The 72,089-nt window shown below is 36.7% G+C and overlaps 1 protein-coding gene across 3 annotated transcripts; it reads right to left on the bottom strand.

The window, feature by feature from the left end:
- Positions 1 to 22,570: 22,570 nt before the first annotated feature.
- On the bottom strand, positions 22,571 to 71,769 carry ARHGAP5 (Rho GTPase activating protein 5). Of its 3 annotated transcripts, XM_030451647.1 has the most exons (8): positions 71,468 to 71,769; positions 64,069 to 64,175; positions 55,788 to 59,686; positions 45,650 to 45,797; positions 33,209 to 33,286; positions 31,660 to 31,791; positions 29,798 to 29,903; positions 22,571 to 26,414 (listed from the first exon to the last, which is right to left on the bottom strand). In XM_030451647.1, exons 3-8 carry the CDS (start codon positions 59,508 to 59,510, stop codon positions 26,084 to 26,086), a joined length of 4,518 nt encoding a protein of 1,505 aa, XP_030307507.1. In that variant the 5' UTR covers positions 59,511 to 59,686; positions 64,069 to 64,175; positions 71,468 to 71,769; the 3' UTR covers positions 22,571 to 26,083. The 3 variants fall into 3 exon arrangements, with proteins under 3 accessions (XP_030307507.1, XP_030307506.1, XP_030307508.1); XM_030451646.1 differs by lacking the exon at positions 64,069 to 64,175 and having other exon boundaries at positions 71,468 to 71,743; XM_030451648.1 differs by lacking the exon at positions 29,798 to 29,903 and having other exon boundaries at positions 26,294 to 26,414; positions 71,468 to 71,743.
- Positions 71,770 to 72,089: the final 320 nt, after the last annotated feature.

Genomic DNA, 72,089 nt, shown 5'->3' with positions numbered 1-72,089 from the left:
GACTAGAAATTTTATGAACTTAAATAAAGGTGACACTTGGAATTTCTTTACATCAGATGGTCATGTTTCCCATAAGTTGTATAAGGGTCATGGAAAGAAAAATCTCTTGTGGGATTAACATAGCAGACCCAGCTACATAAACATTAACTATTGCTAGGCTGGAAAGGAAAGAGAGACCTGGGAAAAATGAAGACCAAGCTGTCAGTCTGTACAGCTCAGAGAGCAAAGTGACAGAATGCTTGCCAGCAAGTAATCTAGAGGCAAACATTCATTTTCAAGAAGCTTCAAATTGAGTTTTTGCCTGAGAAGTGCCTTACAGTGAGATTTTTCACAGCATGGATTTTCCCTCTTTGGCCTGCTCTGCTTCGGGTCCTGAATCCATTTTGTTATTCAGCCCCTCTGCCACATCCTTCCACTCCATATATATGTGTTCATAATGAGGCTTACCTTCCTATCATATTAGGAGTTTTTTGTGAAGACTTGCCAATTAACTAAACACTTCTCATTCAGAAAATATTACCAGCTAAACCAGGTTCCCTTTACTTTTATTGAGATAGTTGTGTTTCTCTGGAATTTTTTGTTTTAAAGAGAAAAAGGAGATGTTTGCTCAACTCTTTTCAATTTTCCTTTCAGACAGCTGAACAGTTCTGAGGATTATTTAGCTCACATTTGTTATGGCCATCTGCTTTAAAGGACCTTGGAACATCTAGTTCTGAACAAAAAGTATCCCCTTTTGTTGTCTGAAGTGAATAATTCTATGTTTGAATTTTGGAGAACTCTGGTACAAATACCTCATCACACTCTGGGTCTAGCAAATCAGTCAAATAAAAAAGGACCCATTAAATCCTATTTACTGAAGTGATCTCTCTGAGTATTTGGCAGTAAGAGTGAAGGATGTCCACCTGGCACCCCATATGAATTCACCATGATTGGACCTGATTCTCAGATGACTTCCAGTAAATGTCAAGTGATGATTTTCCTATTTTCCCCAACAGCAGCTATGGGGCTGAAAGGCAAAGTCTTTTCACACAGTAGAAAATGCCTTTCTTTATCCATTTCTGAGGATTTCACAGACATTCTTCAAAGCTGCTGAAAATCAGGTAAGGAGGCTGAATAATCTACATGATAATACATATTACATGGTTTCTACAAAAAACCTTGTTATCCTTCCCCTTACAACACAGCATTTCCTCTGACTTTTCCCTATCCTAACTGACCTCTGTCTGAATAAATACTATACTTGACCAGTTGAAATTAATGAGCATTTTAAAAAGGAATGTAAAACTATTGAAAGTTGATGCTATGTTCCATATTGAAAGATCATTATGGTATATCTTTGAAAAAAGTTAAAAAAAAAAAAAAAGAGAGAGAGGAAAAAAAAAAAAAAAAAAGAACAGAGAGGATAATGCTTTGATATGATGTGAAATTTAGAGCAAGTGTTGTACTTTTGGAAACCATGCAAAGCAGAAAATGTAATCATGCACATACAGAAAAAAATGGAGAGTAATCTTTTTTACCAGAGTTTCTTCGTCCCTGGAGACATTTAAAAAGCGACTCGATACGGCACTCAGTGCCATGATCTAGTGACTGTGGCGGTAGTTGATCAAGGGTTGGACTCGATGATCTCTGAGGTCCCTTCCAACCCAGCCTATTCTATGATTCTATGATAAGTAGTAGCATTCCCTTAACTTCTGCTCTTTTTTCAGTTATTACTGCTATGAAGTATTATCTGTACTCACAGATGCTAGAAAGGTAATACCAGTATTTCAGATGTCTTCTGAGATCTTGTGATACAAGAAGTTGAAAAAAAGACTAGGAGAATGCAGGAAATATTAATCCTCATGTTTCAGGATAACCACTTCCAGGGCTCGAGAAGGTCAAGACGGTATTTCCTGCATAGTGCATGATTGCTCCCCTGATTAGCACAAAGATTTTCACCTTAAAAAGCCCTTGTAAAGCCAGAAAGTGGACAAAGGAATGATAAAATACTCACTTGTAGTACAGCAATTTCAGTTCTACCCTTTGAAAATTAGAAGCATCAGATTTCTCAAACACTTAGTTTAGATTTCTTTTTAAGGTTAAATTAAAAAGGAAACAAATTTCTTTCTTTTAAGTTATTTTTACTTTTACCAGTTGATTTTGGCAAAAGCTGAAAAAAAACCAACCAAAAAACAAACCTGAAAAAGCCCTGTCTTGTTCAGAAAAAATAAATCTAAATATTTAAAACGTTTTCAAAATAAAAAGGTTAAAAAAGCAGGAAAATACTGTTGCTGAAACAGGACTAAATTGAAAGAAATTTAATGTGTGAAATATTTTTCTACAAGGAAAGAAAAATTAAAGAAAAGTTGAGTGTTGGAGATGGTCCTGACAGAAAAAGAATTTACAAAATGTTGCCTAATTTTTGGCAAGGGAAAGGTGAAATCAAATTCCCACGCTGGCATAAAAAAAACAAACAAACCATGGAGTCAAAAAAGTTGAAGATTTCCACAGTGCTTTGTTATTATTCTATATAAGAGAAAGAAGAGATAAGTGAGCACCTGCATATTCCACAGAGTAGGACAGGTTATTTGATCTCTTTTTTTATTTCCTTGAAGTATTGTATGTGTGTGTATTTTTCTTTCAAGCACTGTGGGGTTTTGTTTGTGAAAACCTGTGCACAATGTTCACTGTCAAACAGGGGGAGCCTTGGAGGCTTCATTCATTTGCATTTCTAACTTAGGATGCTCAGCTGCAACATCCTGTTCAGACTGCAAAAACCTTATTTGTATTCCCATGTAATGAGCAGACACAGTATGGATGGGGGTTAGAATAAAAATTCAGAGGAGGGTGAAGGTGTTTTCTGGAGAAGAAGGACTGGTTACAAAAGGCTGGCAGACTAAGCAAGGTACACAAGCTTTCAAGAAGAAAGGTTCTTTTATGGATTGATCACAGCAGTTTTTTCTGGCTGAATCAGATGTAATCATTGGGATTTGTGTGCTTTGTTCTTGTAGTTTTCAGTGTTTAGCTTGTTCAGATCTTTCATTGGCAACATCAGATGCAGTTTATTTTGATCACCACAAATCAGATCTGTGATCAGAAAAGCCTGGATCTGTGATCCACATTCACTTGTCATTCTACCAAATTCTTCAGTATCATCACTTTGGGTGCCATGAGCCCTGTACTCCCAACATTACTCTCCGTGAGTAACTTTTCTGCAAAAAATCTTGTTGACTTCAATGGGTAAGTGAATTTATTCTCACTGGCAGACCTGATAGCATTTTTTTATTATAGGCACATATTGTTCCCCAGCTTCTATCCCCTATCATTACCCATCAGCTGAAGACCTTTTTCTGAGAGCACTTTCTATTGCTGGGAATATGAGTTAGTGCTTACACTAGAAATAGGTGCTTGGGGCCACCTGTGCTATGCTGCAGAATAGATCATATAGGAAGGAATAAAAAGGTGGTGAAAAACAAGCAGTTCCTCTAATAGTTGTTTCCTTTTCTAAATAAACCCCATCCCAGCCTTACTCCAGATGTGCAACCAATCTTGCACATCAAGTGACAATAAGAGGCAGGATTGATTGCTTTGAGGTAATTTTCTAAATCTTTTCCAGGAAAAAAGAGAATTGCTGGGAGATTAAGCCCACTGCATGTTCTTTCTAAAATATTGAGCCAAGTTTTCTGCCTTTCTTTAAAAAAAAAATATTAGGTGAATAAGTATTCATCACCTTGCTCTGAAACTCACTTAATTCACCTCTATGTATTGAATAATTTTCTTATGTGACATTTTAAGCTTCATGACTTGGCATTTCACTTGTAAATGGATGAAAAGATGTTTTAGCAAGAAAGCAGAGTAGCACCATCAGAATCGGATGGAATGAAAAGAAATTTTATAGCTTCAGTTAAAGGTAGGAGACAGAGGTGGTCAGGTCTCCTACTAAAATAAATGCTTTCACACCACCCTGTACACAAGCAGAGCAGCAGGTAACCAACCTGCAATGCTACAGCTCAGTTACATGAAGGTTTCCTTTCCTTCCTGCTGTGAAAGGCAGATAGAAGAAAAAAACATGGTTGGATGGCAAATGATTTACAAAGGATAACGTGAAAGTGAAACAATAATTCACAACCAAGACTCTTCTTTTTCTTCCAAACACTGAAGGCAGTAGAAACACATTTGTTACCTTAAATTACGATTGTCTGCTGAAATGTTTACATACTGCATATATAAAAAAAAAAAAAAAAAAAAAAAAGCAGTAAGTGACCAATCTCTGTCTTAAGATTCATGCTCTAACAAAGAAAATTAAGTAAAAGGCACAGCCTGATTCAAACAACCTTCTCAGGAACTTAAGCCTGACCACAGGCCATAGAGTTGCAAACAAAAATCTTGTTCAAAGGCAAGGACCAGTTATTTGTAAGATAGATCAAGTGAAAACTACATCTTCCTTCTCAGTTTTTGAACTCGCTTCTTTTGCCTTCTGTAGTCCAAAAAAACTGGATCCACTGAGTGCCAAAGGCTTTACCCAGTTGGATGATGAGAGTTCGTGGCTGGCTACTCTGCAGCAAAGGAGTTTGCCTGTGAGTGCCTTTCAAGATCCAGGCTTTGGGAGCCCTTTGCTCTTCTACGCCCCCTCCAGCCACACAACTGAAGAGGAGGGGAAAGAGAAAAGCAAAAGTCCAGGAAGGAGCCTGAGAGAAGCTGCAATTAAAATAGGCCTGGCCGAATGCCAGCCCTGAATGCCTCTAGATACAATGGGTCCTAAACCTAAATTAGGCCAACTGCCAGGCTTGGGGATGCATGCACAACCATAATCTCCCAAGAACAGATAGAGACAGCAAAGTGCAATTAAGTGTTCTCAGTTCACCAGTCAGTCAGAGCAATCCTCTGGCATAGCAACACTTGCCTAACACTTGCTGAATACAACACGAGTAACAAAAAAAATAAAAGATTTTATTCAATTCCTACTACTTTGGGGACAAAAAAAAAAAAAAAAAAAAGAAAAAAAAAAAAAGAAAAAAAAGAGAAAAGCTGAGATCTGGGAAGAGAAATATTAAAACACACATATGAACAGAGCTAGGAAAAAAAGATCTCAAAACTATTTTTTTTTTAAAGGACACATGCCTATACATGAATGGCAATGACTTAACTTCCAGTAACAAGGACAGTTGCAAAAAAGCTGGCAAAGAGGCAACAAATAAAAAAAGCAAGCCACACAGAATGTATTTTGGCTAAAATTTGTTTGTTGCATTCTCAGCTTGTACAAGCTCCCAGTAATCCCCTCTTTCACACTACCACCATGATCCAACTTATTCCCCTCATTAGGCTCAGTTATTCACCATCTGTCTGTGCAAAAAATAGCCTGAATATTATTTCTCCCTCATAATGTGGAAGAAATAATGACATACATTACAGGAAAAGCAAGCTGGACTTGGGATACCTCTCAGTTCAAATGAGAAAGAGCTGGAATTCATATTAAGGCTGCTGAAATCCAAGATCTGCCACAGCCTTGTACCAGGAGCCAACCACAGGGACTGTCAGTGAGGGAGGAAGCATTAAATCACAGCCAGCACTACTTTGGGTCAAGAGTCAGTAGCAATGAGAGCTCTAATTATGAATTATGCCACTGTAAAGAAAAACTCCACAAACATACATGCATCTAACAACCAAAAGCAGTCCAGGTAAAAAGGGCCACGAGGGTTAGGTCAGTCCTCACAGGCTGCTGCAGCATGGGGCTCTCTCTCTCTTTCATGTCAAAGAGCCAAGATGCAGTCTTAAGTTTTGAGCATCAGAATTTAGCATCCCAGCCTCCTCCCCCCACTGCCATCTCATCCTCTTTGCCACAGCATAAAAGAGACAAGAATGGGCTGACAGCAATGGTTGTGGCTTAACTGTACATCTGCAGGAGCCTGCTGTCTGGGAAGCACTCTGGGAAAGGCTGCAGAGACATGCAAAGGCAGAGCTGCAGGTGCTGGGGCAGGGGACAGTCCCAGAGGGCAACTGAGAGATGGCAGCTGCCTCCCAAGAAGGAACAAGAGACGTGGCAAGTCATTAAAGCAGCAGTACCTTCAGCCTGGGCTCAAGGGACAAGAGAGGCAGGAAACTAGGGATGATTTTAGTAAACCTCATCTCCCTGCAAACTCTGAAGATAGGAACAAAAATAATTCAAATGGTCCACTCCTCCCAGGTGTTAAGCTGAAACCTCTGGCCTACCTCAGTAGCTACCTCATTCTCACAATGAAATCAACTTCACCTTCTTACTTACTTGCTTCAGTTCTAATAGCTGTCTTTTTGCCTTCTTCTCTACACAACATTTATGTGGTAAATGTCATGAATAAACCTGAACATACAGAACCTCACCATCTAGTAGCTGAAAAATTGATCTGCATGCAAAATTTCTCACTTACTGACCACTAAGTTTACTAGGACGTCAGAGGTACCAAGAGAAAGAAAGAAAGGCCCACAAATTTCTGTGTACTTTTTCCCCTATCCTGCCAAAGAGAGAATCACAAGGTTTTCATGGCCTGCTTTTTTCTTTTATGATTGACAGAATTGAAACAAGTCTCCCAAAGGAACATATAAATAATTTAAATAATAGATGCAGTGGCTGCTGGTAGCCAGCCAAATTCACCCTGGCTGTAATTCTGCTTGGCTGTCTCCAAAGCAGATAAATCAAATGCATAGCAGAGAATAAAGAAAGAACAAAAGATAACAGTAACACCCTCTAGTAACAGCTATAATATGCCTTGATATAGATTTAAAATCTAAGCTCTATTTTCAGAAAGGTTATAGGAAAATTATATACTGAACTGCTCTGGGATCTTGATGGAAAACACTACACATATTCCAAGTCATTGTGTACTACAACTTGCATGCCAGGACTTTGAACGCAGCCAATCCGAAGTATGTGTAAAAGATAATATGGGGGTATTTTAAATCAGGGTAGCAAGCCAAAGAATATTAAAGTATATAAGCTGCCTTCCTGTCTCTAGTGGTTTTAATATGACAAATGCTTGAACTCCCGTTAGCCTTGTTACAAGAGTTACGATGTAGTAACTGTTCATCTGAGCACAAGCTTCTAAACCTATGAAAAATGGATACCTCACTCCAGCGAAAACAAAGTGTAGAAGTTTTGGGGGATGTTGCTTTCTCTTGTCTCTTCTTCTCTCTTTCCCTCTTTCTCTCTCTCTTTCCATTCTATTCTTTCATTGCTTTTTTTGTTTTTGTTCCCTCGTTCCATTCCATTCTTTCGTTGTTTTTTTTCTGCTTCATTCGCTTGTTCCATTCTAATTTTTTGCTGGTTTTTTTGTTTGTTTGTTACCTCAGTCCTTTCTATTCTTTCATTTTGTTCCATCATTCCATTGTATTCCTTCTTTTTTTTCTTGTTTTGTTCCCTCTTTCCGTTCTATTCTTTTGCTTCATTGTTTCAAGCCCTCATTCTGTTCTTTTTTTTTTTTTTTCTTTTTTTGTTTTGTTCCCTTGTTCCATTCTATCTTTTCTTTGGTGTCTTTGTTCAGTTTCTTTGTTCCATTCTATGTTTTCATTGGTTTTTTGTTCCGTTCCCCCCTTCCATTTATTCTTCGCTTTTTTTCTATCATTCCCCCATTCTGTTACATTCTTTCCTGTGTTTTTTTCCTTTTGTTCCCCTATTCCATTCTACTCTTTCATTGTTTTTTCCTTTTCATTCCCTTGTTCCATTCTATTTTTTCATTGTTTTGTTTGTTTCGTTCCCCCATTCTGTTCTTTTCTTTCCTTGTTTTTTTGTTCTACATATGGAATCACTTACTTAGCAACTAAATTGCTTGTGATATTAAGAAATTATTGTATGGTTTCTTAGCACTATCTTAGGTGTCAAAAAATGTTCTTTTCCCACGGAAAAATGCTGCAGCTCATAATATTAACTACTCTGTGGGTCCTCTGAAGTTTGTCAGATTTAAGTGTTATTCCTGAACTTGAATTATGTGCGCAAAATGAATAAATGTGACAGTCCCTAGCCACCTCAGCTATGGAAGGGCACTGCCTTTCATAAAGTTCCAAAGATCACATCTGCTTCTTAACCAGCCACTACTAATGCTGATGTTTCTAAGGCTATTTGAGGAGTTATTCTTCCCACTCTGATATATCCACACCCCTGTGAACTCTATTAGAAAACCTCTTTGCTGATTCTGCAGCTCAGTACCACCTTACTGGGTTGCAGTTGTTATTATTTGTATTACGTGTACCACCTCAGTACATATCCAGTCTGCTCTGTCATTGCTCAAGCTCCTCACATGAGAGTCTGTGTTTAAAATTAAAAAAAGGATCATGAGCGAAATTCACTTTCTAAAAGTGCAGCAACACAACTACTTGTGGACCAGATCTGCACATATGCTAACAGCTTACAATTATGTACAAAGTACCTTAAAAAGTTAAATATTGCACTGATAAAATCCACCAGGGATTTTACTATGAATTTTAACCCAGGAAAGTCTATATAATTTGCTCCTTTGAAAAAAAAGGAAATTACTAGATGAAACAGAAGTGATATTATAGAAGTCATAGAACCTGCCTTACAAGTATAAAAAACATGTGCTATTTATCCGCATGTGAAAGTAATTAAAATTCAAAGCATTAACATGAATAGTAAGAATAATAAGAACTTTAATGGGTCCCTGCAGAGCATAGGCTAAGCTGGTTTGTTTGGCTAAACCCTCTTTCATAAATATAACTGCAGTGGAATTGTGCACACAAGAACAATAAAGCAGAGTAACTGCCTGAAAAAGAGAAACAAATAAAGGTGAACAAAGCAAGTATGAATAAATGTACCAAATATAAATGAGAACTGAAGATGACTGTATCAGCATGTAGTAAGAAAGGCAGCTAAACAAGCATTGCTTTCGCTCAGCCACTACTTTTATCTCCTGTTTCTTGCCTGTTTCATGTCACATAACCAAGACAAAAGCAATAAAAGTAACTTCTGAAAAATATCAGCTACATACCAGGCATCATACTGAAATGCTAGCATATACCAACTGCTTTTTCCAGATGACAACTGAACAGACAGTCAAAAGAACTTTCCCTGCAGTCCACCTCTCCTGATGCTGTAAATGGACCCGACTGGGCTGCTTGTCAGACAACCGGTTTGCCACAAAGCAGAGGGGGATCTTTTAACAACCTCTCCAGTCTTTTAAGCTCCAGTTTTCCAAATATGCTCTAAGGACACAGAAGAAGTCAGCCACCCCAATCCCTGCCTTAACTGAAGGATTTTATTAACCACCCAGAACATACTACCTTGGGACACACGACAAGCTTACATCTCTCTCTGTCTCCCCTGCCTGGATTTTCAAACTTTGTGAAACAGCTCCCAAAGGTCTCTATTACAGAACAGGTTTAAAGCACATGAAAACGATAGCTCTCTGCAAAGCGTTACATTTTAACCTAAAACACAAGCCTTGGAATCATAAACAACTTGAACATGGACAGAGTAAAGCAGGAAACTTGGGGAAGTTACTGGGAAAATTGTCCTAGTGTATGCCCTTCCTGCTTATTTTCAGAGGCCTGGGAATATCCTTTGTTAATCAGGCTAGATCCACGGTTGGCTCTCAGAGCACCTATTTTTCTACACTTTGTGGTCTAGTACAATTCACTTGTGGTCTAGTACAATTCACAGCCTTTAACTGGAACTCAGACTTCTGTGTGGAAAGATATGATAATAATTTGATCTACAAAAACAGTCCTGACAGAAGAAATATGGACCTAACTGAGGGCTCATGTCTATGTGGAAATGATGGTATTGAGCTTGTTCCTGGCTCATGGTGTCTCCAACAACAGCCATTGCTCATCAAACAAAACCAAGAGATGAAGTGGTGGTTTTTCAGCTTCATCCTGAAGTAGTTAAATAGTAGTTAAATGGCTGCAACACTGATTAGAGTCATAGAAGAGTTGTGTCTGGACCCACTCCCTACCTCCACTGACAGTGTGGGCTGCTTTAATTTGGGCATGGAGTCTTTGCTTCAGTTAACAATTATGTACATAACATTAAGTAGAGCATGGACAGAAAGGAAAAACAGCACTTACTTGTTGTAGTTTTTAAAATATTAATTAATTTAACTGGTTGCAAATCAAAATATTCAAATTATTTCATCACGTAGTATGTGTGTATGTGGAGATGTAAAGCCACAGTAGTAATGGCTGCATCAACAAAACAAAATAATCACAATAATATTAATTTCAATTATCTGTGGTGAACTGTACTGATGCAACACTGGAAATCTAAATGGAAACATGCTCAGACACAACAGTATGCTTCCCTCTATTATAGTTTTTTTGCAATATTTACTTTCATCAGCATCAGCCTGTCTACTCACACTTTTGAACCACAGCAGGTTCTGTAGTATGAGAGCTTTAAGAATAATAAAACAAACGGCTTTCTGATTCAAGAGATTAGCCACTAGCACACACAACCATTATTCTACCTAAAATACAATTCATATCTGGTTAAAAGAGATGTAATGTGCAGAGAGAGTCTGCCCATCATGCAGGCTTGATGCGCTAAGTCTTTATCTTTTCTGTTCCTATGAATTTGCTGTTCTCTTAAGGTTCAACAGTGAACCTGAATGGAGGTCTCACAGCCTTTTTTTTAGCTTAGAGGTCAAACCTCCTGCATGAAACAGAAAAAAAAAACCCACCACATTTCCTAAATAACCCATGGTGAAGATTATTATTTCTTATGTATTCTATTAAACAGGGATAGTCAGTGATTACAGTAGGGTCATTACTCAACACAGATATTTTAGTAAAGTATTTGCCTCAGTGGCATTGCTGACAAAGTAACAGTAGCAATGGCAAGTTGACATTTGTTTTCATAAAGATAAGTACTTCAAGTGGCAGGATTGAGTCTCTCACACTGGTAAAGGGAAAAGCTGCTTTCTTTAGCATTCCAGAACTACAGTCACAGTAAAGAGACCTCAAGTAACAGCCAACACAAAAATATGTAAAAATGTCATAAGCTCTGTTTAGTGTCCTAACTACTACATATGCTCATTTTATGACCATGAATAGGCTCTAAGACTTTTTTTTTTAGGTGACAACAAGGAGGGATTGATTTAGAAATATGAAAATACTTAATCCTCTGGATTCCCCCGCATTCAAAAATAACGCTTAGAAGAAATCTGAGGCTGAGTCATATGTGGGCTTTTAAGGCAAACAACAAGGCAAGAGTTGAGAGGATAAATCTGGCTGAAGACCCATAGACAGTTTCAGGAAAGGGTAGAAAAGGGGTAGAAAGGATACCACACTCAGAAACAAATGAACAGCATCATTATCCACTTTGCCTGTGGGATTACACTTTGCCTGGTTAGAAGAATGGAAAGAAAAAGTTGTTTTAGAGTCAGCAAGACAATTACTCCAAATTCTAGACAGTCTCCAACAGCTAGATGGGACCTCATAAGAACATAAAAAAATCTCATTAGAAAAAAATGCAACTGTACCGAAAACCAATTAAATATGAAAATCAAAGAAGTGAGAATCCCAAGCTTATTCTTAAATTTCCATGTAATAATGACACCTTATCCAATGTTTTAACGGGTTTGTGGCTCGTAGAAGGGGAAATGAAATGACTGCACAGTGGGCTGCACAGTAAGTGGCTACTTACAGTTGGCAGGAGATAAAGTTGATCAATAGTAAATCTGAAATTATGCTTTTTTTTTTTACAAATGAGCATCAAAAATTATGAGAATATCTCAAATGAAATATTAATAATACATTCAACACAGTTATTCTGGAGTCTTTAATTGAAGGCTAGTCCTGCTTTGCAAGTCACACAAATGAAAACTGGCTGTACAGTCATACACAAAGGATAACAGTAAATGCAATGTCAAGCTGAAGCTGTTATCAAAACAGCTCATCCCTGAGACTCATTTTAGCCCCATTCTGTGTAATGGTCATAATGAAAGGAGTGTGACAAGACAAGAGCAGCACATTGGTCAAATTCCTAGTCAATCATACATCTCATGAACACTGTCATAACCAAAAGAAGAGATTCAGGAAGGTTTCATTATTGGCAGCAGGGAGCTTTTTATCCTCAAAAACCACAAGCTAATCCATACAAGGGGGAGGGGAAGCAAAATACAGAGATAAAATGCAAGAGAACATTCAGTGGAGCATTGAGGGCACAGGAGAGCTGGGAGAAAACAAAGAAAGGAGCAGAGGTGCACAAACTCTTCAGGGTTCAGCTCTCCAGAGGTGAACTCACAGCACGTGGCCAGTTTTCTCTCAGGCACGGGCAGCAAGCCAGCTCCCAGATGTTCACCTGGAGATCTGAGTGATGATATCAAACCTCCAAGGGACAGCATCCTGTCCTCCTTCCTACACAACATAGGCACTTGGGGCTATGTGACCTCCTGGCCTCCAGCTGTCTATAATGAACTTGCCTGCTGTCTTGCTGCACGTCTCCCTGTAGGAGCACTGACTCAGGTGTATCCTGTCCCCTAGCAAATATTGTGTGGCTGGAGGCCTCCAGCCAATACAAACCATCACCTCAACAAGTGACAGCTGAGTGCTAGAGAAAATAGGAACTCAGAGGATATTTCTCAACTCCTTTGTGCAAAAGGTCTGCAAAAGTCCTGCTGGATTTGCCGAGTTGTTGATCAGCATTTCTGAACAACAGAACTACTCAGCACTTGATCCCTTCCCCAAAAAAAGGAATTTAAAGGAGGAAAGCATTCAGACTGAAAAGGTATCATGTGGATCACTCCTACATCTAATTCAGCCTGAGTATACCTGAAGTTGTTGGCAGCAAACACTTTGAATAATTAGCATCAATATATGCAAATCTGTTTATGAGAAGGAATGTGAAAACAGGAAAGTGATTTTTTGAAAGGCTTAAGCAGGTATGGTTTTTTTAAGTAATGAAAGAATTTAAAAGGAGTAAAATCTCAATCAAGCAATTATATATGCATACTTAAAACAAATTAACATTTTCTTTTAAAATATTACTACTGTAATTGTGCTCTGTGAAACAGTTCACAGGTCTTATCCCTTCCCTGAAAGCATTATGACATTTCATTGAGAATAGAAAGCTAGAAGAAAAGAAAAAATCATAACCTATCTTTCAACAGGAACATTTAAAGGTTTATTGTTTACATGCCTAGTTATAATCTTTCTTTTTCCTGCTTCATTATTAAAAAGAAACTCATTCACTGAGCTCTGAAGCCCAGCTGTGAATCCCAGCTGAAGCCAGCTTATTTGCAATCCACAGACAGTTCTCAGTCTACAGCTGGAACCCCTGACCAAACTGCACCGTGCCCTGTCTTCCCAGAGAGCACATGTACACATGCTACCCCCAAACCTGGGTGCTGAAGCCCAGCAGTGGGCTGCTGCTGAGGGTGACACTTGCAGGAAGGTCATCCAGCTACCTCATCATCAGACCCTCCAAACATTACTGAAGGAAGTTTATCCAAACCACATTCACAGCAAGGCCTTCACTAACCAGAATTCATGGTCATGTAATACATTTCGGTTTGGTGCCTATTGACAGCAGTGTGATGCAAGTAAACACTCAGAGGGCATTGGTGAGCATCCTCTTCCACTGCAAACTCAAAAACCTTTGATAACATCAGTACCACAGTAAACCCTCCTTTTGGGTCCCAGACAAACCTTAATAAAATTTCAGTTGAACACTGATGGCTTATTTGGGGTAGAAAGAAAACACAATTCATTTTGTGTATCTTAAGAATTAAAAACATGCAGGATGGGGAAAGATAAACTTGTTTTATCTTCTATGTTGCATATGTACTATTGCTTTCAACAGTGCCTTTGTAACCAACTGGTCCTATGACTACCCCACACTTTTGTCAATAAAATCTTCATATTCACCCCGCAATGGATTGCATTTCTAGAACAACATACCGTGCATTCTATATCATATCACATTTGCATAGCTCTATCTATAAATATATCAATAAGAACACTATAGACATATGCTTCCTAATTGGATATTTTTCTTAAAGCAATATTCATGTTATTACCTCTTAAAGGTGTAATGTAAGTTGATTGCTTTCTCATTTAAGAAACTTGTTCAGTATTTGGAATACACGGTCAACCCTAGAGACTGAAGGGAGCGATACTGGTATTGTACTCCAAAACCTCTTTTGGAATGAGGAATCACACTGCAGTGCCACAGGTTTAAGGTCCTGTGAATGTAAAGAAAGCGAAAAGAACAAGAGGAGGACAACTATGTGCTTAGAAAGCCATGTCACAGACTTTTAGGCAGTGGTATTTATTTTAAAAATTAGAGGGTTTTTAATTGTTTTGGATTTTTTTTCTTGCTTTATCAAGCCCTGGAACTTAAAAATAAGCTATAAATTTAATAGTCTACAAACCTTATGGAAAAGTGACATTAAATCTTAAATTTGCATGTGCTAAATGAGATCTTTATTATGGGATTCAGTGCCAAAGATACTTGCATTGTTTATACAACATCACATACATCTTTGCAGACAAAGCTAAAAATGCTGCAAGAAATTCTCATTTCTATCCATTTTAGAATAAGGAGTTATAAAATATTAATTAGGTATTCTAATAAATGGGCTTTTAATATTTTAGATACAATGAAGTAATTTAGAAGTGAAGACATCTAACTTATGTCACCTAAGTGTATTTCTGTCTTGAACGTTAGAAGCATCCACTAAAAAACATTAATTCTAAAATCCTTGCTGGATGCCACTTATTTTTTAAAGCAAGCCAGCCATGATAATTGCGGAAAATGACACATTTGCATTAAGAGTATATGCTTTAAGAAACACATCGTCTATTCCTCACCACTTAACTAACTCAGTAACCATTTTGAAAGGCCCTCTTTGCTTTTTTCCTAGGTTGACTGTGTCTTTAATGTCTCCTTTATCACCACTCTCAATGACAGTGTTGGTTCACAGAGCTATAGCATGATTTAATAGCTAGTATCCCAGGAGCAACTACTCATAAAACTGCCCCCCTCTCAAATTCTTTGAAAGCAGAATTGCAGAACACCTCATCCTGCATCCTTCTCCCCGTCACTTTTGTGCTTACTGAAAAGGTGCCTGTAACCCAGCAGTTCACACTGTTTTCAGTTCCTAGAGTGGAAACATTCAGTGAAGGGTGCAATAGAAGAATTCCAGTCTCATGGGCTTCAGCTAAAAACCAGTCCCCTTGTCTGAATGGTACCATTTCAAAAGTACACACTGGTCAGAAAAATTGGGGCTTGCAACAGCCTTACACATTATTTACAAAATACAAGAGATATTGTACTGATGTACTTTGTATTAATAGTGTAGTTAGTCTGGACCACTAATAGAAGAAAGGCAACAAAAACACTACCAGTATTATAAAAACAAATTGTAAAAAAAAGCTTAAAGGAATGTGTTACTTGGACAAAGAAAGGATAGACATGGAAAGCAGTGAGAGAGAAATGGGACATAGCCTTCCAGCATCTAAAGATCACTGTAAGGGTGACAGTGATAAATATTCACCATGTCCACTTGCAATAGAACTAGAAGAAGTTGGTACAGAGAAATTTCCAGAGATAAAAGAATGATTAAGACCTACTTTTGTATATTCAAGATAATATTTATTTTTGTAGAAATCTCTCATGGGTCAGGAGTTGTATTTCAGTACCTGTGTACATTATAAAACATTATGAGCATTTGTTTTGATCAAACAGCACCACAATTTAAATGTAGAGAAGCAGATAAATAAACCCACTTGCACACCTTGAGCTAGAACATTAACACTAGCAGCCATTCCCCTCTGCCTGAGGTAGCTTACTTTAGCATCTTGAAGTGGAACTTCACCTTATTTAAAAAATAAGCTCTGTTCTCATTTAAGAACTTTGCTTTATCTCTAGTTCTTACCCATTTCCATATTTGGTTCCCTATGTTATGGCCTTTTCAGTTTAGTCTCAGTGTTATAACTTCTTGCCTTTTCAACCCACAGACCTGACATTTTTTAACCAATTTCTACAGTCTCCCCAACTTCTAGCAACTTGTTAGCAGAAAACACTAAACAGCCATAGGGGTTTACCACCTATCAAGGGAAAACACAGAAACTAAGTAGGTAGTAATGTAAGAAAAAAGGGGAAAGCACTTGCAAAGGATCAGGGAAAAAAAAAGGGGGGGTGGGTAATTAGTGAGTAATTACAAGACTTCTCAATTCTAAATGCACTTCCAATTGTACACCGATTCTTTCTGTAAAGTATAGGAAAACATAATATATATGATAGTGGTATACAATGTTATTAGAGTGTTACGATATTGTACTATGATTTACAAAAATCAGCTTAATCCCAGCTACTCAATGCATATTGGCCAGTCTATTTTTTTTCTTTTTTTTGTATTGGTGTGGCCCTGAGGCACACAACCAAGAAGGTGCCATATGTGCAATACCACCTTGCACATTCCAAAAGCTTGTGATTTAAGGCAAGACAAAAAAACAGCTGGTTGTAACAAACGGATAAGGTGACACACACTGTGCAGGTGATGTGAGTCAGGCAAAGTCCTTCTTTGCTCCTTAGTACTTGTTTCATCTGGGGATGTAGGGAGGCTGAAGAATTTTTAGCAGTAAACTTTCAAAGAATATAATTTACAGTTCTTGTAAGAAACCAAAGGCTGAGATCAGATCCCTAGATTTGAGAAGATCACTTCACTAGTGCCCATGCACTTTTATATGTACCTTTAAAACAACTATTTTTCAAAGCCATAGGGGAAAGGGACAACTTTAGTTTTCTGCTCAGTGAGTATGTGCACATGAAGACCATGTATATTTTAACTTCTTTCTTCCATTATTCCAAAAACTAGTTTATACAATCCTTTATCATCTACATCAATTAAGGATCAGGGAAAGTTTGAAGTTCAGGAGCAGAAGTGTGTTTCCTTAAGCATCTCAAGGAAAAGGGCAAATACACTGCTCATTTGAAACAAGAGGATAGGTTTTTAAACTTGCCTTGAAAATCACAGGGAGGAATCTTTCTGTCTGCAGGGCAGGACACAGTCACGTAACACAGGTTTTCTAGGATACAACTGCACATGAAAGGCCAACCTTTTCAAGACTCTGCCTTGCCTGGAAAAAAGACACAAGGGACCAGCTACTCAGAGCACACCTACTGGAAAGGTGCAGCTGGATGTGATTCACAGACACAGGAGACTGTCCCAAAACAGAAACTTAGATTTTTTTCCTGTAAGTAAAATCACTCACCTTTACTTCCTCCTCTGCTTTGTTACCAAATATACAGATGAAGCACAGGGGCTCTCCAGGAAGCCGACAGGCTGAAAATTAATGCATTTACAGAGAATTTGAGTTTTAGCTTCCAGCATAAGGTGGAAAACTCAACATGTTGTGCCATACATAACTGACTGACATTTGTAGACACAGAATATATTAATGAGAAAATAACAACATCAGAGAGCTATTTTCGTAACTCTCTGCATATATGCACTTAGGTGAGAGACTTCCACTGATTAAGCAGGAGCTGCCTGCTGGGGACTTCACTAGGAAATAGAAACTGTAATTCCTTTTAAGGTGAAGGACAGAAGCACGTTAACAATAACACAGGGCTTGGTCTGGCTTTGTCTGATAAACTCTAATCAAAAACCATTTTCTAACAACATTCACCAAACCTCCTGAACTTATACTGCCATTGACTTAATATGATTTTTTTACATTGGTAAAGCTTCTCTTTTAAAAGAAACTGAGTTCAGGTCAGAAATGAGAATACAATGAGTGTAGGAACACAGGTCTGCTAAGTATTTTTGAGAGAGGGGGTAGACAATATACATCTGGCATTTATATTTAGCCAGATAATGAGATAAGCCTATAAAATAAGCTATGACAGTCATCATTGTAATCAAATTTCCCATATGGAAAAATGAAGACATGCTTTTATCTTTGTTACCTATTGCTTCTCTCTTTAGGAAGAGAATGCATGGATGCCCCAGATTTTACAGCTGCAGTAGAAAACAAACTTGCATTAATTGAGGCAAAAAAAAAAGTCACTCAAGTTGTTTTTTTAATAAGGAAGAAGGTCAGCTGTCTCCTTTTTTGTACCCTCAGTAAGAAACCTGGATCCTTTTAACTCACCATCATAATAATACAGGGACTCCTATAAGCAGATACCTACACAAAAATAGAAATAATTTTTGAAACTACTGAATGCAACTCTAGTGGTTTTAAAAGTGCATTAATGTAGCCAGTTTAAAACTCCTAAGCTCTTCAGATTTGCACTCTTAGCTTCCTACTGATGAGCTAAACTAGTTGGCATGTCTTACATGTCCTTCCTATTTGCTCACATTTCACATGCTTTCTAAGAGTCCTTCTCTCCAGTTCTATGTGCTGCACTTACCCACAGGAAAGCAATTGTAAGACAATTAAAAAAAGAGACTAAATGAGTTCAGAACATACGTTTTACTACTGCTCAGTGCAAGAACAGCTACAGGCTTCCTTAACTTAGTACATCAGAAGGAAGAAGACTCATGGAAGCTGCAATATTTTTTTTGTTTTTTTACATTTCTTGAAGAAATTTTGCCATTCTAGGGCTCTGGACATCTGTCCCATAAATTAATGCACAAAGATATATAACTGTCTACAGACATTCGCTTCAGCCAACTCATCCTTAGAAACTTTAGGGAGAGCCAAAAAAATAGGGTTTGCAGCAAGCCTGGAAGTTAACAAACCCACATTCTTGTGGTGCAAAGGAGGAGGCAAGATCTAAAGCCAAATACTCCCAACCGAGGATGCCCTGCAGCAGAATCCCTCCATATTGAGGGAAGTCTTGCTGAGCTGCACTACTATTTCTGGGAAGGGTAAAGGGGGAGAGAAAAAATTTTAAACATAAGAAAAATAAGGGGTTGGGGGAAGGTTAACTTTTCAGGAAATCAGACTCAACCTATTTACAGGTTAGTGGCCTGAAGACACATGTATTATTGCCAATGTTTTACGCAGAATACTGGATGTGGGGTAGTGGTAAAATATCCAAAGGGAGCTATGAGACCCTACCCCTCACCTGATAGATGCACTCACTTTTTATCCTGGAAAAAAGCAGAAGCATCCATTTCCTCATGATCATTTGAATAACATCAGTTGGACATAGACATAGACTATTAGGGTGGCTTTGTGTCAAAGGGTTTACTCACTTCCTCACCAGGTCAGAGCTTAGCTTTGACAACCATATTACATGCACACTAGTTCACCTACCTATTGGGAGAAAAAAAAAAGAAAAGGTTTAAGTTTCCTTCAAAGAGAAACTACAGGCGTGACTGAGATGATAATTTGTTTAAAAAAATCACTTACTCTGCCATGACACTATTTACATGTCTTCATTGAATGTGCTGGACATTTACTTCATGGTGTCACAATCATGCTACAAAAAACATGCTTTTGCATGCTTTTGGGAGGTAATAGCTCAGCCCTCATTTTTCTTTGAAACTACTTGCTTTGAAAAGAAGAGATAAAAAACAAATCTTTGATAGCACCATGTACAAACCCAAGAACAGAGCCTGATTTCTACTTCCCCAGAAGCATTTCAGATCAAAGCAGCTTTGTGTCCCAGTAAATAGATCTGGTCAGCTGTAAGGAGATGAAAAAATGTGGTGGTAATACCACTCAAAACTACTTTACATTCAACAACTGAAGTCTCAGAGTAGCATGTGTGAGGAACAGAGATGCTAAGGAAGACTTTAAGGTTGGTATCTATGTCCTGTGTTTAGCCACATCAGTTTGGGTGAAAAGCCACATGTTAAGCCATGACTCTCATAGGCGGAAGCTCTACAACACCAGCCCTTGAGGTTAGAGAGAGGGTACAGGGAGGAGCTTGAAAGCTCACCTACACACAAACCCTTAGGACAGAAATGAAGCCCAATTCATTTCTGAGGAGAGCTACTTCACCTTAGTGATATGCTAAGAATTCATAATATTTATCCTTCACCATTTTAAAACAGTCTTCTGTCTGCTCTTTCCAGCACTCTCATTACAAACAGGTTATGATACAGAAAATGATCACCCCAGTATCCACCTCCTGCTGATCATGACATGGACCAAGTACCACATTGCCCCAGGTCCTGTATAGCCACAACAGCAAATGAGAGCACACAGACAAATGCTGACAAAAAGGGACAAAAGACTATTGACTGACTTTTATAAACTGTGGGACCTAGTATATTTTACAGGAGATAACTATGATTATAATAGTATAAATTTTAAGTTTTGACTTTAAGTGAAAAAGAAATACTAAGAGAAGAGAGAATAAAGAAAGCACTCATCTGTGAAGAGACAAAAACTTTTCAATTCTGATACAGTTAAATAAAGGACATAAAACCAGACTGATTTGAGTGACCACATAGGATTTGAAAAAAAAAATTCAGCCAGTATTAGAGCTAGAAAACTAACAGATAGGCTATCAAAACTAGATACATCTGTCTATATTCAGTTTTCAAAACATCTGAATTGCAAGCAATATTTAACAGCAGCAGGCGAGCGAACTGTTTCTATATGAGAAACTATACTGACTACATCTATTTCTTTACCAAGTTGAAAAAGCTTATACATATATATTTCAATAACGAACCACGGACATTTCATTCTCTGTATTTTATTTTATTTTTTGCTACATTCTGTTTAATAATTTCATCTAAATGTTTTAAGAGGCAGCTGTTCAAAGTACATGATTTTTTTTTTTTTTTTGAGGTAGAATGCTTCATCTCTTCTTTCCCAACTTGCATGGGGTCAATATGACCAATTAGGGGCAGGCAGTGTAGAAACTCAGATCACACTGCCAAGTACCAAGCGTGGAACCTTCAAGGAGAGACCACACTGCCTCTAATTTCACAGCACAACTCACTTTTGCCTGGATGCTTCACCAATTCATCACACTCAGTGCCAGTTAGCCAAAGAATTTCAACTCATAACTTACATACTTCTAACTCCTTAACACTCTGCAAGAGCAATCAGTGGCATGGCTGAGAGAACTGCAGGAAGAGATGAGAATGGCTACTCTGTCTTTCCTTCACTTCTTGAGTGATGAAGCTGAGAAATCTGTAAGGACAGAGAGGCTGTGATACCATAATTGGGGGGAAAACACAAGCTACAGCTACACTATAGATATCAGTCAGTCACCTAAGCAGCCAGAGGTACCCTTCAAGCATTTATCTACCCCTGAAGCACCGACAAGTTTCTGTCCCATCTTAACCCAAACAGCTTTTAAGCAGAAGCAACAACCACCTTTCATTATTATCACACTTTGAGGCTGAAAAACCACAGTTACAGTACTGTAGACAGTCAGTGAAATTATTTAATTCTCCATGTATTCTAAATCACATCAAATAAAAATATAAAATAATAATAATAATAATAAAAAAGTAACAGGCAAACTATTATTAACGTGATCAGGTACTTTAAACCGTATATTGTAATACAAAAGCACCAGAATGTTGGCTAGGCATCAATAGCACTCCGTTCAGCAACAAAACCACCAGGTCTAAACACAAGTACATTGTACTTTATAAGGAAGATGAGAAACATATGGGCAACAGCCATAACAAGCACCATCTACACACTCGGGAAAGAATTTGTCAATAAGGAAGTGTTGGTTTTCATTAGCCATGATGACAGATTAAATTCATCCCTTCTGATTCCATGGAAAATATGAATTAGTTGAAGGATCAAATCAGACACAGGTGAACACTAATGTTACACTATGGTTCTTTAGGGCAACTATTAATCAAAAACTTGTGGTCTGCTATAGAGCCTGAATATTGAGCCATTACTCTTGATTCAGTAGACATGTTTTTTGAGACAGAAATCTAAAAAAAAATGGAAATTTGCACACTGAGCAAATTATAGGTAAGATGCATCTTATTTAATATTAAAATGCTCTATTATCTCTAAGTGTTACAATATACAATAAACCTGAACAGGTCAGATTTGAAGGCTGTCGGTTTTTTGCAGTTCTGCAGCAGCCATACGACTTCAGATGCTCTGAAGAAACAAAGTAAGTATAGACGCTGCATGCACAAGAGCTAAGAGCAGTATTATCATCTAACATGGATTTATCCCATACAGTTAGCAGAATTATAACCAATAACATACAACTCTGAAAATCTAGAGCTGACCTCAAACCCCACTATTTTTACTTCAGGTTTAAAAATGCATGGGAAAAATAATTTAAAGAGACATTTATTTAGCATGATAGAAACCTGAAAAACTGCTTTCCACAACCAAAACTTTTCTTGCTGAGAAGCTCAATCAGGTGCAATCCATAAGAGGTGAAAGGAGAGACAGAATTCCACATGCATGGCACAGTTAAAACAGAACTTCTTATATTCTGTTATTTTTGAGGTCCAGTCCCTAGTGTATGCATGCACCCATCTTGGAGGGGAGCATTACCTACAGAAGCATCTTCACCATTGTGAGAATCACTTCCAAAATTCAGCACATAAACATACATATCAAATGAAAAAGAAACACCTTCCACCCCAAGAATGCCTTAAACACTCGGTACACTCAGTTTTTGCAAGTTTTACTGCTAAATTTCACCTCTGTGTATGTAAAAGATAGGGTGCTTTTGCCTTTAAAAATTTTGTAGGCAACATTATACACAGTAAGCATCTTAGTATTTTATTCGTTGCATCTTTTATACAGAATAAGCTTCACTGATATTTAATTCACTGCAGTATTCTGCTGATGTAGCAACAAAAGATTACATTATAAACAAAGAACAAAATTTTTACTTTAATTTTTTATATATGTGCAATTTTTTCAGTTGACAAACAGCATCACAGTTATTGAAAAAATCTGAGATAAGCATGTAAACTAAGGCCCATTTTTTAAAATCTCCAATTGATAGTTTTTCTAATATGTATCATAAATATTGGAAGCTAAAGTCCAGCAACTAAAAATAAACATGTCTATAAATTTCCTAGTAACCAGGATTCAATAATGGAAAAAACATACAACAACAAAAAAGTTTCTTTGCACTTAAATTGAAATCTGTGATCTATTTACACTGTATATGTTGAAATTCCACAAGATCATGGAGGGTAAGGAATTTTGAAATAACCTGTTAAGCATTACTTAGAATGGCACTTTTGTAAATCAAGTCTGGGATTTTATAACTGCTAAAACATTGTAAGACAATACACTGCAGTATATGTCCATACCAATATTACATAAAAAAAGACAAACTACTCCATAAAGTGTCACTGAGATGTTCAACCAAAAATAATATATATTTGTATCTTTATCAAGATAGATATTACTGTAAAAATGCTCACATTAAAAAATATAGTTATTATTGTTTGGATTTTCATTAAAACTAGAAGGGACTAATGATCCAAAGTACAAGGAATTTGTATACGCTTCCTCATGCTTCCTCATTTTATAGCACTAATAAAAATAATCATAGAGAAAGCTCTATTATAAATCTTTAGTAAGGATGGTATAATTTCCTACTATTAATTTTAAATCTTTACTATGTGGGTACATGTGCATGCAAGTCTGTGCACATGTGCTTGTGTACATAAACACACAAACACATGAAAATTATCCAAGTGTATATATCACACATATGCACATATCCACCTTCCTGCATATAACTCTTCTGTAATGCAAACAATACGCAGGGACTCCTCCATGTGACAATAGAGTGCCACATGCCATCCCTCCTTACTCTTTGTCTTTTCATGTTTTATCCAGTAAACATAATAACACATTCACATTTGGCCAAATGGAAGTGTTAAGAATTTTAAAAATCATGAAGTGATTTAGCCATAACATCCTACAGAAGAAAAAATGCAAATACTTCTGATCACAAGTTCAACATGAAAGTTCATTGTGAAATGGAATGCAAATTATTTTAAAAATCAGTATTCAAAGACTCTAGTTAAATATTATGGCTAACAACTTGGAATTTGTAGAAAGGTTAAAATGTAATTCACATTACAAAGACTGGAGATATAGATAGAACTTGAAAATATGGATGTGACTGGCATTTACTTTTAAGCTTACTTCTCTTAGAAATAGACTCGTTTCCTGTACAGGTGATGCTTTGCCTATACCATATACAGTAGAAAAATAAATTCTTTAGCAACCTAGAAATAGTTTATAAAACTCTTGAAGTTTCATTTTCTTTTCTAAACATGCCAAGGATAAAATAAAAACTATAAATAAAGCTATATAGACAACAGGTGAAGTAGAACAAGTTAAGAACTACAATTTACAGGACAGACTTTATTGTACTATTAATTCCTGTGTGCTTTGCAATAGGAATAGAGTTGACTTTTCTTTTTTGTTTATGTTTTCTTAGAAAAGATAATTACTTGCAAGAATATAACACAATATCAAGATAATTTCTAATATACATGTACTTCAAACAGCAGCCGGGTTTATGGTATCATAGTAATCTATAATGATAATCCAAGTCATAATTAGAAGTACAATACCTAGGACATAAGTGGGAAAGGCAATTTTTATTTTGGGAAAATGGGAGCAAATCAGACTCTTAAAAGCCTTAATTCTCAAAATCATCTATTTACTATAATACATACAAGACGATCTTAAATCTTGTTATAGGTGAAGATTACAACAGTGACCATCATAAAGCTTTTTTTTTTTTTAAACTACACAAAACATTCTAGCAGCTGAATGAGCCAAAACTGTTTTCTTCTTTGCAGACCTAAAAAGGTATCTTTTGAGCATGAAAGAAAAAAAGCTGCTATGAAAAGTCTCACAGGTAGTGTTTATCTGTGGTTTCCCCTTTGCTACAGTTTGTAACCTTCTAAATTTTTACCGCTAACAAAATATTTAACCAAAAGATTTAAATTAAGCAGCATATTTTACAGCAAAATTGGTACCAATGTGAAAAGAAATAAAAAACCCAAAAAACAAAAAAACAAGAGAGAGATAATTTAAAAATACGGTAGGGGGGGGGGGAAAAAGTCAGTCATTTGAATTTTTAGTACAACATACCACAGAAAAAAAATATGCATACAAGTTTATGTGATTTTATATATACACACTCCAAAGAGGTTAATTGTCAGTACCCAAAGTATTTATTGCTATGTATTAGCAATGCATTTTTATCTTTAAAGGGTCACATAAAAATAGATTTAAAGAATAGACTAATTGAAGTCCTAGATTAAAACATTGTTTGGTTTAGAGAATTTTACTACAACAAAATTCATGTTTATGTATGAAAAAGTTATATAACCTTATATGAAAATGTAATGAACTATATTCTAAACACTACATGTATTCCCAAGTGGGAAAAATTAAAATATCTAAAATATATTAGATTAAGTTTACAAGACCATCAATGATCTTTTAAACATGCAGCTGTTTACAGAATTAACAGTTTTACAAAATGTTTAGTTCAGTAATGGAACATAAAGAAATAAGTAAGCAACATCAAAATTTTGTACAATATTTGAAACTCACTTTTACAACAAGCATGTCCTTGGTATTGTGCTGTAAGAAATAATAAGCAAATTCACCCACCCTTAACAAATTGTCCACAGGTTTACTTACAAGTAAAGATGGATGGTGAGTAACTGTAAAATTCTCAGTGCATTTTGCATTCTTCCATAAACCATCCTAAGCATACCATTACATAAGTAGCCAGGAGATTACAAAATAAACTATAGCTGGGATTTAGTTGTTTACACAGAATGTTTGAATGTGAATAAAATTGCCAAAAATAGCATGTTAAATAACAAAACCAGCCATAAAGCAGGCTGTAAGCACTGAATGTTTCATAAATGTAATTTTTTAAATCATTAAATTTCTATAGAAAAATTTTATTCACAATATATTGTGACAAACCGTCACAGGAATGATATAGTGATTGCAATAAAGTATCATGCAGCAGCAGCTTTGTACTTTATAGCTATTTTTGCTTTTAAAAATTAAACCTCTCCAGTCATGCTTATCACATAGTTTTTATCTGCAGTGTGTACAAATGAGGAACACAGTACAGGATATAACAAAAAGATGTCCAGCTGGATGGGAATTATTTGTCATAAATATGAAGTACATTACTGTATCCTGAAACATGCATGTCTACAGCTTGTCTTTACTGTCCAGTGCCAGGCTGCCTGCAATCATCTTCTATTTATATAATACCAAGAGGGTCTGCTGGTAACTGTGACTGTATCAGCTGAGGCTGCAGTGGTGGAGGTAACTGCAGAGGTACCATTGTTTCCACCATCTGCACTGCATTGGAAGGCGGTGGCTGAGACGCCGCTTGGTTGGGTGCTTCTATGATCTCTCCATTGTAAAAGAAAAACTGACACTGCTGAATGAAGGTCTCTATAACCGACTGGTGGATTTTGGTGGTAGAAAGAAACTCTCTGTTTTCAAAATCAGGTCTCATCAAAGTAGGCCAGAAACAAATTGATAAGTTATCAGCAGTCATGAAGTTGGTTTTATATTGCTGACTAACCCTGAAATGAGAACGACATGTGCAGAATGAATTAAAACAGTATGCAATCAATCACTCTAGTAAGCATTACAATTAAACAAATCTCAAGATTTTTGTTGCTCTCCTACATTAAAAAGATATAATTGGTTTTTTTAAGCAGAAGAAAATGCAGAAGAAACTGTGGCTCTTTCAGATTTGGATAGCTAACATTGCACCAACAGGTTGAAGCTACAATAATAAACCAACTTTAAGTTTCTCAACCCATTACCAGGATTTCATAAAATTAAAACTGTATCCATTCAGATTTCTATAAGAAAAATTACAAAAATAGCATCTTACTGTAGGACAGTCAGATATTTACTAACATCTATGGCACTCAAAGAAAAAGCATCACATTGGTTCATGTCAAAAATAAACACAAATCAAGTGTTGATTGAAGTACATATCTGCAGGTTTTTTCATACTGGCTAGTAACAGCATTTGGCATAGCTGTAAAAAACATCATCAGTGGAAACTGCACTAGTATTGGCACATATTAATTTTGTTCTATTTTTCAGTGTTAAACAAAGGTTTCCAACTGGGTTACTCTTTGTTGAGACAAAAACAGGGCTGAAACAGTTTCTTCACTTATGATCATCATTACAATAGTATTGTGAGAAAAAAAATAATAAAAAAAAAATCAACAAACCAACAGAACATCCTGTTACCAAATTTATCATTGAAAATTAGTTGTCTCCTCAGAAAAAACCCACACTTTTCACAGTAGTAGGCCAGAAAGAGCCAGGATATTTTGCTTTCTAAAAATACTCAACATTCTAAAGTGGCATCATAATTTTAAGGTAATTAGTGAGAGATGAAAAATAGTGCATTAATAAATCTGACTAACACCTAAGTTATTAATTCAGCTGGGAACACACATTTACTATATTACAGTAGACAGTGCAAAGGTAACGGAGCTACAGCTGTTCTGCAGAAGCAGCCAGAAAATAAAACTTCAGCAACTCATCAGATACAATTTTGAGGATTAAATAGAGCAGACTGGAAGAATTTCCTACAGCTGACTGTAGTCCAGAGATTCAAAAGCTGTGAAAAGCACAGTAAACACTAGGGTTAATGCTATAAGAAAATATTTTCATTCATTTACAATGCATGTATAGTGGTAACTATAAAGGGTAGGCTTCCATTTTAGCATGCGCATTACTTATTCCAGAGAGTGTGAGGGTACACAAACATTGCCTCTCAATCTGTTTTGAAGAAGTCTGGTCCAAAGGATATTTGGATACTACTTCTGAGCACCTGGTGCATTCTACAGAAAATCAGATTTCCCCCATGTCTGTTTTCCTTTAGAACATGTTGCAGCTGCATAATTAGAGCCAATAAATGAAGGACTGGGAACCTATGGCTACAAGTGAGAAAAGAAGAGCACTGCATCTCCTTCTCAGCTGCAGCTTACAGCTAGATTAAATGTAACAATCATCTTTATTCCCTCCTGTGTTTAAACTTCAACTCTGTCCTTTCTAAGTGTAAACAAAAACCTACCAACCAGTATGCCATCTCCTAATACAACGTTCCCAACCTCCTTCAGCTCCTTCTTACATTTAGCAAATGCCTATTCATCTCCTTTTATGTTCACTCAAAATGAAAGTCTATTAGTCTTGGTTCTGCTACCTCCTCCACTGCAAACTCCTCAGGGACTTATGCTGTTAACCTGCTCCATGATCAGACTTCAAAAGCTGCACACCTATGTTTTCCCACACTTCCGAAGCATATCATGCCATACTAAGCCTCATGTACAATGGGAGTAATCAAAGAAAATATATAAAACACAACCAATATGAAAAAAGCCAATGTCAATTCAACACTGTCCTGTTTCAACTCAGTCTTTAAAATTGACTTCTGCTTCCAGTTAATAAACCACACCTAGATAACTAGTATGCTCTGACAAGTCCCCATCACACTAAAGAAAAATTCATCTCACTGTTGCCATTTATAATATTCTGATGGTTATTGGGCTGTCATCTTCTAATAGCAAAAAAAGGAGGAGGAACTTTTTTACTTGGAGGGTGGCAGACACTGGAACAGGCTGCCTGAAGAGTGATGGAGTCTCCATCTATGGAGACCCTCAAAATCTACCTGGACTCCATCCTATGCAACCTGCTCTAGATGATCTCCGGAGGTCCCTTTCAACGCCTACCATTCTGTGATTCTGTGATTCTGACCCTTCCAATCCAAACCATACTATGATTTTACAACTCTTCTGAGTGGTATCCGGTTACAGGACAAAAAACAATAGGCACAAAAAAATACATGAAACTGTCTTAGCAAAAGAAAACACTCATTTTTACTCTGATGACGACAGAGCACTAGCAAAGGTTGTCCTGAGAGACTGTGTAATCACCCATCTTGGAAATACTAAAAAAAATAAAACAACTGGACACCACCCTAGGCAATCTGTTTCTAGTTGACTCTACTAAAGCAATGAGGACGGTCAAAACAATCTCCAAAGATCCCTTACAACCTCAACTCTGTTATTATGTCTAAAAAATGCAGAAATATCACCAGCTAATCTTTAAATGATAAAAGGATTTTTGCTTTGCCAATTTTATTCTATTCTTTACTAATGTAGTTACAACTTCATTCAGGGGTTTTCAGAGAATACTCCCATTTTAGCTTAAAAAGTAACATGAGTAAGATGACCTTCTTCCTGTTTTTTATGACTGAATATTGTATTACTTGTGCTCATAAAGGGTCAAATTATGAGGTAGTATACTTCTACTAATATCAGACTATTATGGAAAATAGAGAAATAATTTAAAAAGAGAAAATCATTAAATTGCCATGCAAGAAGGAAAATGTGTAAACATTTTACTGTTATTTATAGCTTTGTTCTGTATTTTACCTATTCAGCAGGGTTTTTGGGTCCTACATGTTAGACTCGTGATTGAAACCAGCCCTGCTCAAAGGGGGAGGGGCAGGCAGTGGTTTTATTTAGGCCAAATGACTTTCATGTCCCTGAAAACCTATGTTAGCTAAGAATTTTAATAGCTACTTCCTGGGGAAAAAAAAAAAAAAAAAAGGAAAAAAACAGAGAGAAAGGCAAAGAAAGAAGAGAGATCTGTTACTGTGGTGAACAGTTAATCTTTCAAGTTTCTTTGTTCTGTACACGAATCATTTTTAACTATAGTAGCAATGATGTCTGCTATTTATACATCAAGAAAATCCTAACAGAACACACAGATTTTTTTCTCAACCTCTAACTTCTAGTTTCATTTTCTACACTTATACTAACAGATGAGCAATGCAGCATGAAATTTTCAATTCTGGTGGTTAGTTCATAGATACTAAGGCAATCTTCTTAGCAACTGTTACGACTTAAAACATAATTTTAGTAGAAAAATACTAAACCTGTTTAGATGCGTTATTACATATTTGAAGACATCATAGTTCACTGGGTGGAATTTCTTCACAATTTCTTTTAACTCGTGTAGCCGTTCTGTCTTATCCGTGATTTCTATAGAAATAAGTGACATTCTCTGACACATCTCAAAAGACACACTGAATAAAGTGTTACTACGTTTCTTTCCTTGTATACTGGTACAGATAAGATAACTACAGAAAAAAGTGAGAAAAAATTGATAAAATTCCTATCCATATATACTATTGCATGGAATAACTTTATTATATAGGTAAGATTTGAAAGACAAAAGAATTGTATTTAAGCAGACTTATTTGTGTTTAACAGCACGTGTTATTTGTGTTTAACACATTGGCTTGTAGAATGTTAACCAACGTTATGACAAGGGGATTTCTTGTTAGATTTTTCTAGACTTGCAGGCCATTATGATGTACCTGTGAGACTTATTCAAATTGATGTTTCATAAAAATTTGGAGGAAGGAAGACATTCACATGAATTTAGTTTAATCTTAAACATATCAGTTATTCAAATACCTAAGAAATTCTTAAGTCTGGTGCAGCTGTTCTGAATTAACTGTTTAAAGGAGAACAGGGACTTTTCACAGGCCCAAGGGACATTTATGCTTCAAAGAGGAAATAAGCAACATGTAAGAAAGGGCTATTGAATAAAAAAACTTTTAAAAAACAAAACAAAAAAAACCCAATAAAAAACCCCACCGAAGAAACAAAAAAGCCCCAACCAATGCTGCTGCTAAAATACTCATGGAAAGTATCACTAAAGTATTTAGAACCATATATTTTGCAGAACATACTTCTATTCCATTATGATTCAAATCATAAAAAGGAATATAAGCTCACCTCTAACACTTGACTGAATTGCTAAAAAGAAATTTGATGGACCCTAGGACCATGGAAAAAATGTTAAATATGCTCCAATATATACCAAATAGAAATGCAAAGCAGTATTAATGGCATTTTAAAACACTGAGTCCACTTATATTCTAAGTTGGTGCATGTTTTGACTGAAATTTGACTGATACACTTTTTAGAAAAAAAAATTACATTACATAAGTAATTTGTCTGAAAAATACATCAGAAATACCACAAATAGGTATTTACAGATGTAGTCTAAAAATACAGAATTTCTAATGGACTATATATGAATTCAGCCCAGGCCTTGGTTTTACATCAGTATTTTCTTGTTTTGAACAAAAAAGCATTGATAATACTCTATGTCATAGCTGCATCCTGCAAAAGAGCATAGCACTCTTTTTCTGAAACAGTTTGCTGCCAACACTACAGAGATTCCCTCTTTAAAAAGAGGGAAGAATTTAGTCATTTCACTCAGAAATGTCTGAAAAATGTTTGTAAGGCAAACAGAATAAGCATTTCTTCTTATAAGGAGATCAAAAAAAATCGGGGAAAAAAAACCACAAAACCACCTGAAAGAATTACCTAATATTCCATAGACGTGTCTGATTTCTAAAGCCTACTCTGAATGCTTGACTTAATGAATTCAAGGGCTTTTCCCCCTGTCAATATTTGCAAGAGTTACAAGAGCTTTCATCCTATGCAGCACTAACACAAGAAAAAAGTAGACTTCTCCAATTAATTTTTCTAGAAAAAGGGGAAATAATAATCCACAACTTATTTTTTAAGAAGTAAGCTATTACCTTTATTTCCTCATGTAGTTCTGCTAACTACAAAGAATATTTTTTAAAAATTACATATTTCAGCAATTTTTGAAATACTTCATTGCAGTCAGTCCTTTCAATTTACAATGAAGTAAAAATTGTGGGAAGAGCAATTCATATAACATCATTAGATCAAGAGAAGATTGTTTATTACTTACTTGATGTTTCTAGCAACTCTTGATGCAAAGAATAAGGAATTAATGGATCTGGCAGATCTGCAAAAAAAGCTTTAAGAGCCCCAGCAACTGCATTTACTGTTACTCCCATAGATTCTAGGCTGATATGATGATCTGTAAAACAAAATTAAATAGCAGTGTAAGTAAAAACTGCAGTTATCATTACCTCATCCTTTATTTTTTTTAATTAAAACAAGAGTTTATTCAAAACACTGGAAATGAAAATGTTGCCAAACATTTGTTAAAAAAAGGATGAAAAGCTTAGCCTATGGATAAGCTGCCATCACTTTGACCCATGTGAAATCAGGTGTAAGAAAATCTGGCAGCATAAAAAATACCAGAAGATCAGAAACAATAAAGTTGTCTTATTCTCCACAGAGTCCTAAAGGCTTTTTTATTTGCCATTAACCTGCTTCTGATTAATCAATTTTGCCCAATAATACGTTTTAAATTCTATTTCTCAAAATTTCATTAAAAACTGGTACAGGGCACATCACTTTACAGAATTCATGTGACCACATGAAGCCTTTTAAAAAACAGAGAATACATACCAGCTACTGCACACAGCCGCATAATCTACTGCTAGATTCCCAAATAACAGAAACTTTGGTTTATAACTAGAGATATTTTCCATTGAAATTTTCATTAATAAAGTCATGCTACATTATTTTTAAACCAAGTCTAGAAGGGGAAGCACTGTAAGCCAGAGAGCTTTAAGTATTTAAGAACTGAATTTTGAAAATGCTAAGTTTACTTTACAAAAGTCCAGTTCACCTGAAACTCCAAAACATCCAGTAAGGTGATTGAAAAAATATAGCATGATACTCAGTCTACCTGAAACAGCACACTGAGGCATAAAAAGCCTTAATACATTTATCTTTCTTTTCATCTAGGAGGAATTTCGCTGTTTTTTCATAGGCTTAATTTCATGATATCAAAGAATTTTTAAAAGTGGTTGGTTTTTTTTTTGAAATATCAGATGAAATCATAAATTAAATGAGAAAACAGAAGGCAAAAAATAATGTGGATCCCCTCTTAACACAAAGTGAACAGCAAAATCTACCAATCATATTCCAGCATATTCAAAGCATGAGAAAGGTTGTGTAAGAAATTTATTATTGAGTTGTTAATCCATATTATTCTAGAAATATTTCAAGGGAATAAGGGTAAAACAGTGCTACATTTGGGGAGATAAGAGGAGGAAATGAATGCCCTAATGCTTGGGTCTGATGAACTATTAGCACAAAGAACTGCAAGGACTGCATTTAAATGCTTTAGAAGACCAGAATACCACCTAGAAAATCTTTTAACAGCACATAAAGGCAGCTGTAAAAAGATTCTATCCCATCTTTGGTTTATACAGAGATTTACTGGTAATTACCTGGACTATACCAATATAATCTGCCAGAACATTAAGTACTCAGTCCTATGGAAATCATTTCAGAAGTACAACTCTGTTACATTTCACTATGATAAACTCATGCAGAATGCAAGTCCTGTTTTAGCTTTGAGCAATAAAATCTGTCATTACCTTGATCAAACTGTTTCTGAATGTTGTCTTGGTCTGTTTTATTCCCACTAACACGGTACAGGCCTTCAGTACACAATCCTTAGAAGGGGAGGAAAAAATAAATTAAAAAACAAGTTTATATACTATAGAGCAAAACAGAGGCAATCATAATTACTAATACAGAAATCAAAAGTAGGAATACAAACCTTGAGTGCCTAAAAAGTAACATGTTGATCATTATAGTGATACAAGATTACCAAAGCACAAAATACCACTCGTCTATTAAGTTCACTATTACACTTAATATGAATCAGAAGAAACCACATTGTAGGATAACAAGAATCTAACTGCAGGCATTTATGTAATAATTTACCCAAAATCACTCTCTTCCTGATCCCTACTAGACTGCTGCTATTTGCATCTTTTTTTTTTTTTTAAATCACACACACAAGAAAAATAAAAACAAAGCAAAAAAACCCAAGCATTTCTAATTAATTCCTGTTTGTGTAATTTCATGTTGTAACACACTCCTGTATGAGACAAGAACTTCATCTTCTAACATACCTTCCCTTTTACAATTACTATCTTAGAAACTTTGCATCTATTTTTTTTCCACTTCTTTTCTAAGGTAAATTAGCACTTACTTGTTCTACTATGCACTGGAGGTAAGTAACAGTAAAAAATACACGTTTATTATGCACACACACACACAACTTGCTCACTTCACTCTGGTGATTATTCCCCAGCACTGCTATCTCTTTACCCACAGCTACTCACTCAATGAAAGCATCCCTCCTGCTAATCATACCATTACCCAAGATCTTCTTGTCCTTTGTTAATTTAGAATCCATCACAGAATGCAAGGAGTTTACAGTTCCATAACTCTCCAAGTTACCTTTATGGGTGCAAAATTATGTGTATGCCAGATCTCTGTAACAACAGCAGCTCTATTTTAATATTCACAAGTTTTAGAGCTTTATAAAATCTCTTGGGTTTTTACCATCATAGCCCAGTAATTCAATACATTTTATATTATCAGATCAATACATAACTCCTCTGTGCCACCACAGCCAGCCAGTCGGCCTTTAAAGTTAGCAAGAAACATTAGAAATACCATTACAATGCTCAAAGTCCAGAAAGCACTTAACTGCTTCACACTGCTGTGAAATTTATACCATTATTTTGATAACAGTATCAACTCTTCTAACTCAATTCTTCCTTCTTAATGCCTCGACAATTCACATGTGTCTACTGGCTGTATCAAGGCTATTTTAATAAGATTTTCTTCAATAAACTTCTATATCTACCAAACCCACAGCTCAAAGTTCTTTTGTAAACTTATACCTAAAAAGACTTTTAAACCAAAACCAAAACAAACAAACCAACCAAATTAAAAAACAGCAAAACCCCCCCCCAAAAAACCAACCAAACAAAAAAAACCAGCAAAAAAAACCTGAGCCCCATTCACTGACATCCTCAAATAACACCACAAGGTATAATTTGGTGGCACAGGGCTAATAGTAGCTTCAGTGATTCAGTGGTTTCCACAGCTGGAAAGGGTTTCAAACCTGTCTTCAAAGTAATGCCCCTGATGTGCTACACACTGTCACAGCCAGAAACACTTTGCATTTATCTTCCAAAAGTTGTAAATAAATAAATACAAAAAAAATCATTGATAGATACAAACAAGCTAGAATGGAGATTCTCGTTGTTTAGTATGAGAGAATTCTCAGTTGGAGATGCTACAGCCCAAGGACATTCTTTGTTTTATCCAACTGCTATTCAATTTCTTCCTGCACAAAAGGAATTGAATGTGCTGCAACAACATTTTCTGAGAAGTCTGATCCAGTCACTGTCTAGTAGGGGTGTTTAAACCTTAAATACTCAAACTGAGCTGTTTTGGAAACAGAGATGCTCTATTGCAGTATCTTGGGAATTTTTTGGTTAGCTGTTTGTTTTTTCCCTTTTTCATCACACAGTAGATACCTCTTTGCTCAGACCAGCACAGCTCCAGGAAACAAAGAAAGATAACTTAGATAACTTCAGAAAAATGTAATGTTAAACAAAGAGATGTATACTGAATTTAGGAATCTTCAAAAAAAAGCTATGTGCAGCAATTCCATATTAAGCTAAATAAATTTGTCTTAGATTCTTCAAGCAACACCAAATTTTCTTGCTTATATATTCTAGAAAGTAACACTTTATTTAACAGTTGGTCAACTGACATGATACTGTTTCTTTGGAGGCACATGAAGAGACAAATTTAATGCTTGTGTGCATACACACACCTGTAAGTCTGAAGTATAATTTTTAAGTAATGTTCCAATTCTCTGCTGTTTATTATTATCCAACCAGGTTCCTGCACTGCTTGTTACATCAAGATCTTCAACAAGTAGAAGATACTCTAGTTCACCAGTTTTATCTTTTAAATTTCTTGCATACTTATAATGTATATCCATACTGAGAGAGCACATGTGGTTTTTTCTTTAACATACAAGCCTGGTGATTTTTTCAGAATTCTTATTTAACAATCCTACTTCCTTCCTGGTCCAGCTGTAATTTTCAAGATATCCTTACTGGACACAACGGTTATTTTAATATTTGTTTTAATATATTTGAATAATCTAATTTATTTGCTTCTCTGTTCTCCTTGCTTTCCTACAAGAATTAGATCCTTTTTATTTTGTGTCACCATAGCCTGTACTTCAAGACAGAGCTCATCTCCTTTGTCTAGACTATTCCTTTCTCAAAATACCACTTAGTGCCTAATGAATTCTCTTCCTGCACTTCCTTTTGAGCTGCTGGTTGTGGGATGGGTTCCATATCATCTGACTGGAACTTCACATGGGTTTCAAAGCACTTTGCACCTATATGCATACTTAGGTCGTAGGACACTTCTATTCTTAGGTACCAACATATTTCACAAGTCTTGGTTCCTTCTTAGAGCACACTAAATTCAGCATAAGGGCAGATTTAAGTCTACCAGGTAAAATATCTAGTTTCCACACCAGTAATAAGCAGATGTTTTAGAAGCATAAGGAAGAAAGAAAAAATATTCAGCAACTTTTCTGTGGTATATCCTCCCAGATTCCTGGAGATGGTAGCATACACAGACTTTTGCATGAGGTACTGTAACAGACATTTGGGGATGTACTCTCAATGAATTTACACAAACTCCCTTTACTTGTGTTCTTCACAAAAACCCACAGCAACTGCAATTTTCCAATTCAGCAATACACTCCGTCTTTATGCTCATGAACTGAAGTTCCAAGGAAAACCTTTTTTCATGATTAACAAGAAGCAGTAGCTTGTTTACTCTTTCCCAGCACCAGGTTTTTTTATGAGTATCATTTCCCTTGTACACAAATTTTCTAAGCTAATCTGCTTGGTCCTTCTTTATCCAAGTGTTACTGTCACATCCCATTCTTTGCTACCCTGAGACAGACTGACCTGGAACTGTAACCACTACTCAAACTGTATGCATAACATGGAGCTACATAAATAGTATGATTTTTCCCCATATTGCTCACTCTTCTTTTTGCTTGCATAATAGCAAGTACCCAGAGCTGAAGTTTTCAGACAGCTGCCAATTAAGATTTTAAAGTCTTTTCCTGAGTGACAACTGCTACACTGATATTTATTTTCACGAAAAGTCACACAGCATCTGGCAACTTGACATCTGTAACCAGGTTTCACTATCACTGGCCTGCCTACACTTCTGAATACATGCCATAAACTCACAACAACTTTGTCTCTCCCCAGTTTACACCCCCTAGAATGACAACTGAACTTGTCAAGAATCATTCACTATAAAATTTGCCTTGATACATTTTGTGATCTATATAATTCTATAATTTTATTCCACAGCTTGACCTTGTGTACCTCTTCTCACCCCGTATGCTATTTAGACTATACACGACTAAGGGAACTGTCACCTTGCTGATCCAGAATGACAATTTCTACATACACCTATATATAACTACATAACAAAGAATTCAAACTCTTTTCAAGTAAGAGTCTAGAACTAAATTTGCTTATAAAAATAAATTTAAAATTCTACATTTAATGTTCTTAACTGTATGCCAACACTGGCATTTAAATATCCATGACATTCAGTTCACACACTGAAAACAAGAACAAAAATAACTATCTTGTTGCTTCTTGTAATAAAGTAATCTATAGAACACTGAAATGCTCAACTAAAGCAAGCACTGTAAGAATATAAGCAGTACTTTTAGAAAGACTCAAAAATTAGGAAGTTCTTATACAATGCTGAATTAACTTTTCTACAATTTACATTAAGCGATTACTTAAAAAGTTCTCATTTATCATTTTATGAAGTGTCACTCAATCACATATTTCATGGCCTGCTCATTCAAAAAAAGGAATAAAAGATACTTCAATGACATGACAGATTTGCCTAAGAAGAGGTAGTACATTCTTCATTTCATTAAAAATGGGAGATATCTTAGAATATTCTAATTTTCCAGGCATATTAGCTGTTTGATCACTTTGGGACTAGAGAAATATAGGGTAAGAGGAAATGTGTAAGTATTCTGCAAAAGATTCAGACATTTTGGCCCTGTCTTTGTTGTTTAGGAATTCTTTACATGATTCCCATGATGTTTCCTTTGAAGAAATACCTTAATTAGTACAGATCAAGTGCACAACATGAGTTTATGAATATTTTAAAACAGATTTGGTTACGGTTTTCTGTGATTCTCACATATTAATAAATTAACACATGTGCCCCTCCTCAATCTGTCTGGCAGCCAGTTTTCCATTAGGAGAAACAACTGACGCCTGCTTTCCCCTCCTCTCAAGTTGGGACAGGGTTTCCTCCCTGTTGATTAATTCCTAAATTGCAAAGTAGAAATTGGTGTACAGTTTCCTAACTACTGAAACTTTTCTCTGTCAATTTTGAAGTGATCATAGCAGGGATCCTCAGGAGGTCACGTAGTCCAGTCTCCTGTTCAAACAAGGGTTCACACTGACTTCAGTTCCTTATCTAAATCTGATCTTGAGTATCTCCAAGGACAGAGAGTCCAGAATCTCCAGACAACCTGAACCAGTGCTTAAATAATCCACAGAGCAGGAGTTTTTCTTTCCATTTGGAACATCAGAGTTTAATGAGCATTGGGTCTAATCTTCCAGCCTTTCTCTTCCCAAGCTGAACAGATCTGCATCTCAGGAGCTCCATCCCCTGACACACTTCTAGACTCCATTAAGTTTGTTAACACATTTTTTTGTAGTATTTCAGATAAAGTCTAACAAGTGCAGAGTAAAAACAAATAAACACTTCTGTTGCTGTAGTGCCTACACTTCTGTTGGGTCAGTCCAATACAGAGGGCATTGTTAGCAGGATGCACTACTGACTCATGCTCAGTTTGTTCTCCACCAGGATCCCCAGATTCTTTTCATCAGCACTACTATCCAGCCTGTCAATTCTGCAGCATGTAACACTTCAGGGATTTAGTCCTTGCAATTCTAGTAACAAAACTTGGCATTTGTCCTCACTGAATTCCATCAGGTTCCTGTCTTCCTATTCCTCCAGTTTGACTGCATTTCTTTGAACAGAAGCCCTGGCCTTGAATATATTAACCACAGCACTCACTCTAGTTCACTCACAAGTCTGAAGAGGGTACAAAACGTACTGAAGGACTATTAACTTTACTGTTACTGTACCTATCCAGATTCAAGAGTAGCAGAATCATGCACTGTGGATTTTTTGCTAAACATGTCAACTCAATTGTTACAACTGAAAAGGTGGTCTAAGTCCCTGCCTAATCAATCAGTGTGTGTCCTTCCCTTGCTCCTAGCTGCACTGTCCTGCTCCCAGCCTTGCACTTGTTTTGACACTTATTTCATCCTTAAATTAGCAGATGTAATACTGAACAGCACGACCTTGCCCATTTTTGCTGATGTGGCTTCCAAACCTGTTAATCTCGCTGATTCACAAACATCCAACAAGCTCCCAAGATGAAAAGTGCCAGAAGTATAAATACACCCAGAAAGGGCATTACTGGCTGTTACACTGTTTCTATGCAAGTACTCTCAGAATGCTGGGTCTCATTCACAGCCCAAGGGGGGTGGCCACTCTTGTCCCTTTCTATTCTGTTCAACAGAACAAGTCTCCTAAAAGCCTCAAGCTCATTCAAGCCCTTTGAATACAAGGAGAGATTATCCATCCTGAATTTCCGGATTTTGCAGCAACTATGAATATATTTCAATGCTTTACCAGCCTTTTATCTCGACAGATGCTACCGACTCATTTTCTTTGCCAAGTTCTACCTAATCCTCGTCCTCTGGAGACAAACTTTCTATCATCTAAACTTTCAAGGTCAAAATCTGTAAAGGGCCTGGCTATAACTCAGGTGAGAAGGACATTCACAGAAGGCAATAGTCATACTCAAAAAGCCTCCAAAACTGCAAATTTAACAGCATTATGAAAAATTATAGATATCAAAAGTAGTAATTATTGCATCTATACAAAAATTACATTTTTTATTTTTACCTACAGCTTTCCAAAGAGACCATACAAGGCATTAAATGAGATGCAGCTCTGTTAAATTCATTCTTTATTCCATTCCTTGTCTCACATGAATTGAATAATTAAACTCTTAGAACATGTATTATTCTAATAAGCTTCTCTTCCCTAAATTGTTCAATTTAGATTACTATATTTATGCTATCAGTTTTCTATGAAGCACTAGAAACTAAAAATTAATATTGTCAATGAAGCACACAGATAGCAATATTATACAAAGATTTTTAAAAAAATATTTTAAAACAAAGAAAAATATTAAAATACTGCTATTAATACTAGAGTTGAACATAGTTGTTGAGTATAGAGGTAAACAGCTAAATTACTAAATGACAAACTTCTGCTTATAGTCATAATAATAATTTGATGTCTCCTTCCTTGTAAACAGATTGAAATGAAATTAAGAAGTGGAATTATAAACTTTTCAGGGCTGGAAGGGACCTTTAAGATCATCTAGTTCCAGTCCCCATGCCATGGGCAGGGACACCTCCCACTAGATCAGGTTGCTCAGACCCCTGTCCAGCCTGGCCTTAAAATCTTCCAGGGACAGGGTTTCCACCACCTCTCCGGGGAACCTGTTCCAGTGTCTCACCAGTCATGGTGAAGAACTTCTTCCTAACATTCAATCACAATCTACCCTCTTCTAGCTTCAATCCATTCCCCCTGGTCCTATCACTACCTGACATCCTAAGATGTCCCTCAGCAGGCCCCATTCAGATGCTGAAAGGTTACAATAAGGTCTCCTCAGAGCCTTCTCCTCTCCAGACTGAATAACCCCAACTCTCTCAGTCTGTCTTCACAGGAGAGGTGCTCCAGGCCTCTGATCATCCTCGTGGCCCTTCTCTGGACACGCTCCAGCACATCCACGTATTCCTTTTTATAGTTTGTAATACTTTTTAGTTTGTAATATTGGTTTGTAATCAAGTTATACCAAACATTTCACCAATGTATGATTCATACAAAAATTAAAACCAGAACACTAAATTTTAAAAAACACTAAAAAAACCTCCCTGTAATAATACTATCCATTAGCATGAGTCATTTTTGACAAAATTATTATAAGTTTGGGAAACTTAGAAATAATCAACAAGAGTACAGGTTGAACAGCACACAAAAAACCCCTTGAAATTAAATTGGTGGCAGCGTAAAAATGTTACCAACAACATTTCCAAGCTATAAACTTGCCATAAACATGTAAACATTTTATAGTTACAAAAGCAGAAAAAGACATTCAGTAGATATTTTTACATGGTATTGCAACACAAAATTCAAATCACCCCAACATTTTAAAGTTAAATACTAAATTAGCATTCAAAAATCTGCATTCCTCTCAAAGAAAACTAATCAGAACACCCTCTTTACTCTCTACATAACTCTTGAAGAAACATAATTCATGCTATTAATAAAGTGAACAAATTGTTTAGCTTCAAATATTCTCTCATTTCTACTTTATACATTGAGAAAAAAATGAGTTGTGCTAAAAGAAGAAATAGTCTACATTGGACAAAATTTTTGTTAAAAACTAGCACATCTTATTATAGCACCATTATTCTATACCAAAACAGCCACTACAATTTTCTTAAATATCACACCTAATTATATCTAAATCCCCACATTTCCACAAATCTAGTTTGCAAGAAAGTAACACATTTTAAAAGTAACACATTTAGAAGTACATGTCAGGTGATGTAACAAAATGACCTTCTATTCAATCCACCAGAAAAAGCAAGAAAATAGACCAGAACAACTGTATCATCAAAATCATCTTTTGGAAGTCCATAACTGAATACTACACTACCAATGTCAGAAAGTCAATTTAAGTAGCTGCCCTCAAGAGCAAGTTACTTATCCATTTGCAAAGAATGTGACAGATGTAAAAGCATACCAACATCAGCAGGTTGTGTATTATGCTGTGTCACTAAGGATAGTGAAGTGTTTATGCAGTCTGTAAAAGGTTACAGATGAAACCACAACATCTTTACCAGAAAATCAGCTTTCCTGAAAACATTACACATTTATACCAAGACATTTAGTGGAAAGCTTGATTATTCACCATTATCAAGGTACTTACCTGAAAGATAAAAATTCTTTTGATAATTTTGTTGAATGAGCCAACACAAAAGAGCTCTGACAACCAACCAAATGATTATTCATCCTGCTATTATTACAGTGAATTAAAAGTATGAAAGGCTCTGATAGACACAATTTTCCTATAACCACGGACAATGTGTAAACACACAAGCAAAGTTTCCTTACAATATTTAGTCAAGCTTTCCTCATATTTCTTATCCAGAAATGTTATTAAATCTAAGATAATCTTACATTGTACATAGGTGGTTTTTTTAATCAAAAGGTTCTAACAAGATGAAGTATTATGTGCTAATGCTGCTTTGTACTACCAGCATCAGCAGCAGTACACACCGCTGCTGAAATGGAGCTTCTGATGCATCTTACTGCTTATTAAGTTTAGATCTTCTCAAGTATTTACCACTTCACTCCCTCAGTTTCTACTGCCACTAATATAAAAATATTAAGAATTCAAGCCCCAGACTATCTTTCAAAACCAGGTATTAGTTGATCCCCAAAAGATAAAATATTAACATCTGTAGGCCCTTACTTAGGATCCCTTATCTCTACAAGATCTTTTCCTCTGACAGATCCATGACTCCTTCAAAAGAAAAATTTGATTTATAAAAAGCTTTTCAGCCTCAGATTAACTTTCGTTTTTCTCATTTGTCCTTCTTCTACTGGTGTACTTTTTTTTTTTTCCTTCCTTCTCAAGAATATTCCAGAGAGCATGGTAAAACAAAAATCAGATGGTATTTTCTGCATGCACTCAAGTCTACAAGGTTTATGGTGGAGCAATAATCTTCAAAGACATTTTATGATATTATCTTCTCATCTAGGCATCCAAAACAAAGTACAGAAAACTTTTTCAGACCACATACTTGGTAGCCTCTGTCACAATTTAAATGAGTGGATCTGAAGCAGCACCTTGTATAATTTCTTGAGGCAGAGATAGAGAACACTAAAAACTAAGATTAGCCCTTCAATTAAAGATTAATCATATCTTCACAAGAAGCCTGCAACTTAGCCACAGTGCTAAGTGGTAAAACACATGGAAAGAGCTAAACTCCATAGAAGTACCTCAAAAGGAAAAGCTAAAGAAAAATGCTAAAGGAAAAAAAAAGAAAAAAGCTAAAGAAATATGCCTTCTGTAAGAGAAATATAGACAAGCCCCATTCAGAAAGAGTCAGGAGAGATTGCACTTCCTATTTAAAAAGACAATTGTAATAAACACCAGTATTTGGGTCAGTTAGTGCTGACAGACTGACTGACTTGCCAAGAGGCAGCTGAAGTACTGGATGATTCCCTAGGGCCAAGCAGCTGATACCACAGGATTCTCAAATGGGAATGGCACCATTCTGGACTCCAGCCTCAAGCCAAAAGAACCTGACTTGTGTTCTGCACACTGATCATCTCCAAAACCTTATTTGTGGCACTTCCTCTCAGACAATCAGTGATGTAAGTCCATCTCAGTGCAGGCAATGCAAATGAACAACCTCCTCTCTCAAAGGCAGCAAATACATTCTACCAGAACATTGCCTGAAATGCTAATACCTACAAAATATTAACTCAATATTAAAAAAACAAAATAAGCAAAAAAACCTCAAAACAAAACAAAACACAAAAAAAACCAATTTCCCAGAGCCAAGTACAGAATTTAAAAAGAACAACCAAAGCTACTTACACAGAATCCAGTGAACAAGAAGGAAAATAGTAATAAAAATCAAAAGTAAAGGTTTTGTTCCATCTTTAATTAGGTGCTTAACAGAAACAACAGGACAACTACTGGCTCCACAGCCACAAACAAAGCATGCAAGTGGTGCAATGTTTGTCCAACTTACACATACAGCCAGAATTATAATTATCCAGCTTTCAGTAGCTGCACAGCTGCACAGGATGGACTGGGATATACTCAACCAGCTACAGGAAAAACAGTACCTACTTAGTCACCACTTTTGAGGAGATCCTCAGGTTCTGAGCACATCAGCAGCTTAACTAAACATCTTATTCTTCAAAGACAAATCATGAGGGGAGAACATAACCATTAAATCTTCTGTGCACTTGTGTTATTTACCATTATGAGGAAAAATAAATCATGTTCCAACATTGTTACAGTTCTCTCATTCCACAAGCTGGTGAAAATCCATTGGGATAAATACTAGACTTCCTTTCTAAAGTCTATCATGAAGTCATCATGTAACAGACAACAATTTTAACAAATTATAATTTTCTTTACATCTGGATTTATATTTTTGTTTGAAAATATTCTTACAAAGCACAACATGCTGTAATTTAAGATATTACTTCTAGATTCTCCTAACTCTTCATAAAGTAATTTGGTACTCATTTCTGGTGAACCTGGTTTTTATAGCTAAACATAACAGCTATATGTAGCCATTTTTAAAGAAAAAGAACACCAATTCAGACAGTGAGTCATCCATAAAAATTACGTTTCTCTGCTTTTGCAGGTTTTTTGCTATATACAACAGCAAACACAAATTACACATTAAATCATCTATATCACTCTTACTCATTGCCCTTTTTCCTCCTTACCCAATTTTCCCTGGGTGGGGTCAGGAAAGCAAAAGCAAGAGGGAAGAAATACAGCTTTTTTCCTTTAGGCAAAGAACCAATATAAGGTAAAGGTTAAAACCAGATTTATACCAACAACTCTGAGACCCAGAAGATCAGTGCCTGAGGTTTCACCTAATTTTTTGATTGCAATAACACAGCACATAAGTCTTCAGAAACAGCTATCTTCTGGAAACACTGCTCTTTCAAGAAAGAAGCCCCTTCAGTTTTACTTTTGCTGAAACTGTTGCTGTCATCTTACAGCCAGAATTGTACTACAGAACTAAGAAAATGCTGGAAAAAGGCACTTGATGCTAAACTACATTGAACTGCAGACAAATGGGGGTACTGTTCATATTTCAGCTCTAGTCAGTCCCTTCCACACTCTCATTTGCTTCAAATATAGCAAATACCTAACTTCAGAGCAAGCACTGTCTACACACTGAACAAAACCTGGTGCTCATCACCTTTAAAAACAAAAACAAAAGAAACAAACAAGCCCCAACCATAGGTCACTCCCAAACCTCAAACCAACTCCCCACTCCTAAATGTGGACCTTCTGCTGGACCATCAAGGTCATCTTACTTGCCTCATGGTCAAACATTAAAAGGCTGAAAGCAAGGATAAACACAAAACCAGGGAACCAGGGAGAAAGGAGAGAAAAAAAACATACTGTGAAATTCCACCCTAGTGCAAACACACATATAGGTTAAAGTTTTACATTAAACTGGAAATCTGTAAGTTAAACACACTGCTAAACATGTTTCATGTAGAATTATGCAGTATTTAGAAAAGAAATACTTCCGTCTCTGTAACAAGTTAAAATGCAAAACTAGGTTTAGCAGCCAAATTAAGCAAGCAAGCTGACTAATTAAGCCGTGCCAAGTACCTGTTTTCTGCAATTGCAGAAAGTAGATTTCAGAGCTTTTTAATGTATGAAGTTAAATACAGTGGCAACAGTGAGACATGTAAGACTGGAATGCCATTGGGTTACATAATTTGGCATTAGAAAGCAATAGAAGCTTTTTTTAATTACAGGCAAAAAATGTTCAACTTCAAATGTTTGTAAAACATAAATTAAGTATTTGTGTAAATGAAGACCAAACCATCACACATTAAGCCTATGATTTAAATAACACTGTATTTTAAAAACATGGTTTTCCCCATAATTATTTATTTCTAGGAGAAAATTCTAAAAGTACTTTAAAACAGAAAATGAGAGGCTTTACTTGTTATGCAAAGTGGAATAGTATTTCCTTCAACAGTTCCTTCTATCTTACCTGTATCTTCAATGAATTGCACACATTTTTCAACAAACAGAGGTATTGGTTTCTCAGGTGTAACCAGATCCTGTAGGGGCATCCCAAAGTAATTACTTTCCCAGTTTCTACGGATTGGAGGATTGAATGTCTTAGTTTTCTTTTTCGGCTACAACAAAACAGAATTATTTAAGTAACATTCAAGTAGTCTTTAAATTAACTCATATTGCAACCATTCAGTGAAAAAAACCTTATCATAACCCTAACAGACATTGAAATTTTTCTATGTCAAAGTCAATAAAAATCAACATACTTTCAAACTAGCATACATTAGATACAAAGCACTAAAATAACTTCTAATAGATTTGGTCACTACTGTATCACATTAGGAAAAGGATGACCCAATGCACTAATAATTGAAATACTATAGGAACAAAAATAAACATACTACTAGCTTACAGTGCTATGACAAGTTTTTACAGACTATCAGCACTACTCAAAAGGAATTGACATGAATCACATTTGAACCACATCTCTGCAGAAATTTTTAGAAGACTGCTTAGTGTCATATCAGAAATAAAAACCCAACTGCCTTCTGCATGTGTCTCTTTAAAGACACTATCTTTATATTTCAATTATACTAGAAACAAGATGATGCAGAATATATAGCAATCAAACTCAAGTTAGAATTGCAGGCACTCCTAGAAAGCATGATTACTTTGTTACAGGAACAGGATTTTAGCCAAAAAGTTGTTTGGACCAAATCAGACCTAAGACAATGATTTTCACATGTAGCTTTCTTGCTTGTTTTAATATTTTTTTCTTGAGAGGGTCTTTTACCAGTTCAACTGATAAAGCACCTTTGGATGAAAAAAAAAACTTGGAATAAAACTCTATCCTAAACTTTTATGGCTAAAGCAGACTGTGAAAGCCACCTTTTCAACTGTCAACTCTTTGCATGACATTAATTTTGGACAAGATATAGGTGGTTCCCTGAATATGTTCCTTCAGACGAGAAAGAGCTTTTCCTTTCTTCCTTCTATCTGTGACAGTCCCTTGCTTTGAAGTTGCCAGTACTAAACCTGGTTCATTGGCCATTTACTCTTTAGAGGAAAAATGGTATTTATTTAGGTAACATCCAATTCAAATGAGAAGCAGCTGAAATGACCAAGCTGAAGCTAAAGAATATATAAAACTCAAGGAAAACGCCTGTTAAATGAGACAAATGTTGAATGAAAGATCATTTTAGAGACACATATGTTAATGCAATGAAAAAAAGCAAAACCTAAATGAAATTATTTTTTCTCCAAGGTGTCCAGTGCATATCCCTGCCATATTAGGATAAATGGAGCAACACTCAGACTATGTATTTCAGATCCAGCAGATAGACTGTGTCTTCCTGATTAAGATATAATATTAGCATAACGTAATAAGTATAAATAAATGTTGTGGTTTAAGTACAAAACAATCTGATACTGGAACAATAAACTATGATTTTAGAGAGTTTTTATTCCAATTATAAAACTAATACTACTAACTGTGTAGAATAGCTGGACATAGTATGAAATACCAAGTCTGTCCACAAAGCTGGAACAGAGATTTTTTTTTGATTTTTTTCCTAACTGTCCTGCATTTAGAAAAATGGTTCTAAAGGATTGGGATAGCAAGTAGGACATTACACACTCAGAGAAGCAGAAAGGTTTGTTAACCATTTGTCTACCTGAAATGATCTATTTAATCTCCAATTATAAAAGTTAGAATTTCTCTAAAGAACTTAAAGAATAAAAGAAAAAACATGTCCTTTTTAAATCAATCCAAGAGTAGAAGAGCTGACTGTTGCAGCACTACTCCATAAACATGGAATTACGATTTCACAAAGCAGACAAAGTTACAATAATAATTTTACCATCTATATTCCATTAAGTACTTTGTCTCTCTCCTTCCAGCATTTATTTGAACACTTCTCTTGTAATTCCCCTTTCACCTGGGGCAAGTGAGCAAGTAATCATCTCAAATGACAGATCTAATCAAATCTTCCTGCAAATAACACTATCTACATCATCTTCACAAAAAATACTTCTGCAAATAACACAAAACTTTAAGATATTAAAAAAACAACCATGGAGTTTCCTGATTTAGGACTTCATACTTTCCTTAAGTTGTCTGCATAAGAAGTCTAGACATGCAATTTCTTTGAACAAAAAGGAACATTCCTGCAAAAAAGACCTGGTCTTTGTCAAAAGTTCATCTGACTTCAGGAAAAAACAGGTCTTAATTCTAACAAAAATAAGGTGGTTTTTTTAATCTGTATTCCCCACTCTGAGAACATTGCATCTTTTCTGATCCACCAATCATAGCATGGAACTTCTAATTTCACACAGAAAAAGTTATCCTAGTCATTATCTTGACTAGCAGATTTAAAAGTTCTTCAATGAAACAGTATTTAAACAAAAACACTGTTAAACATTATTCATTTAATTAAAAAGGTGAATAATTTCTAACAAAGACAATTTTGTATGCTTTTTCTACATCATAATAACAGAAGGATTAATAGGCATCAAGTGAGAGAAGACCCAGCACACAAAAGTTTTTGTTAGATAATCTTAGCAAAAACCTCATTCCTTCAGATACCACTGTTTCATGTTAGTAACTATAACACAAGCACAGCACCATAAACCTGAAATCTTTAGTTTTCATATAAATCTGGGTTTTTTTCCATAATTGCCCTCTGCACTAACGTTGAGCTTTCCAGCAGGGGTTTTCACCACTTACTTCTTGCCAAAGACAACTTCTCTTCATACTCTGAAGGGTTAATGGCAAACCTACAGCTGATCCTTTGGCAGGAAAGCATTTTACCCCTCCCAAACTTGCCTTGCATTTCTTATACCAAAAGTATTTACCTGCAATATTGTTTTAATTACAGTAGTTTAATTACTGAAACAGTGTTGCAAAAGATTAGCTGAAGTTCTTATTAAAAGACAAGTCAAACATGAAAACATGTATTCTAGCACAGCACAATATTAAAATCATTATTTCAAAACTAGAAATATTATCATAAGAAGAATAAAGCCACGATAATGTAGATTTAAAGTATACTCAAAATTAACCCTCTTGACTGTAGGTAACCAATCAAGCATCTCTCATCTTCTAGAGAGAAACTAGGCAGCTCTGAATCTTGAGAGTGTAATGCACTCAAATGCAACATTTAAAAGTTTACATAGGAAACTAAAAAACTGGACAAACCTATCTACTAAACGCCATTATGGATGGGCTGATTACTAAGTCCTCTGAGTCCAAGAGGAGCTCCCTTTTTTTTCCCCTCTCACCTCGATCCCATCAGAACTACCATAATAATTTCTTTACCAAAGGAGAAATTCAGCCACTCCTCTACCTCCAACAGACTTCTACTTTTAATACACAGGATATTTTCTGCCTGCTTCATTTGCAGTAAGCCCTAAGGTCACAGTAGGCAAAGTCAGTATTTTCAGGACTATTAAAATACTTCATAAAACCAGGCACCATGAACAGCATTCATTTTATTGGTGCAATAAAGAATTGGCAATCTCTAATTCATGGTTAGTTCTTCAGAAACTGTATGATGAATAATGCAAATGATGGTCCTTAACATGCTCTCCCTTCCCCTCATGACTCCTGCCATTTTTAGAGCTGCAGTCTGCTACACTAAGTTTTAACTACAGAGGTTTAAGAAAGCATATGGCTCCAAATATGCAGTTTTAGGTTCACTTTTAACACTCTTAAAGTACAGATTTTGGTACTTCCTTTACTCCTCAGGAGGAAATAAAACATTTTAAAAATCACTGCACATACCAATCTGAAGTAGACAGTACCTTGCTAAATCAACCACTGCATTTACACAAAAACTGAATAAAAATAGAAGTTGATCTCTCATCTCTCACGTTTATCATAGTCTTATTAAAACTGAGATCAACATACATGCAATATACAGTTCCTGACACCATTTCAGCAATAGCTGCAACATAACATTTAATGTAGCTTTGAAATTACAGTAAAAGCAAACAAGTTGAAGCAGAGAAAAATGTCAAATATGTACCGCTCATATTGTGTTCTAAAATAAGTTACAGTATTCATCTAGGTGCTGGTGGATTTTCTTGCTGAAATACTGAGAATTTTTCAGATTAAACTGAAGTAAAAGGCAACTAACAATCACTTTGACATAAAAGAAAATGGAAAGAAATTCACAATCTTTTTCAGAAGCAACAAATCTTGTTTGCAAACAAAGTTACAAGGCAATATTTTAAAATTGCCTTTTTTTTTTAATGGCACAGGTGGAAAAGTCACCAAAAAAACCCAAAACAACAAAAACAACCCATCCCACACCCCTCCCCCCAAAAACCAACCAATCAACCCACAACCAGGTCTTGAATAATAAAAGTATTGGTCAAAGAGCAAAAACAGTGAAACTTTCTCAGATATCCTAACTTTTAACAAAGGCACATTAAAAATTATCACCAGACAGCTAATTTACTATAGAGTTTACAAGACCTGTTGTTAGGATTTCTTTTCAGAGTAATTTCTTACATCTGAAAAAATTAAAGATACTCATACTAATCTTAACCCTACTTTTACAGATTTATTAACCAAATAATGCTTTTATAACAAGACAAGAAGCCCACAGAATTTGTTTCAAGATAAGGCTCTGCCTTTCCCTTCCCAGAAATTTATTCAGGATATTTTCTGTTCTTTATGTGCTGGGAAAGACAAAACCTAAAACTATACCAGGTAAGAGGAGAGAAAATAGAGCCCCTGTTGGATACTCAGTGTTCACAAGATAAGAGCTCTAAATGAGGTGGTAAATTTTTAATACTCATCAGTTCCATAGTAAACAAATAAAAATGTTATTCATTGTAACTACACAGAATACCTACTGGTTTCCAGATCCAGAAAGCTTCCTGCTGTATAGGGAATTAACTAAATTAACATAAAGGTCCAAAATAAACTGCAAAAGTTTTACATAGTAATAATAATAATAGATAAATTAGTAATAACTGGTATTTTTAAAAATATGTCTATCAAGCTTATTTACACATGAGAAGAACATGGTGAGAACAATGAGAAGCCAAGGAGCACTGTGGTTTGGGCCTTATATTAATGCATAAACTGTACAGTTGCAGCTTTAGGGTTATTGCACGTACATGAAAAGGTTCCTTCTGAGATGTAAGGCTTCCTCCAGCAAGATCCTTATCCTCTAGGAATGTTCACTGCCCTTTCATGTCCTGAAATTTTCTGCATTTTCTCTGTTGCACCATGTCTCCAAACTCATCAAGTTAAATGAAAGAAAAATTTAGTGTATTATGCAGCCTACAAGGCTGCTACTTTTAAAGAGACTGGTGTGTAACAACACAGCAATATGCTATACTAGACCATACTATTACAGTTGTTAAAGATTTCAATTGAGATAAGCATCTACTTTTAGTTCCCACTTGCAATTTTTTAAAAAGACACAGAGTTGAATGAGCAGACATCTCAGCTGGAGAGGTCTGGCAAAGCAGAAATGGCTGAGGCAAAGTGGCTTATAAACACTGTACTCTGTGCTTACTTACTACAACTGTGTGAACCCTCATAAGGAAACAAACACAGAAACCATGCTGATATAGGGGAGAATTCACACTGGAAAAGGCATTTAATCTGAGATACTTTGCATAGTATCATACAACAAACTTTTACAGAAAATCACTAAGGTGAAAAAAACCATAACAAATACTGGCACACAAGAGGTGCTTTAAAGCTTTCAAGCACAGTATGCACACACCAACTTGGATAGTAAGTCCTATGGGTGTGAAGCCAGACTTGTTTTGTTTTTTTTCTCCTCTCTCCTTTTCTTCATACAGTTTTCTACCAGGAATTTTTTTCAGAACATTTGGAAACATGGTAGTAACGTAGAACATGATAAAGGTGGATGTATTGCAAGTTAAACTATGCTACAGCAATTCAACCTTCTCCACTGTAAGCAGGTGTTTTCTTCTAGAGGCAAAGACACTAAGTGATCAGTTGGTTTTACCAATCTGGACCTCGATCAGGAATTTGACAGTGGTCTATAGGAAACTACTGTGACAACTGAAGTAACAGAAACAGGATGATGTTCAACACAGGAAAGGATAAAGTCACAGACTGATGGAAAAGCCAGGCACCGAACCCTGCACGTAGCATGTACTATAATGTACATGTACTATCAAGTGCATATACTATGTACCACCTGCACTGGTTGATAGGAAGTCATTAGCTAGAAATTACCATAGAGAAAATAGGCTAAAGGTTTCTAAAGTGTCAATAACTGCAGGTGAGAAAAATTTGGATGCAATCACACAATTGTGTCAGGTAGTAATTTCTAGTACAACAAGAAATACACAATAAATATGAAGATTGTATGATGCACTGTTATGATGTTCTTTGCAATGCTATCTACTGTTTCAGCTCTCCTCATTCGAAAACAGAAGTTCAGAGAGAATTAAAAAATCTTTTTTTTTCTTCTAAAAAACCCTCAGGCCAAAGAAGCAGACATACTCTCTTAACCTCTTTGGAGGTAACAGACATCACAAAAGGAAAAAAACCCAACATTTCAGGAGTAAGGTTACCACAAGGAAAGATGAAAACTGGAAATTTCAAGAAGATTCCTCATCAATACAGAGGAAATAGAAGCTCTGGAGTGTTAAAGAATTGTGAGAATGAGGGGATAAAAGTTTCCAAAAAAATTGTTATTAAAAGCAGAGTTCAAGGATGCACCTTCCAGTTCTGACTACCAGTATGTAAAAAAAATATGTGAGAACACAAACATGACAGCAGCAACGGGCAAATAATTAAGACCAAAGTACATTTTAACTGGTCTCAGTTTAAAATTGTTTAATTTCCTGTGGTAGTAAGCAATGTTAGAGGATTTGCAAGTAACATTACCTGATCCCCACAGATTTGCCATTGCTATACTTTCCCCAGTAAAACATTTTAATTTATGCTTCCTAATAGCAACATGCAGCACAATTCTGAAAATCTACTTCTGCTTTTTATGCAGTTCACAATAGACTTTTTTAACAAGCTTGATACATATGTGTTACCAGATCAGTCAAACTCAGACTGTTAATTCCAGGGCTGTAAAAAGGAAATGTTCCGTTTTCCCATTCTATTGTTATCACAAATCCATTCCTTCTTCCTGTTTATCCCACCTGTCCCCTTTTTTCCTTCAATTTTTTACCTGAATCTTACCATCACTCTATACCCACCCTCTCCATCCCTGTATCTGTCCCAGTGCCTATGCCTTTAGATGGCTCCATGATGTAAGCTGGGAAGCTGGGGTCTGAAAGCACCAGGAGAGAATAAGCATCCTTCAGCAATATCACATCTCTTTCTTGAAACACAGTAACTTTAAATACTGCCTAATTCTAGGCCTGCCTTTAAGACATTTTCTACAACTTCCAAAAGGAAAATAAATACCACCTTAAGAAACTCTCACTGTGCTTCACTTTAACGACCCCCCTAAAAAAAACAAACCCAAAACAAACCAACGCCCCCCTTACATAGTTTTCCTTACATAGCTTTTTTTTTTTACCGAAATGTAAAAATATGCATAGGCAAATTCTGACTCTCGATGAAACCTGCTTTGCATAACTGAAAATTGAAATGCAAAAACCACAAATGACTGTGGATAGGAGCTTTCTGCAATACCATATAGGAATCCCACCCAGAAATACCACATCTCCAACTCCTCAAACCAACAAAGATGAAAGGAGTATCAAGAATGTTACATCCTATTTGGGCTTTAAAAAGTAACAGCATACTACAAAACTGATTTTTTAAAAAAAATTTTTTTAAAATATCAAAGACTCTGTAGTCTTTGACAGAGATGATGAGGACCCTCATACTCCAAAGGTTGAGATTTTCCAAATAAATTAATTTTATACATAAGGTTTCTCTATTTCCAAATCACTATAATTACAGCAGTATTACATATCCATCTTACGTTCTCTTTACATACAGCTGAACAATTTAGAAAGAGTATCAGAAGTGCTTTAAGAAATATTCAGAAAGCAGTACAAAAATTTTCATTACCCTTTGAAAGGCTAAAATTCCCCCCCCCCAAAAAAACCCAGCAGGTAATTGTAACTAGTGGTGTGCTAACCTAACACACCCCTCACATGGAATAAATAATACTTAACAAAGGAAGAATCATTTGAATTATTTCTGAATTTCTGTAGTAAAGACTGGTAGTTGCTCATCTAAACAACACAGGAGAATTTGGAGAATAAGCTCTGAAACTAGTTAAACTGCACCTCTCTTGGAAAAAAAAAAAACCCAAAAAACAAAAACCAAAAACCAACACTTCAAAAAAACAAAGGAGTATATATCAAACTAGAATGATTTATGATATGAACCAGAACTACTCCCGGTTCAACTTAATGCAAGTCAACAAACACAGAAGTCACTAGTTATCAAAACAACCAAGCACTCAACATTCTTTAATTATTCTTACTGAATGCTTATTTTGAATTCTTGCAAATATTTTAGCTATCAAGGTAAATTGGCTTTCTTCATCATTATAGCAATTTGTACGTCTACTATTAAACATTTTCTGTAGTGTCAAAGTATCAGCTGTGGACCAAAACTTGCAAGTAAAATTAAAAAAATAGAAACCCCCACAAAACCAATATATATTAAAAAAAAACCTCGAAACAACTCTTGTATTCTTCAAGAGCCTTACCTGCTACAAAAGTTTAGAACAGCCTGAAACTTCTGACTCAGGTTGCCTCTCAACAGGCCAAAGACAAAAACAGAGGCTTTGGTAAAGGTATCAGAGTTTCCCGAGACTAGGCCAGGAAGAAAAGATCCTACTAGGTACATACATTTAACATAAATATCCAATGCAGAAACTTTCTGCTGACTCAGCACAGCTGAGACAGCAGAGGGATTATGAATAGTGCATTTCAATTTCTATATGGCAATATTACTTTAACCATAAGTATATAAATTATTGGTTTTTTAAAACATTTACATTCCCCCAAAAGTATAACTTCTAACTATTTTAACTGTATGATTTTATATCCACAAGACATCATTGTCTATGCTTATGAGTAAGCCTTAAAAACATTTAGCGGTCTTTAACTCAGTCATATCTAATTCAAATCACAGCTGCATACTAGGAAGTGCAATTCAGAATTTAATCCACTGGTAAAATTTAACTATGTTCTACTTGAAGAAAAATTATTTCTAAATGCTATTCAAGTACTGCCAGATTTAAGCTAAAAGGGATATATTTAGAACACTACAAAAAAGACAATATTTGGAAAGTCAACTTATTTTAAGACAACAAAAAAATATCTGACTAAGAATGCTCCTGATGTAATTTTTAACAAAAACTCTACACAAAACAATGACTGCTAAACTAATATTCAAATCTAAACTCTAAAGAGCACACATACAGTACATACACTACAACACTACCTTGATATATATTTAAAACAGTATGTGGAAAGAAAAGTAACTATCACGCATAAAGTTTAAAATAAAAGATATTTTTCAAGCAGAATGTCACCTTATTATTTAGAAACCCAACTGGGCAGGGATTTTGTTCCCTTGTTTGAATAGAAAATTGTACAGGTAGCATAGCTTTCAACTTGATTACTTGCTTGCCCACGCTAAGAAAATGCAGTATTCAGTAAAACACTATACAAAGTTTCCTTTTCGTGCTCTGGTTTTAGAATTCCAGGCAGACAATTTAGAATTAAAAGGAAACCACCCCTTTCATTCACCAGCCCTAGACTTCATTCCAACAGCCAGAACTGCAAGAACAGAAAGAACCAGTTCCACCCAAGAACTCATAAAGCAGCGCTGTTTTTAAAAAAAAAAACAAAAAAAACAAAAGAGGACCAAATTCTGCCTTCATCTGCTCATATGGAAGGCAGATTGCATATGGACATACAGAAGTGAAAAGAACTGAAACTTAGTGAAGAGCTATTAGGTAAACAAACCATCTCATTCCCCCAGGTTTGCTAGTTCCAAGCAAGTTAAGTAGAAACTTGGACAAAAATCAAACAATGCTACATCAAAATTTTAAAGCACCTGGCATAGTTTGACTCTTCCCTTCTTACAATGCAGCAGAAGTTGTAAATAAAATTCAACTCAATTAGCTTACCTTCTTATCTTCCTTTGCTTTGTGGGTTTTCTTTTTCATTTTTTTATCATCCAATTCTTGATCTGATGTAATAGCAGGGTTATCTATGCCACCCTTCCATGTTTCAACAGGTGAAAGAAGTGGGTCTTCTTCACTTCCACGATGTCTTCCTTTTCTTTTAGTTTTAGAGGTGGTAAAAGCCTCATCATCACTTGCATCTGAATGCGTTCTCCTGTAGTAAGATTTTGCTTTGCTGAACAGAGTCTTAGACTTATATTTGTATTTTGATGGCCTTCTTTCCCCATGACTTTTGGATATTCTATCAGAAAACCCATTTTCTTCCTCACCTTGGGTATTGATAACAATTGAGTTTCGAACTTTGATCATACGGTTCTGACTGTCATCTGGAACTGCGTAGATATCATCTGCAAAGCCTTTATGTTTGAAAACAGTGTCAATAGGTTCAGCATAGTTATCAGATTGGTCTATATCTTCTGGTGGTGCCATAGGCACCCGACAGGGCTGTTTCCTGGGGTTTTTACCAATACCTGCCTCAATTGTTTTCAGGAGGTTAGGATCCAGTTTTTTCACATTTGTTCTTGGAACAAGTGGTTTCGGTTTTATTGGAGGAGGCACTTTATGGTTGCGTTCATGGTCATGACAATTGAGGGGAGTACTGTGAATAGGATACTCATTTCCTTCTAAATCCAGTCGATACTTGGAACGGTCACTAGGTGCTGGGAGTAACCTCACATCATCACCAATTGGACTATAAGGCGGTGGTCCTTCAGTATCATCCTCGGAATCTGGGTAATTATAGTCCAGGGAACTTCCTCTGGGAGATCTTGGAAAAACATCTTCACTTGTATGTGTTGTTTCCCTTGTGCTGTCTGACATATAAGAACTTTCAATCATGTTTTTCTTCTCTAATACATCACTGAAGAACAATGTGAAAACCTCAGTTTGACGATGATACTGAGATAATGAATATAAAGCTGTAAATTTGGCAGTAATTTCTGTTGCTATATGTTCTCCTTCTGTCATGAGTTCCTTGATTGCTTCATTCTCAAAGAAGTCTGCCTGACTATCTGTAACAGCCACTAACTGGACAGGAATTGTATCCTGAACTTCAGAAAGAAAGGCCCGAAGCATCCCCATGGATGCTTTCCGCTTTGCAGAGTAGACCAGTATATAGCCATGAACAAGCTCATCTTTCCTTACACCAATTGAGGAATGATATGATAATATAGTTATCTGTATTCGACGCCTCTTTTCACCTATTATTTTATCAAGCATCAAAGAATTATTCTGGCCAGCCTGGGCAGCACTACAGGAGTGAGACTCAAGGAAGGGTGAAAGGATAAGATCCACACTAAATGGATCACCACACATGGCACACATGACAATTCTTAAGTCAGCTTCTGACAGATCTTTTATGGTGGGAACTGGACTTACAACATCGAAATTGTGTTTAACTGCTTCCAGTACTCCTCTCAGAGCTTGTTTTATTTGGGTCTCATTAAATTTGCGTGGATATGTACCAGCAGGCACATCTACAAAAGGACACTGTAATTTGTTGGCCAGTTGCTGTCCCTGATGCCTCAGAATAGGTAGATTCTTGCTAACACTGTCCCTCTGGTTAGCCAGGATTAACGTAAATGGGAGACTAGCCATATACTTGTCTCTCCTTATCTGAGATGCTTCAGCCCTTATTTTTGCAATGCACTCCCCAATAAAATTCAGTGATTCAATAGAATTAAATACACAGAAACAACCATGTGGTTTGAAGGTTGAGGTCCACAACTGAGTCAACAGGTATGGAGATTTTGCATCAACTGGCCTAAGATCTAGTTCATATATTTTTCCATCTAATGCATATTCATCATCAGTCGATTGTGTCCGAATTTCATTTGCCAATTCTTGTGCAAGGCCATCTTTGCCCAAAATGAAAAGATTGACTTTATCAATGTTGGCACTATCGTGGTATAAATTCGAGCGGCCATGGTCCAGCTGCAGAAGACTGTTGGCAAGTAACTGCTCTACTTTAATGTCCGTACAATTTTGGCCACTGAGACAAGTTTCTTTAGTTGGGTGATAAACAAATCCTATGTGTTTAAGCAGAAGAGATTCTCTATCAGGTGCAAGTTTCTGTAAAGCTTTGTATCTAGGTTCTTCACTCAGAACTGCATGAATTTCACTCATTTTATCTGAACTTGGTGTTGCATTAAGGTCCAGGTCATAAAACAGCTCTGAATGTTCAAAAAGCATTTCCTGAAACTCCTCTTTGGCTTTTTCAACAATCTCCCTCTGATGCCTACCATACACTTCCCTACTATCAGCATCAGTAATGTATTTAAATGCTTCATCCTCCACTACAAAACATAAAACTTCCTCCCACGGCTGTCCTGGTGAAATGAACTGGATTTTCTCAAGAGTTTTTTTGAATTTCTCCTTCATTTCAACCCTCCTTTTTTCAGATATAAGATGCTGCACATGGTTTTGATAAACTTTTTCTGCCTCTAGAGTAGTGAGAAGGTCAAATGGAATCCTTCTGTCGTTAACTTTATCTATATGGTCAGTTTCATCCCAGGGTGTTTTTTCAAGCACTACAAAACAGGACTGGAAGTCAGGCCTTTTCTCCATTAACTTCAAAGCGTCTGACCAGCTCAAGTGTTCAATCTCATCAAGATTTGATAGAAGAGTATTAAGAGCTCTTGGCAATGCATTAATGTATTCTTCTTTTCTTTTTCTAATATGTTCCTGTTTAAGCTGCTCTATGTGTTTTGAAAACGTATTTTTGGCTTTTTTTGTTCCTTCCAAGTTTATGTACTCTTCATAATCGGGGTGGTTTTTCAGTTTATTACTAACAGTTTTCCAGGTTGCATGATAGTCTCTCACAGTTTGGACAAGTTTTTCAAACTTATCTGTTGCTGTAACAACTAGCTGTCTTTGCGTTTTATAGGCATCCAGATAGGGAATTATTTTAGGTTTACCACGAGTTTTATCCATCATTTGTACCAGTGCAGTAAAACATGTTTCAACATTGACATTGAATCTTGCTGACGTTTCCACCACCACAAGGTTCTTCTTATTTGAAGCAAAGGCCTGAACCTCTCGCAGGTAATGATCAACACATTCATCACATTTTGTTGCTGCTATTATTATGGGCTTTTTAGATTTTGAGAGCTGGATATAGAGATTATTCACAAATTTAATTTGATCATCAAATTTCCTATTGCATCCTTGGCTTACATCAATGCACAACAGAAACCCATCTATGCTTAATTTCCCTTCAGGCATTTGTTTTTGCTCAAAGTCTTGCTCCAAGCCTAGTTGATCTGTGCAAATGTACATTAGTTTCTCTGCTGACTGCAGTTTGGAGGCAGCTGCACGTTTTATATACGGTTGTAAATTCGTACTCCGATGAGGCAAGAAAGTCTGATCATCAATGAACTCAGTTTGTTCAATTACATGAATTCTGCATTCAATTCCATCCTCACCACTTTGAGTTACGTCACCCCAGTACAAAAAGTGATCATTGTTAACAACTCTTCCACCAAAGTCAATTGTGCTAAGCACAGAGGTATGCTCAGGATAATATTCATCTGCTTTTGAACGAACGAATCTATTGCACAAACACGACTTTCCAACTCCACAATTACCTTTATCCTTTTCAGTTCCAGATAGTCCAACAACACTAATAGCATAAGATGGGGGACGTGGCTCTTTGTTTTTTGCCATCATAACTTTGCTATCATCCTTTTGCAAGTATCAAGGTAACTGTATGTGGTTTTCATTCTGGAAAGGCTCCTACTAATTTAAGTTGTATATCCAGGGCTCCAGAAACAGCTTTCCGTTTTTCTTGCTTCACCTTGTCATTAAGAGAACCTCAGATAACCAGGATGAGGAGGATCATCTTCCTAAAAAAGAAAAAAAAAAAAGAGGGAAAAAGATTTAAAGGGTGCAGGTATTTCTCTTTCATACTCATGACAGAATAGATTTTTAAAAAGAACTTCTGCTTGCTCATCCTGAAATTGCTTTCTGTGTATATGAAAATTTTATAACTACTTTATATGAGCTCTTGAACGCATAATTCACTCATGTTAATGCTACTTATAAATTTTACAATAAACAGGTTTTAGGGACAGTTTAATAATAGTTCATGACTTATTTTGATAGGTGATCCACATACTTCTTAAAAAAAAACACACACACAAATCCCCAAATTACTGTTTCCCTTCAAAGCTTCAAAGTACTAGGTAACAGAAAGCATTTTTCACTATCATAAATACAGAAAAAATACCCCAAAACCTTAAAGCCAACCCAATATTCATACACACATACCACTATTCACACTCATACACTCATATTTCCACTAGACAGCATGATTATCTGTGTGAATAACACTACTTTTACGTGCATTTGTAGGTTTGGCTTTAGGTTTCAGTAAAGAAACTTGCAAAATAAAAAGCTGTAAAACCAGGAAGTTGGCAACTTGTCTCAGCCGCTACCTATCTGCAGAACTACTTTGTATGTATATGAACAGTAAAATGCTTTTAAGGAGGAGTTTCTAAACTGAATTCTACAGAAAAACAGAAATATATATATATATATAAACAAGATATATGCCTGAGATTTTAAGACTACAATGTAGTCTCATACTTTCCATTTCTAGAAACACCAAAAAAGCTTTTAATCACTGCAAATAAAAACTACTTTATCTGCACTCAAACTTCCACAGAATTATTATAAGGTTCCTGTGGCTTTATTGAAGCTGTTGTCAAGTATAACGATTACCACTGACTCTCAGTTATTAATCAGAAGACTTTGCTTACATCCATACTGCAAATGAAAAGGTATTTACTGGTTTCAGAAGAATTACATTGTGAGGAAAACATAGAAAATTAAATGGCCGAATGACTGGGCCCAAGGGGTTGCAATCTGTGGCGCGAAATCTAATTGGGGCTCAGTATGAAGCACTGTACTCCAGGGGCCAGTACTGTTCAACATCTTCACTAATGACATGGGTGATGGGGATGGATGACAAATTTTAGAGGAGTAGCTGATACACCAGGGAGTTGTGCTGCCATTCAGTGGCACCTCAACAGGCTGCAGATATGTGTTGACAGGAACCTCGTACACTGCAAAGTCCTGCATCCAGGGAGAAAAAAAACCCCTGTATCACAGTACACACTGAGAGCCGACTGCCTGGAAAGCAGCTTTGCAGAAAAGGAGCTGGAGATCGCAGTGGACAGCAAGTCAAACACCAGCCAGCAATGTGCACTTGTGACAAACAAGGCCAATGGCACCCTGGGCAGCATTACACAAAGTACTGCCAACAGGTCAAGGAAGGTGAATTTTCCCCTCTGTGCAGCACTGGCAAGGCCTCACCTGATGCATTGTGTCCAGTTCTGCAGTACAAGAGAGATACAGAGCTAGTGAAGAGAGTCCAGCAATGGGACTCTAAGCTGATGTAGAGACTAAAGCATCTCTCATATAAGGATTCCTGGAAAATCCGGGACTGCTTAGTGTGGAGAAGGCTCAGGGGGGATCTCATCAATATGTGCAAATATTTGGAAGAATGGTGCAAAGAAGGCAGAACCACTCTTTCTGGTTGCACCCAGTGACAGGAGGAAAGAGGCAACAGATACAGACTGAAACACAGGAGGTACCATATGGAAACACTTTTTTACTATGAGGCCGACTGAGCACTGGCACAGGTTGCCCAGAAAGGTTGCAAAGGCTCCCTCAATGGAGATACTCAAAAGTCACCTGAATATGGTCCTGGAAAATCTGTTCTAGGTGACCCTTGGACAAGATGACCTCCAGATGTCCCCTTGTACCTACATACTTCTATAATCTTGCAAAAACATTTTTATAAAAATACTTTTCTCATTTTCTTTTTACAAAGACACCTATCGTACAGCACTATAAATGCAAATGTAATGTAGTTAACTTCTGGAGCAAGTCCAGAAGAGGGCCGCAAGGATGACCAGAGGGCTGAAGCACCTCTCCTATGAAGACAGGCTGAGAAAGTTTGGGTTGTTCAGCCTGGAGAAGAGAAGGCTCCATGGAAATGTTATAGCAGCCTTCCAGTAAGTACAGGACATACACAATGCTGGGGAGGGACTTTTCTTTTTTTTACAAGGGCATGTAGTGATGATTTTTAACTGAAACAGGGCAGATTTAGGTTAGACAGAAATAAATTTTTCACTATGAGTTTGATGAGACACTGGCACAGGTTGCCCAGAGAAGTTGTGTCTGCCCCCTCCCAGGAAACGTTCAGGGCCAGGCTGGATGGGGCTCTGAGCAACCTGATATAATGGGAGAGGTCCCTTCCTGGGGCAGGAGAGCTGGAACTAGATGATCTTTTAAGAACATTTCCAACCCAAACCATTCTATGAAAAAACAATGTAAGGCCATGTAAAAAAAACTGTAAACAGTTCTTATACAAAGGAAACAATATAATGAGCATCAATATTGAAATTTCAGTCTCATATCTCAGCTTTGTTACTCATTTTGTCATTCTCTGCAATAATGTGAAGAATGGAACTGCAGTACCTCCCTTCAGTTAAAAAAAAAAAAAAAAAAGGAAATTGTAGAGGATCTGTCACCAAAATCTCTCCAAATCTGTATACTCATAACTCCTAGAACATTTCTTAGTTGGAAGATATGCAGAAGTACTTGTATCATTAAAAGTTGCTGTACAAAAAAAGACTGAAACCTTTTATATAGAGTCAATGCCTAGCTAATTAGAAAACTGACATTCTGATACTCAGTACTTACGTAACAGTATCTGTAACTATATTAATTGACCAAAATATAAAATAAATGTTACATATGTAAAACCAGCTTTCATTTATAGAAATCATAGTGAAAGAAATTATATTTTTTGTTAAAAAGTATCTATTCCATTACAAACTGAAAAGTAAACAGTCTCCTTTGTTATACTTGAGAGTTTTTACATTGCAAGAGCTGTAACTTTTATGCCTTGTTTCAGGAATGATTTTTCTTCTTTGTTTACATCAGACACATTCAGAAAGAGAACCTGCATTTTTAATTTTGCTTTTTAGTTTTTCCATGGTGGTTTTTTTTGTATTTTTTTTTATTCATAAGACACAGAAATTAGAACTAACAGAAAATGTCTCTGGAAATAAAAATACTTAGTAAAAGTAAATCCTTCACAAGTTTTTATTACTACAAATAAACTCATTGTTTTCCTTCTAATGCAAAGCTTATCATAGTAGCATCATTGAAACTATTAGAATGAGAAGCTGAGTCAGCACTTCCACTACAAAATGCTTTCTGTTTACCACAACATAATACAGATTTGATATGGACTAAACTACAACACAAAAATCTTCATCCACAGTATTATTTCATTTAATGAGGAAGACAGTGTCAATTTGCAACTAGTTTATAAAACACAATCAATATTTTCAGATACTCTGCATCCTCACATAGCAAAGGTTCTTCCTCCTCCAGCAATAAATGCTTTGTCAAATCAATACATTTAAAAATGAGGAAGTACAAAGAGTAAGGTGAGACACTAATAAAGGGGAAACAAACACATTAGTCTCTCACAAAACAAAGATTTTCACCATAGTGGGAGTTCAGTCATTAGAGATATTTAAAACCAGAGTGGGTTTCTTTTCATTTTTTGTACAGTTTCTACTTTGAACTGATTGTACAAAGCAAAGTCACAGAATAAAATTTATGTTAATTAAGTAATAAGCCTGGTAAAAAACTGACATCATAATGGCTTCACACTTAATACGTAGTCATTATTAGATTGCTCCCCAAATGGAAGATTTTTCTTTTCAGTATACCACTAATTTAAAAGTAATTTATAGTTTTGTACAGTTTTAAAATATACACACTGGAAATTCATGGTTAATTGAATTAGCTTACTTCAATCTGCCTAATTCTGTTATAACAAACTGAAAATACTCCAATTCATCACCCACCCCCACTCCCTTCCTCTTTGTTACAGATTCAAAAGTGGGTCTTTTGAGTTCCCCAACTAATTTCAGTTCTCTAATTGAAAATAATAGTGTGTTATGTCTAAATAGAAAAAAACAGTTAAATAGAAAAATTCTGAAGAATATAGAATACACAAAGTGTCTGACATCACTACAGGAGGAATCTCTGACCTGCTACAGTTGCACCATATAACATTTCTCTACAAGCTTTTAGATTTCCAAACGGAGTTTATAAAGAAAATAAGGTGTACCATCTTGTACTTATTTACCTATCTCCCATCTTAAACATAAGATTATGAAAACTGAAAGCCCAGACTTACCCTTAGGAAAACAAGGTGCAAAGCAAGATCATTATCCTGCTGTGATCTTCCTGCAGTAATGTCACACATTTAAACAGTGTCCTTCAGTAAGTCCTTCCCTGAGGAATCTAAAAACAAAAAGTAAGATTTGCTAAGAATTTCAAAATTACTAAAGCAAAAGGAGCAATCAGAGGAGGTACAACACTTCATCTAAGCATGAAGAACATTTTCTTCATTTTAAACTCAAAACCAGAACTCTGAGCTGAATCTGATCTTTCTCTACACTGAGAGGGTTTAAATGCTGTAAGCTCAGCTATTACTATTTGGAACAGATAGGACACGATTCTTCTTAAATTTATTTCATAAATTCACCTTGGTATTTTAACAATACCTAGGCTACAGAAGTCTCTTCTAAAAAAAAAAAAAAAAAAGATTAATATGGTGTCTCAGATAACACACAACATATGAAATATAAAAATTACTAATCTCTTGTAGAAGAATTTAGGATTCTAAAATATCTAGAGCATAGCTTTGTAAGATAAAGTCAGTATAGTCAGTAAATATAGAATATACAAAATGTATGTATGCCTAAATAAAGGTATATTTATTACTAGAAAAAACAGTGTACCTGAAAACCATTTCACCTATAGTACAGGTTTTCTAAATTAAAAGGCCTCACAGACTGTGACAAATCAGAAATCAAAAGGATAATTATATTTGAAGATTATAAATTCTCAACTAGGATAGAATTTATTAGTATAACCTTGATAAATGTTGATTTTACTGCAAGGATGATGCTACAAAGTAAGCAAAAAACAAACTCTCTTCCACTGACCTTGTTCAGCCTTCATTCACACAAAAAAAAACCCCAGACTTTGAATTCCAGGCCAGTGATGCATATATTAAGATGCAGAAAAGGATAGGAACTTGAGGCTCTTGCAATGGATCATGATATAAGCCCTTTTTTAGCCAAGGAAAAGTGTCATTTTTAAGCAAGACGCAGCACCATGCTGTATATGTACTAAACATCAAGAAGGCATGGCAAAGGTTATTCTTGTTCTGTCGCATATATTCTTAGTAATTCCAATTTGCTCTGTGACTAATATTGTTAATTTTAAAAGTCTAAGATTTAGTAAACTTTCCTTTGGGGAAAAAAAAAAAAAAAAAAGGCTTAGCAACAGTGACAAGCACCATACCCAATCCTGCAATAATACTGCCATTTAGAAGTTGTGGTACCAAACAACAAAATCATGAGGCAACAGGCTACCAGTCCTGCACTAAGCCTGAGCCAGCAGCAAAGCTGAATTCTGTCACTTGAAAGAGAAGACAGGAGAGAAGTCACATTTCCCACCCTCACCTCCTAGCTGTGGCACTCCCAGACCACAGCTAGGTGAGCAGAGCATACAGACTGAAAGAAAAGCATCTCTGCTTGACACAATGCATCTGAGGCTTGGGGGAGGGAGATACCAGCCATTTTGCAATGCACACTGCCACAAGAAAATGCTCAAAGACAGGCCCCCACAAGATCAGACAGATTCATTAAGAAAACTCTGTTTTAAAATAAGTGTCTTCTCAAGTTTTCTGAATCAATTCTAAGTATTAGGATAAAATACATTATTAGCAACTAGTAAATACTAAAACAGTTAACAGTTATCGTTATTTAGTATAATTGCCTATCATTATTTACTCATCGTGGCTGCGCAGGAATTTGTAGATGGGTTCCTAGCCAAGAAAATCACTTGCAGATAAATACTCTTAACATTTCTGAATATCTTCTGAAATTGCTTTCTGAACCCAAAACTGTTTACCATCTGCAGACCAAACATGGCTGAAGCAGAAACGTTGTCTGAAAGACTACAGAGCTGCTCATGATGAGCCATTTACGCAGCTGCAAACAACACCAACAGGAAAAGTGTTTTCCCACTGTCCTCTACTCACTCTGTAATGTTGTCTAAATGCTGCAGTTTACAGCGTAGTATTTTTCAGAGGTAGTTTCAATTACCACAGTCTCATGATAGTGTTTGTAAATTAGCTGGCCAAGCGAAGAAAACCACACTTTAAAAAAAAGCCATTGCAGACTAGTTGGCTTTGCAGGGTATACAAATACACCAAAAGAAAGTTTCTGTGATCCCTACAGCAGATCACAGAGTACATTCAAACACATGAGATATCACTGGAATGGTCTGTAGGATGACTTTTCAATACATGGCACTTTCAAGTATGAAATACTGGGATTCCAAGGAAGTTACAGCTCTGGAGTCAGGTTACTGCTGACAGTATGTTTTTACACCTAGTCATCCCTCACTTCACACTTTTTGAAAACCAAATCTTGGCACTGGGAAGCATTCAGTATGGTATCCAAATTCCAAGACCTATCAGCACATCAGTAATTACAGCTCTACCCAAAACACACTAGAATAACAATTCAAGTATTTTCACTTAAAGAACCAGTAAAAAAATCTAATGTTCATGCAGCTTAGAGTAATGATGTTATTTCTCATTCAGTATTTACCAAGAGGAATCCTTTTTCACTCAAGCATAAAAAAATTCACTCAAGTCTGTTGAGGTCCTAGCCACTTCATGTGTTCAGTTCACTTTACTAACATGCCAATGCCCTGCCTTCACGAGTGCTGGTGATCTTATAAAAGTAGCAGTGCCTGAATTCGTGTTTATAAATAATGCCAAATACAATGCTCTGTGGTAAAATTCTGCAAGTAAGAGTCAACACCAGGAAAAAAAGATTCAGATTGCTTATCAGAAAATAGCTCAATCATGCAATAACAAGATGGAAAAGCAAAATGTCTTGAACTGTCTGACTGAAAATTGATACAGTTTAAGTGGTGTGGTGATTAGTCATGCTAGGTAAATGAAGAATTAGAGCATATTATCCCAATCACTGCTCATTTCAGATGCGGTTAGTAGGAGTTCCATAGCCTATACATACAAAAGTAAAGTAATACATTTAGAACAAAAAAACCCCCAAACAAAAAAAAACACAAACAAACAAACAAACAAAACCTGACCACTCAACTTCATTTACAAATTAATGTAAAACTGCATTTAAAAACAAAAGTTCAAATCTCTTAGTTCGTACAAAGTTTACTAATTTTGTCCTATTAATAATAATACTCTGAAGATCTCCCATGTATTACTCACAATTAAATTGAGGCCTAAACTTTATTTCTAAATGCAAAACAACACTCTCCAGCTCCAATCTAGCATTCCAGGGAACATCTCTAACCATTGCTGCTGTTCATGAAAAAATCCAACCAAACAAACACAAAAACAACCTACAGAAATGAGATGAGAGTACAATAAACAGGTAAACTGCAAAACGTTCAAATTATCAGTATTAGACTAGTTGGAACAGAGGCTTCCCAAGTTAGCTATCTACAGAATTTTGAACAGTAAGAGTATTCAGTATACATTCAATCCACTACTGTAACAGAGAAGGTAATTGTACAAGTTCACATGAAGAATAAATTCTTAATTCTTTTCACACAGGAGAAGCTCCTACTGAAGACACACATAGTGCTCAGAGAATCTTTTTGGTGCAGATCAGGCCTTTTTACACAGTTATTCAGGAAGAACACAAAAGAACTAATGGGGAAATTTTACATAGGGGATCCAAGGAAGAACTGATAAAAACAGAATAAAGAATAAGAAGCAGATGTTGAAGGTGCAATAAAGGTTAAGGACAGGAAAAAAACCCGCTAAAATGCATTTGATGCAAAAAGAAAAATGTACATCCTGGAAGCAGCAACCTAAACAAATTTCACTGATACATATATCTGGATCACTTCATCTCATTTTGCTTCATGAGCAACTGCAGTATAGAACCCGAGACCCTAAGTTTTAAGACTAGATTCAAACAGCAGTTTGTTGTTTGACCTTGTACAAGCCATATGTGTAATTTTGAACTGTGTAAAATGAGAACAATGGTACCCACTTCTTTTTTAAATTATGGAATAACAAAGTGAAAAGCCATCTTTAGGCAGCAAGTAATGCCCTCTTAATAACTAGCCAACTTTAATAAATGAATGCAGAGATGTAAAAACTGTGCATACAGGTCTTGGTTTTACTTTTTCAAATGTAAACATTGTTCTATTATGCTTGTATGTCAACTGATGCAGATCTGTAAAAATGCATAGGAATTATAACTCCTAAAACAACCCTAATTTACCACATAACATAATGTGCAGAACTAGCCACAGATAAATTATTTTGACTTCCGACAAGCATTAGAAATTAGAAAAGCACAGTTACTACTCAAATTCAAAATAACTACAGTTGCTGTAAGTTGACTGAGAAATTCTGAACTAGTTTTCCTTTAAGTATTTCATTAAAATCCATATGTATAAGGAAGTGATAAGAGGATTCAAACAATGATCTGTAAAATGTAATACCCTTAAACATATTTTTTTAAACTGATGAAAGAAAACGGCAATATTCCAGCTCACTAAGACTGACCTTTGGGCTAAAAAAACCTCAGGGAAAAAAAAAAAAAAATCAGAAAAAACCAAAAATTATTAAGAGTTTTGTGCACCCATTAAGACAGAAATAAAACAGCTGCAGTAAAACAAGACAAAGAACCCTGACAGCTCTAATACAGAACCCTCAGTTTTACAGGGACTACCTGAAACTAAAATTTTTCACATAGTTACGAGTACAGTGGAGTACTTTAAAAGCAAGAGGAGGCTCAGGTCACATAGCGCACTATTTACTTGCAGAGCCTAGCTGAAATGGACAGACAAGCAGCCTGCCCCGAACAGGGTGGAGCAGGGTGGGTCCGCGCAGGGCAGGGCAGAACCGGGCCAAGGCGGGCCGGACGGGACAGGGCCGGGAGCGTCGGAGCCCCCTGGCGGCAGCGCGGGCGTGGGATGCCTCGGCAGCAGGGCCAGTTCGTAACCAACAGAGCCAGATCCTTCCCAGCGCATTCCTTCCTTATCACACAGCAAGAATGCACCACGGGCTTTTACTCTCATAGGTACGTCATGTCCATAAACGTGACCGCTTTCAGGCTGCTGGCCGACCTAACTATGCCAGCAGGGATCAGCGCTGGATATTTGGCGTCACAAACTTTCCTTCTTGCAGTAAAGGTCAGGGACTGTCACCCCCGAAGGATGCCTTACATGAAACCTTAAGAACACACCACATACTCGTCTACTAAAAGCAGGGGAGTGTTTTGCAGTTTTGTGCAAAATAACCCTGAAGGATGCCAGAACATGGGATTGACATCCTGTTACGAAAGTACTTCTGGAAGTCTTAAGATACTGTCAGCATCCTTCTAATATCTTTACTAAACAGAATGGAATTATTTTTGCACAATCTATCCAAATGACAAGTCCCAAAGGGGAAACTTACACAGAAACTTCTATTATTGTGACCAGTCCTTTTCTTTCCTACAAAGTTTGTGCGTGGAAAAATACGTACAGCTTTAGGAAAGCACATTTTATCGCTAACCTCACAAACACGTGCAGCACCTGATTCTGTTGATGCTAAAATGTAGCATTTTAAAACAATTTAGTCCCAGCCTAAGAGGTTTAATTGGATTATGTTAAACATGTAACACCTTAGATAAAATAAAGTCCAATACCAGGGAGTGGTAGGAATTTGGTTGCAATTATTTACATTTTTACAACACTGGCAGCTGCTTCATACAGGGATACTTTAAAAAAAAAATAAACTATATATATATATATATATATATACTATTTATCCTCAGAATGTTTCAAGCTTAAAAGTAACTTGCTATACTGAAACAAGCCAGTGATAATGTAACAAATACTTAAACAATTTCTGGTACTTTAAAGTACTACACTATTGAAAAACTACAGTATTTACATCATACCTTGCAAGCTCTAGTACCACCGAGTTTCAGTAGAGTATGATAAACAGAATTTTAGGGATTTTAGCACTTCTTAAAAATAAACTCCAAAGAAGCACAAATGAAAATAACCCTTATAAAAATGCATCTGGGTGAATATTTGCAATATGGTCATTTTAGATAAGTACCACAAATTTTAAATAGGTATGGTTTTTTTAAGAAAGCACTTAACTCCGGTCACTGATGTCACTGCTGAAAAGAGCTGTCATGCTGAAGAACCTTAGGAAGGTAAGACATGACAACAGAAAAAAAGCTACGTATTAATTCTTCATTCATTTATGAAATAAGTATACAAGTGTCAGTGCTCTAACTGGCTTCAGTGCAAAGGTTTAAAATGGACGTCCAATTGGCCAGCAAATGCTGCTCTTTTTACTCTGTAATGTAGAGTTTTTTAATTTCTTCCAAGGACCTTAGGGAAAAAAAAATCCTCCAGTTATCTGTGTGACACTAAACTAAAGAATACACACATACCCCCACAGGCCTATTTTGGTCTAGATTAAAAACGTTTCCCTCCTACTTATTAAGGAAATATTCCACACAGATATCAAAGGCGATACAGGAGAGGGCAAGCGGGGAGTACAGAGGAAGGGTGAGTGGATTTTGGGGGGCGTGGGGGGGGGCGGTGTAACAAGTATGTCTTCCTTTTAAGTAAATGATCTTTCTTCTATTTTTAATTAAAACAGTGTTTTATACTCCTTATATGCTATATTGACAAACACCGCAGCAGTATATCTGTGTATCTCGGGTGCTTTCCTTGGGTGGAGAGTCTAAAGGTTACGCTGGTTGAAGGGATTCAAAATGCTTGAAAGCTGCAACCCTGCAACTGGCTACCCTATTTCAAAGCCCTGAAATCCACCTGGTGGAAAAACAGAAATGCACACACATCATTCGGAGGGAGAAGTTTTCTGAAATTTAATACCAAGCGATATCTGAAGGTGAAAGGAAGGAGGAGAGGAACTGACAACTGTTCGACTTCAGTATAGAAGGAATAGAACAGAGATGAGAATGAGTAGAAGGGGGCGATAAGGAGGAAAAGAAGTACAGAGAAAGGAGAACAGAAAAGGGAGGGGGGAGGCAGTGGGAATGGAAGAAGGGAGGAAGCGAAAGGAGTAGGGGGAAGAAGGGAATGAGGAAGGAAGAAGAGAGGAGCAGGGAAGCTCCCCTTCCTGCCTTCCTCCCTCCCTGGAGAGCCGTGACCAGCTGGCAGCCTCGCACAGCAGGCTCAGACCCTCCCATTGCTCAGGCCTTCATCACCTGTCTGGGACCAGGCACTCCGTTCCCTGCCCTTCCTGCCTCCCCTCCCTCCCGTGGAGGTGCCGAGAGGGCCGAACGGGGAGGAGGAGGGGAGGCCGGCTCCCCTCTCCCCACGCCAGCCCCAGCCCTTTGAACTGGTTACAGCCAGCGGCCGCCGCACCAGCTCGTCGGGCTGCAGCCGCCTCCTCCCCCCCCCCCCCCCGCTCCCCTTCCGCCTGCCGGCCGGCTCCGAACCGCCGGGCCGGGTGAGGTCCCACGGGACCGGATTCCTCCCCTCACCTCGCGCCGTCAGGATCCGGCTCCTCGGCGGCGGCGGCGGGAGCGGCAGCATTCCTGGGACGCTCTCTCCACGCCGGCGCCCCCGGCGGCTTTTCCTCCCCGCCGGGCTCTCTCCGCTCTTCGGCCCCGCAGCTCTCGAGCGCTCCCGGCCTCCGCAGCCCCGTCCCCCCGCCTTCTACGTTCCCTCCCCGGCGCTCTCGGCTCAGTAATGGCGGCCGCCGAGCTTCCCCGGCTCTCGCTTCGCTGACGGAGTCTCTCTCTCTCCCCCCAACTTTACCTCAGCAGCTTCCCTCCCCTCCCCCCTCCCTCCCTCCCGCCGCCGCGGCTCAGCGCGCGCCCGCCGGGCCAGCTGCGCGTGCGCGGGGAAGCGCCTCTTCCTGCTGCCGCTGGATTCCCTGGGAAGCCTGGGAGAGGGCGCGCGGCCGGCAGACAGATGCGCGCGCACGTGTCCCGCTCCGCCCCTTCCCCCTTTGCCCCCCCCTTCCCCTCCCCGCCCCGCGCGCTGCGGGCACGCGCGCCGGGTCCCTCGCTTCTGCCCCGGTGGCCGCGTGGGCAGAGCGAGGGGTCGGGAGCCGCGGGGCCGCGAGTTCTAGTCCCGGACCGGCCGGCGTGTAGGCCCCAA

Source organism: Calypte anna, chromosome 5A (assembly GCF_003957555.1).
Source record: "Calypte anna isolate BGI_N300 chromosome 5A, bCalAnn1_v1.p, whole genome shotgun sequence".
In the NCBI taxonomy this organism is placed as follows: domain Eukaryota; kingdom Metazoa; phylum Chordata; class Aves; order Apodiformes; family Trochilidae; genus Calypte; species Calypte anna.
The sequence above is the reverse complement of the archived record's forward strand: the minus strand, read 5'-3'. Positions and strand labels throughout refer to the sequence as shown.

Excerpts from the sequence above, each read along its gene's own strand:
- ARHGAP5 (XM_030451647.1), bottom strand. The coding sequence starts at position 59,510 with ATGATGGCAAAAAACAAAGAGCCACGTCCCCCATCTTATGCTATTAGT. Across the intron at positions 45,798-55,787 it reads AAGCAAAGGAAGATAAGAAG|CCGAAAAAGAAAACTAAGAC; the intron begins GTAAGCTAATTG and ends GTTTTGTTGTAG. Across the intron at positions 26,415-29,797 it reads GTAATAACGCATCTAAACAG|GGTTAGTCAGCAATATAAAA; the intron begins GTTTAGTATTTT and ends TTCTCATTTCAG.